This window comes from Neoarius graeffei, chromosome 6 (assembly GCF_027579695.1).
Source record: "Neoarius graeffei isolate fNeoGra1 chromosome 6, fNeoGra1.pri, whole genome shotgun sequence".
NCBI lineage: Eukaryota > Metazoa > Chordata > Actinopteri > Siluriformes > Ariidae > Neoarius > Neoarius graeffei.
In genome coordinates this window covers 77,238,067-77,310,155 of record NC_083574.1, presented here as the reverse complement: position 1 = coordinate 77,310,155, position 72,089 = coordinate 77,238,067, and the positions used below count along the sequence as shown (strand labels likewise).

At 44.2% G+C, this 72,089-nt stretch overlaps 1 protein-coding gene across 1 annotated transcript; it reads left to right on the top strand.

Moving 5' to 3' along the window:
• Positions 1 to 46,046: 46,046 nt before the first annotated feature.
• Positions 46,047 to 47,538, top strand: LOC132888327 (uncharacterized). Its single transcript, XM_060924388.1, has one exon. It carries the CDS (start codon positions 46,047 to 46,049, stop codon positions 47,526 to 47,528), a length of 1,482 nt encoding a protein of 493 aa, XP_060780371.1. The 3' UTR covers positions 47,529 to 47,538.
• Positions 47,539 to 72,089: the final 24,551 nt, after the last annotated feature.

The window sequence follows — 72,089 nt, the reverse complement described above, 5'->3', positions numbered from 1 at the left end:
AAACCTCAACTTTTAGTCGCCCTGGTCAGTTTTTAGTCGCCACTGGTGACCGTGTGACCACCAAGTTTCAACCCTGGAATACTACACAATCATCCTTGAACTCACAGAGATTTTTCCTTTTTTTTTTCTTTTTTGCTTGTGTCATTGGTCTACAGACTATTGAGAAATTGAAAACTCTCACTGAAGAGCATTTAAAGCATATGAAGAACATTTCCCCAGATAAAAACATCACCCCAAAACAGCTTTATTTGATTCATGCTCCATCTCAGGTTAAACTACTGGGACCAACAATTCGTCTGTCACATGTGCATGAGATTTGAATCAAAACATTGTTTTTTCAAACAATGGGCCTCAAAACTAAATTTTAAAAATGTTTGTCAGTCTTTAATAAGGCATAATCAAATGCATGAATGTTGTCAGGATGTAAGTCATTCTAAACACAGCATTAATTATATATATATATATATATATATATATATATATATATATATATATATATATATATATATATATTATGGCATGCCGTTCAGGAAATTAATCTTTGAATATATTGAATGAATCCCCGAATATATTGAATGAAACATTGAATATATTTGGGGATTCATTCCATATATTCAATGTTTCATTGAATATATTCGGGGATTCATTCAATATATTCAGAGATTAATTTCCTGAATGGCATGCCATACCTGAATGGCATGCCATAATATATATAAGAATAAAGTAATCCTTAGACCCAAGAGAGTGCTCAAACTAGGAGCAATAATACAATAAAATAAAGAGAAAATACTTCAATTTGTATGCATAATTTTATTGCTCACCAAGCCTGTTTTGAGAGCGATTTGCTCTCTCATAAGGTGCGGCAAGAATATCGATACACAGCTGCTTTTATACTCAAAAGGTGTTAGCTAAAATAAACCTACTAGCGTGCCGGCATGCGCTGGCTAGTTCATTGCGCTTATTTAGCGTGCCTAGATGTGGTTTGCATACAATATAATATTGTTCTGCGAGGCACAAGTTACAGCGCTTAGTGCTATTATTATATGCCGGGGCACGTAATATAATATCCCAGGTCAGTGTGTAATTTTCTCTGGATTCCTTTAGAATCCATATATGTTTGCTCAGCTCTGTCGCGTGACACTTGCCCACGTGACGGAATGACGCAGTGTGGTTGTTGTAGCGTGACTTGAATGTATCCCCCGTAAGCCCGATATAGGTTTCCTTACCATGCTCGCTCTCAAAGTTGGCTTGGTAAATAACATTCCTTGTAAGGCACGCACCGTTGAGGGGCAGGTCATCTTATTGTGGCACACATCTTGGGCGGCTCCGATGTTTCCATCAGTATTTTCTTGTTGTGTATGCTGATTTTGGTGGCCAGACTTGGCATACAGGAATAACTCAACTTGAGGGTGTTCTTGTTGAAAATACTGGCCAAGGGATGCCCACATCTAAAGCAATCCTTGATTGTTGCGAGGAATTTTCTCCCCACGTTTGTTTTGACCCGTCTGTTGTAAGGGGGGTTAAACCACGTTATCTTCCGGCCACGATTTTGTCTGGCGTGGAGTCTTTGGGTGTTGGCTGCATCAAAACGTAGGTGGTGCCCATAGCCGCTACTATCAAGGGCATGTTGGTATTGTGGCGCCGCTCTGTCGAAGCATTCGGAGGACGAAGATATTTCGTTGAGGCATTTGTTTACTCCTACTGGAATGTTCTTGGTGATGGTAGGGGGGTGGTTGCTTTCCTTGTGTACATACAGTGGGATATTGTTAAGTTTAGCATAGGGCTCATATGATTGCTTATTAAGATCGAAATTAATCACTTTTTTTGTTTGTATCTATTGTTATTTTCAGGCCGTTGTTGGTAAATACTTTGCATATTTCCTTCTTTATTCGCTCGATGCACTGTGGCGTATCATGAAAAGCGCCGAGGCCGTCATCTCTATACAGGCCCACGCGCCCACGGGCGCTGGGGGGAAGTTGATGTAAAAAGAACGTTTCCACGAGCTCACAGGTTTCTGCCCCGTCGTACGACCCCATTGTGATGTCAAAGCAGTCTTGGGAGTCTCTCTTTATCCAAGCATTGTTATCGCTGAACAGCAAAGATTGTTTGGCTTGCAAGATTATTTCTTTGTCTTCGGCGCTTATGTTCGTGTACGCAGCCACAAAGTCAAGTGCCTTAATTAGGAGCTCTCGTGAGATGGATGGATAAAAGTTCACAATATCAAAGGCAATAAAATAACAATTGTTCTTGTTTGGGATGGCATTAAACCACGTGGGCGCATGGGCCTGTATAGAGATGACGGCCTCGGCACTTTTCATGATACGCCACAGTGCATCTAGCGAATAAAGAAGGAAATATGCAAAGTATTTACCAACAATGGCCTGAAAATAACAATAGATGCAAACAAAAAAGTGGCTAATTTTCTGGATGTGACTCTAGATCTTAATAAGCAATCATATGAGCCCTATGCTAAACCTAACGATATCCCACTGTATGTACACAAGGAAAGCAACCACCCCCTACCATCACCAAGAACATTCCAGTAGGGGTAAACAAACACCTCAACGAAATATCTTTGTCCGCCGAATGCTTCGACAGAGCGGCGCCACAATACCAACATGCCCTTGATAGTAGCGGCTATGGGCACCGCCTACGTTTTAATGCAGCCAACGCCCAAAGACTCCACGCCAGACGAAATCGTGGCCGGAAGATAACGTGGTTTAACCCCCCTTACAACAGACAGGTCAAAACAAAAGTGGGGAGAAAATTCCTCGCAGCAATCAAGGATTGCTTTAGACGTGGGCATCCCCTGGCCAGTATTTTCAACAAGAACACCCTCAAGTTGAGTTATTCCTGTATGCCAAGTCTGGCCACCAAAATCAGCATACACAACAAGAAAATACTGACGGAAACATCGGAGCCGCCCAAGATGTGTAACTGCCGCAATAAGACAACCTGCCCCCTCAATGGTGCGTGCCTTACAAGGAATGTTATTTACCAAGCCAACATTGAGAGCAAGCGTGGTAAGGAAACCTATATCGGGCTTATGGGGGATACATTCAAGTCACGCTACAACAACCACACTGCGTCAATCCGTCACATGGGCAAGCGTCACGCGACAGAGCTGAGCAAACATATATGGATTCTAAAGGAATCCGGAGAAAATTACACACTGACATAGGACATTATAGCATGTGCCCCGGCATATAATAATAGCACTAAGTGCTGTAACTTGTGCCTCGCAGAAAAAATATATTATAATTTTAATATTATATTGTATTATATAATATTATATTGTATGCAAACCACATCTAGGCACGCTAAATAAGCGCAATGAACTAGCCAGCACATGCCAGCACGCTAGTAGGTTTATTTTAGCTAACACCTTTTGAGTATAAAAGCAGTTGTGTATCGATATTCTTGCCGCTAAGGTATTAGGCAGAGACCCGTCCACCCGTAAATTTGACGGGCGATTGCCGATTTCAACGGGCAAGTATACACACAGACGGATACTGAAACGGACGATAATGCCGAAAATTTTCGCACATGAATACTCCCACATGTCATCCGATAAATCCAGTTATGTTCCGCCCACCGGGAGTAGCGGGAGTTTTCCCGGTGGGCTGGTGGTTCAGCGTGGGCCGGCGGAGAAAAAAAAAAAAAAAAACAGTTGCGCGCTGGCCTTTAATATGATAAGCAATGTTAACAGTTTCTTTAACAAACTGTTAACATTGCTTATTACAGTTGCGCGCTGGCCTTTAATATGATAAGCAATGTTAACAGTTTGTTAAAGAAACTGTTAACATTGCTTATCATATTAAAGGCCAGCGCGCAACTGTTTTTTTTTTTTTCTCCGCTGGCCCACACTGAACCACCGGCCCACTGGGAAAACTCCCGCTACTCCCGATGGCCAGTCCGTGTGTGGTTCCGCCATCATTTACAAATCGTAAGAAACACAGTTTAATACGAAAAATACTGAAAACTTGAAATGAAAAATCAGAATATTTCATCGTTTCCGCCATTTTGGCCCGCACTGAATCTTGTAACATGCGGACTGAATAAATCGCGAATTCTGATTGGTCGAAAATTGCCAAACACCCTGCGTTGTAGTTTCCTCTTTCTTGGCGGGAGAACCGCATTTTTTTTTGCTGACTCACTCTTCTGGATCAAGATGAATCCCAACAAACGCCCCAAATTGAATGTGACAAAAACTGATTCGTTTTTCCACAAAAAGACAGAAAAGGTATGTGTGATACATTGATTAACAAGGGGGGTTCATTGGGGTAAGGTAAAATAGAATACTGTTGGTTTTTTTTTTTTATTAAATACTGTAACTAGATCAAAAGATTATATACAATTCATTGTTGTTTATTTTCTTTTCACTTTTGTTACCAAATCAAACACCATACATACATCTGATACATTCAGGAGTGAAACTGAAAAAAATACAAAGTAAAAATATGCAATATTTCTGATCAAAAATTACACGCCATTTCACCCTGAAAATGTCCTAGAATGCAGGAAATGAAGTCTAAATTTCAAAAATTTTCTGGGGGGGCATGCCCCCAGACCCCCCTAGAGGGACTTCGCGCCTGCGGCGCTCGTCTTCGCACCTGCGGCGCTTATCAGGATTATATAAAATATTATTTTTGACTGGTAAATTTCTTTTTCTGCCTAATACCCTACTTGCCGCACCTGATGAGAGAGCAAGTTGCTCTCGAAACAGGCTTGGTGAGCAATAAAATTATACATACAAATTGAAGTATTTTCTCTTTATTTTGTTGTGTGTGTATATATATATATATATATATATATATATATGGGCGGCACGGTGGTGTAGTGGTTAGCGCTGTCGCCTCACAGCAAGAAGGTCCTGGGTTCGAGCCCCGGGGCCGGCGAGGGCCTTTCTGTGCGGAGTTTGCATGTTCTCCCCGTGTCCGCGTGGGTTTCCTCCGGGTGCTCCGGTTTCCCCCACAGTCCAAAGACATGCAGGTTAGGTTAACTGGTGACTCTAAATTGACCGTAGGTGTGAATGTGAGTGTGAATGGTTGTCTGTGTCTATGTGTCAGCCCTGTGATGACCTGGCGACTTGTCCAGGGTGTACCCCGCCTTTCGCCCGTAGTCAGCTGGGATGGGCTCCAGCTTGCCTGCGACCCTGTAGAAGGATAAAGCGGCTAGAGATAATGAGATGAGATATATATATATATATATATATTTTTTTTTTTTTTAAATGAGTGTGCATTGGGACCAACATTAGAAATAAGCAACATGTCATACTTAAAAGAAAAAAAAAATGAGGGTTTTCTTTGGAAATCCATCCATCATCTGTAGCTGCTTATCCTGTACAGGGCCGCAGGCAAGCTGGAACCTATCCCAGCTGACTATGGGCAAGAGGCAGGGTACACCCTGGACACGTCACCAGGTCATCACAGGGCTGACATAGAGACAAACAACCATTCACACTCACACCTACAGTCAATTTAGAGCCACCAATTAGCCTAACCTGCATGTCTTTGGGGGAAACCAGAGCACCCAGAGGAAACCCATGCAGACATTGGGAGAACATGCAAACTCCACACAGAAAGGCCCTCATCAGCTGCTGGGCTCAAACCCAGGACCTTCTTGCTGTGAGGCAACAGTGCTAACCACTACACCACCATGCCACCCGTCTTTGGAAACGATGAAATACATAATGCAGTATCTGTTAAATGTATTAATTTAAATGGCAACAAATATATACGGGAGAAGACATTACTTGTGTGTGTGCGCTGTTAATTCTAATAATTTATCTGAATTTGGACTTGTGAGAAGTATCTATGTAATTAATTCATAATTCTATTGTTTTGAATTCCAGCAGCACAATACTATTTGTTATGATAGAGATTACATGGCATATAAAATAGAGATTCCAAACATGCCACAAGCATGATACCTGCTGATAACTTTGTACATTTCACTCCATATTACAATTTTACTCACAAGGATATGACCTATGTCCCTATGAAATATTATCTGGGAGATGTGATTGGACTATACCAAGCCTCATCTGATGAACTGTAAAAGGTGCACTGATTTAAATGGTTCTCTTTGGTGGACAAACTGTGTGACAAACTGTTTGTTAAAGATGTGCATCTTTGACATTTTTGCATTGCAATTTATTGACCCACAAGTCAATACACAAGCTCTACCACTGCTAGCTCATGTATCAAAAAAACCTGAAAAGTAATGCTTAAACATTGAATCAGCAGTCTAATAAACCTCCTTAGAAGACCTGAACTTTTCAGTTCTGAAAGAGAGAGGGATTGAATGTATGAACAACAGAGCTAAACTGACTCACACTTAAATTTGGTGCCACAGTTAGACATAGTTTACCAGACATAATAATAGCCTTTGATATTCCATCCATCCATCATCTGTAGCTGCTTATCCTGTTCTACAGGGTCACAGGCAAGCTGGAGCCTATCCCAGCAGACTATGGGCGAGAGGCGGGGTACATCCTGGACAAGTTGCCAGATTATCGCAGGGCTAACACAGAGACAAACAACCATTCACACCAACGGTCAATTTAGAGCCACCAATTAGCCTAACCTGCATGCCTTTGGATTGTGGGGGAGACGGGAGCACCCAGAGGAAGCTCATGCAGACACGAGGAGAACATGCAAATTCCACACAGAAAGGCCCTCGCCAGCCACTGGGCTCAAACCCAGGACCTTCTTGCTGTGATGCGACAGTGCTAGCCACTACACCACCATGTTGTCAGCCTTTGATATTGTTATGTGATAATGATGATGCTTGCAGGATCCTACTGCATTATCCAGATGCATTGTGACTCTGTTAGAATGGAGTCTGGGTCAAGGTCATTTCAGTTTTTACCTTGCCCAGGACAGAGTCCATCAGGGGGCGAGGTATTGTTTTCAGTGGGGTTTCTTTGTTTTGTTTTTTTTGTGAGCAACATTATGGGAAAATGGCTGGACCAATCTTCATAAAACTTTCAGAATAGATGGGCATTGGTCTCAAATAGAACCTCCAACATTTTGAGGGTCATCCAGTTAAGGTCAAGGTCACCAAAAAGGTCAAAATCATTTTTGGTGCAAATGGTGTCCTAATGTCCCAAATGTGTCCCAAATCACTCCCTACTCACTATATAGTGGACTACTGTACATAGTCAGGTTGGCATTTTGTAGTGCTGTTTGAATGTAGAAAGAAAAAAGGCCACAGCAAAGAAGTTTTATCATTTAATCAATGAACTCAGTATATAGTCCTCGATATAGTAATTCCCTATATAGTGAGTAGGCCATAGTGAACGAATGAGTAATGTAGGACACAGTGTTTGTAACCAATCAGCACTTACCCTGATCAAGTTCAATTACCCATTCTATTTCTTGATAAACTTTGGCACTAATTAGAACTAGAAAAAAAATGAGAGAAACCTCGTTATAACTTCGTAGTATTGGAAAATAATCAACAGATAAAAAGATAAATTAAATTCACCCCATGGTTCACCAAGGCTACTGACTCAATATCAAGTAAGTGGTGTTTATTTTAAGAAAATTTACCTTTTAATTATCACAGCTTTTGTTTGGTCCTCCTGAAAAGTCAAATAAAAAGTTTGGTTTTTTTTAGCATATATTTAGAGTCTTTACACTACACTTATGGAACAAAATGTTCTCATTAGTATTAGTGACCTTGAAAGAACAGAGACCACGCTTGTGAGATTGAATCAGTTGTTATAACACTAAAATAAGTACTACTGGGCAAGGTTTGTTTTGCCTGGCAACACTTGTTGTCATGTGTTTTTGAGCCATGCAGTTTTTGTTCAGCATGATCATTTGTATTGTGTGGGGTGTGTTGTGTTGGCCAGACCGGTGTTACCTTAATATGTGAAATGTGAAGCAGCTGTTCTGACAGTCTGAAAGCATTGGCAATGAATAAAAATAGATTATCAAGTTTAATTGTTGTTGTTTCACAAGATTCTTAAATTAAGAAGTTGTACAAGTGGTCTTACTCTTAATTCAAGAAAAAAATATCTTGTTCTTCTGCTTGAATATTATGTAAAACATTGTTATATAGTTTGTTACTGGTTCAAATTAGCTCAATATTAGCTGGCATATCTTATTAAGACAAAGTAAGATGTATTTTCTTAAAATCAGATTACTTTTCTAATGTAAAACTTGCTTGACAAGTTTTTTTTTCCTTTTTAGGTAAAACATAAGGACTAATTTCCCAGAGACAAGCCTTTTTTACTTTCTTGAAATTCCTTTTTTGCAGTGTGGGCATCTCTGAAATTGCCTTCTCAACTTTTTCCTTGTCGACAAAAAACAACTTGATGGTTGTGTCTGGTTTTTTTTTTTTCAATACAGAAAACAGCTCTGTAGCATCAGGAATGTCTGTCCCTTTGCTGACCAGACTGTTAGCCATCCTCTTCAGGGCCCCTCTCACACCATCTGGGGCACCCTTTCCATGACTCACCTCAAAGATGTTCCACATCCCAGTGGTGAATCCTTGTCTAAAAAGTTCAGTACAAAACATGAAAAAATTCCCTCACTGTTTACATTAAATGCAAGGGCCATTACTGTAAAAATGGATCGTGGAGACCTCTGCATGTGCATTCTGCAGGCAATCAAGTACTGGAGACATGTACTGCCAGGTTGCTGGTGGGTCCTTCTGTCTTGAGGGGGACACTGTGCAAAACAACATTGGGCGGGGAGTTGTATGCACAAAGCACACCAGTGTTCAATGTTGCCTTCTGGTGTGATGCGCTGAAGTGGACAGCCTGTATTTCTGTGCTATACTTGCAGAGATAATTTTCAGAGAAGTCAGCATGAATCAAGCATTCATGTGGTTTCAAATTTTTTCTCAGTGCCCTATAGTGGGTAAACTGATTCTTGATATTGTGCAAATGTGTCTTAAACCTGTGCAGCAGAAGGTTGAGCTTTTCCAGTAGTTCTTTTTGTATGGTCTTAATTTTTTTTTTTAATTGTAATTTTGGATGTTCTGCCATTGGTGTCATTCTTGTACTCCTCATCAACTAATGTCTCTTGAGAGTCACTTGACTCTCTGCACTGTATTGGTTAGAAACTGGGCAAGAGAGCGGCTTCTGACCAAGATGGCAGCGCGTGAACAATGCGAGGCTCAGCGTCTCTCCAGATTTTGCGAATTAGTGGTGTTTTATCTGCTCCTTACTGGACTGTTAATTCAGTATGGCACTGCTTTAACATCTTACAGCAGACAGTAGCTCTTGGACATTGGATCACAAAATTCCAACAGTTTTATCGCCGATCTTCGATTCATCCCGGAGATCTCCAGAACACCGGAGGCTGCTCACCCTTTCCAGCCAGGTGGAAATGCTCACAGATGGTGTCGGGACCATAAACAAAGGCAGGGAAAGTGAGGGGGGCTATGAGCTAAGCTAAGGCCAACACTGCATTGGCTCCCTTACCCAGCATTTTCCTTGCTAATGTCCAGTCTCTGGTGAATAAAATGGATGAACTACGACTCTGCATCACTAACAATAAATGGATTATGGACTCCAACATCATGTCTTTATAGAGACATGGCTAAACAGCAGTTTTCCAGACAGTGCTATTGAGTTAGCAGGACATCACACTCACCATGCAAATAGGACTGTAGATAGCTCCAGCAAAACCAGAGGTGGAGGTTTGTGCATTTATATAAATAGAGCTTGGTGTACAAACTCTGTTATTGCCGAGAGACACTGCTCACCTAAAGTGGAGTTTCTCATGGTTAAATGTAGACCTTTTTATCTCCCAAGAGAACTCGCATCAGTTATAGTTACTGCTGTATATATACCACCAGATGCTAATGCTAAGCTTGCAATGGGAGAATTGCATGCAGCCATTAGCAAACAGCAGGAAATGCACCCAGAGACTGCCTTTATTTTTGCAGGTGACTTTAATCACTCCAACTTGAAGACAGTACTTCCCAGACTGCATCAACATGTTACCTGCCACACAAGAGGAAATAAGACACTGGACCATGTTTACTCCAAGAGTCAAGGTTCAAGATTATTGTCTCACAAACTGAGAAATTTGTTCTGGGCCATTCGCCCATGCTGCAGCCACAACACAGAACATACAACACAATAACAAACATACAATAGATATGCGCATCCATATCATACAAGGTGCCTAAAAGTGCAAGAAACATCTCATCTCATCTCATTATCTCTAGCCGCTTTATCCTTCTACAGGGTCGCAGGCAAGCTGGAGCCTATCCCAGCTGACTACGGGCGAAAGGCGGGGTACACCCTGGACAAGTCACCAGGTCATCACAGGGCTGACACATAGACACAGACAACCATTCACACTCACATTCACACCTACGGTCAATTTAGAGTCACCAGTTAACCTAACCTGCATGTCTTTGGACTGTGGGGGAAACCGGAGCACCCGGAGGAAACCCACGCGGACACGGGGAGAACATGCAAACTCCACACAGAAAGGCCCTCGCCGGCCCCGGGGCTCGAACCCGGACCTTCTTGCTGTGAGGCGACAGCGCTAACCACTACACCACCGTGCCGCCCGCAAGAAACATTGTGAATTAAAAATAAAAAATAAAATAAATAAGAGAATGAATAAATAACACCTAATAGGTGTAATAAAATGCTAAAATTCTAATAAGTAAAAATACTAACCTGTGCAAAACAAGTCATCTGTGTGTGTGTGTGTGTCATCTGACCTTGTTTACCAGCTTAATTGACACAGGAACAAATGAGTTTTTAAATCTGTTCAGTCTGCAGTGAGGAACTCTAAACCTTCTACCAGATGGTAGCAGCTCATACTCGCCATGCATGATGTGTGATGGATCACAGATAATCTTATTTGCTTGTTGCAGAGTGGCCTGTTCATAAATACTCTGAATGGAGAAGTGCTCTTTAACACCAATAATTTTTCCAGCAGCATGAATTAGCCGAAGCAGTTTGTTCTTTAGCTGCACAGAGAGGTTACCAAACCAAGCTGTGATACTATACCTGATCAGACTTTCTAAGACCACCTTATAAAAAATCAACATAAATCTTTGATCAACACCATGAATTCTCAGACGACAAAGAAAATGTAACCGTTGCTGTAGTCTGCAACAGAGGCTGTCAACTTGTGTGCTCCAGGTGTGCTCCAACATAGCTGGAGCTTATAAAGTTACACCCCTCCCCCACATAGGACAGTCAGATCACCTTTCTCTGTTTCTCACCCTTAGGCCAAGTTTACATTAGACCGTATCTGTCTCGTTTTCTTCGCAGATGCACTGTCCGTTCACATTAAAACGCCAGGAAATGCCGGGAAACGGGAATCCGCCAGGGCCCATGTATTCAACCCAGTTCGTATCTGATCTGGTGCTGTGTAAACATTGAGATATGAGGATACGCTGTGCTGAGCTCTAGCTGACGTCGTCATTGGACAACGTCACTGTGACATCCACCTTCCTGATTCGCTGGCGTTGGTCATGTGACGCGACTGCTGAAAAACGGCGCGGACTTCCGCCTTGTATCACCTTTCATTAAAGAGTATAAAAGTATGAAAATACTGCAAATACTGATGCAAATACTGCCCATTGTGTAGTTATGACTGTCTTTAGGCTTGCCATCCTTCCACATGCAAGTGGTAAGTGATATGCGCTGGGATCACACACACAGCGGCTCAGTCCCGAATCACTGCTCGTGCGCTTCACTCACGCGCTCTGTGAGCTGCGCAGGGCCGGGGAGTGCGCACCCTCCAGAGGGCACTCGCTGTTCAGGGCGGAGTGATTTGGAGCGCAGGATGCCTGCGGAGCCGAGCCGCTGAAGAGAAATTTACACATTACATTTCAACTTACGTGCCGTCTAATTAGTCATGTGATTAGCGTATCCGTGTATTGGCGTTGCTGTGTGCACGCGAATCGTGTATTGGTGTTGCTGTGTGCACGCTAATCATTTTTAAAAATGTTAATCTGATGATCCGCTGATACGGTCTAATGTAAACCCCACCTTAAGTATTCACCACTCATCCAACGTGTGAAACCCATCATGAAGACAATAAAAAAAGTGTGTGGCCAGAAGGGACAGACTTTGTGCTGCAGGACCAGTTCAAACACACAGACTGGAATATGTTTGCCATTCAAGCAACCCGTCACTCCTACACGGACATCGAGAGCTATGCTTCCTCTGTACTGGACTACATCTCCACCACCATAGATAGTGTCACCACCCAGAAATTGATCACCCTGTACCCAAATCAGAAACCCTGGATGAACAGAGATGTCGGTCTACTGCTGAAAACCCGCAACACTGCCTTCAGATCAGGAGATGTACAAGCCTACAGTACAGCCAGAGCTGACCTGAAGAGTGGCATCAAGAAGGCCAAGCACTGCTACAAACTGAAGGTTGAGGAGCATTTCTCCAACTCCAACCCCCGACATATGTGGCAAGGCATTCAGGTCATCAGTGACTACAAATCCAACAACCCTTCCCTCCCATCCTCCGATATCTCCTTTCTCAAAGAGCTCAACAATTTCTATGCTTGGTTTGAGAAGGACAACCAGGAGTCTGCATCCAGTGCAAGGCTGACTGTAGACCACCAACCCCTAACACTCTCCCCCACTGATGTCAAAGCAGTGCTGAGCAGGATCAATCCACACAAAGCTGCAGGCCCTGATGGCATCCCTGGACTTGTGCTCAGAGCATGTGCTGGGGAGCTGGCGGGGGTCCTGACTGACTTATTCAACATGTCTTTGGCCCATGCTGTTGTTCTGACCTGCTTCAAGACCACCTCCATCATGCCAGTACCAAAACTCTCCACTCCAGCATGTCTCAACAGCTACCATCCAATAGCACTCACCCCCATCATTACAAAGTGTTTAGAGCAGCTGGTCCTAACACATCTCAAATCCTGTCTTCCCCCCAACCTGGACCCCCATCAATTTGCCTACCACAAGAACAGGAGCACAGGAGATGCAGTCTCCATAGCACTGCCCTCTGTCCTCTTGCACCTGGACAATGGCAACACGTATGCCAGAATGCTGTTCATAGACTTCAGTTCAGCATTTAACACGGTCATCCCCTCTAAGCTCATCACCAAACTCACAGATCTGGGCATCAGTGCTCCCATCTGCAACTGATTGTTGGATTTTCTAACCAACAGGCCCCAACATGTTCATTTAGACCATCACTGCTCCTCCACCCTCATCCTAAAAACCAGTGTACCACAAGGCTGTGTGATGAGCCTGTTCCTCTACTCCCTTTTTACTCATGACTGCAGACCTGTACATTACACTAACACCATCATCAAGTTTGTGGATGATACCACAGTGATGGGCCTCATCAAGGACAATGATGAGTCAGCCTACAGGGAGGAGGTGGACCGCCTGGCTGTGTGGTGCAGCAAGAACAACCTGCTGCTCAACACCAATAAGACCAAGGAGCTCATCATGGACTTCAGGAGGAATGCTGACACACACACACACACACACACACACTAGGGTGACCACCTGTCCCGCATAGCGCGTGCGCGTACAGCATTTGAAGCCGAATTTATGCGTCCCGCAAATTCAGAACGTGCCCTGCATAATCGATGCTTGCTGAGGGGGATGTCGCTCTCCCCGGGCCACCCAGGCAGCCAAACGAATATTACTTGACATTTCAGCACACCGCCTTTGCCACTATAGACTGTAGAACAAAACCACACACACACCCCTCACAACTGACTGGTTGTTGTCAACTTTTTGTTGTTGCCATGACATCGCACTCACGTGCACAGACAGTGGCGAGGGACGCAGGTGCAACGCATGCATTGCTTTCATATTAAAAAATGGAGAAAGGTACCGGGGAGATGGCAGGTGAGGCACCGCCACCTCCAGTTAAAAAGAGAAGGTGTATGTACAGGAAAGAGTGGGAAAATGAATATTTGTGGCTGAAAGGGGTTGAGGGGGATACCGAGAGGGCTTTCTTTGACCTTTGCAAAACATCTTTCTCAATCGGACATGCATGCATGGATCTTAGTTCCATGGCGGGGAATACGATGTGAAACAACACAGGCTCGCGGAGACTCACAAGAAACGTGTGCAACAGAAAGAAACGTCTAAATCTATGGATGCTTTCCTCCGACCTAAAAACGACTCTCTAGCTGACAAAGTGACTGTGGTTGTGAGTTAAGAGACTTTTTCTACTGTTTCTGTGGTGCTGAGCCACTACAATTCCTGTTAATCCACTGAAAACTAAATGGAAACTTGTCTCTATTCCTGCTGTACTGATGCACTGCAAAGCCTCAGACTCAATATTATATTATGATTGATTTAAAGTGAATAAATTGTAATGGAAAATAAATAAAATTGAGTAGCTTCAGTAAATCATAAGTGGAAGTGTGTCTGTCAAGTCATTGAATGGTCAAAATATTATGAATGTTTATAAAAAAAAAACACATTTGGTGGCCTGTTCATGACGATACATCACCAATAACAGCAGAATAGGGTATTATTGATATACCATGTAAGGTAGTATGTGCTAGAAATGGGTAAACCACTATCTGTGAGTCTTCCAGCGGCCGGCGCGGCGCATTGGGGGTGGCGTCCCACATTGTCCCTCAAAAACATACCCCTTGTCCCCCCTTGGGCTCATGAGCAGGTGGTCACCCTAACACACACACATATCCACATCAACGGTGCAGCAGTGGAGCGTTTGACCAGCTTCAAATTCATGGGGATCCACATCTTGCAGGACCTCACCTGGACAACCAACTGCTCCAACCTGGTCAAGAAGGCTCACCAACGTCTCTTTTTCTTGAGGACTCTGAAGAAAAAACACCTCTCTTCAGACATCCTGGTGAACTTCTACCACTGTACCATCGAGAGCATCCTAACCAACTGTATTACAGTCTGGTATGGGAACTGTTCTGTCTTGGACCGGAAGGCACTGCAGAGGGTGGTGAAAATTGCCCAGCATGTCGTGGGAGCCTCACTTCCTGCTATTGAGGACATCTACAGGAAGCGATGTCTCAGGAGAGCCATAAACATCAACAAAGACTCCTGCCACCCAGCACACAAACTGTTCACTCTTCTGCCCTCTGGAAGGTGCTACAGGAGCCTTTGGACCAAAACCACCAGGTTTAGTAACAGTTTTTTTCCTTCAGCTGTCTCATTGCTGAACTCTCCCTCCCACACACACACACTCACCAACCCCCCTGGAACAAACTGAATTGACTTCACTGCACTATCACCATTTGCACTACTGTTTATTCATACCGTGTTTTATATATACTGCAAATATCTATATCATATCATACCATTGCACTATAGTACATTCATATTGCACATTTGTACATACTGTAAATATATATCATATCATTATAACATTCCATACACTGTAATTTCTGTACATTTATATTTGTATATTACACTTATGTTATTTACTGCTATGCACTTCTGGTTAGATGCAATCTGCATTTTGTTGCCTTGTACCTGTGACATGTGCAATGACAAAGTTGAATCTAATCTAATCTAATCTAATCTAATCTAATCTAATCTAATCTAATCTAATCTAATCTAATCTAATCTAATCTAATCTAAGAGAGGTCCTCGCACACAGAACATTCTCCATAAATGCACATAATACTCTCTGTGTCACACATCATGGCTTTCACAAGGTCTTCTAGATTGACAGTACTGATCACTTATAAGTGGTGAAGCTTCTGCAAGATAGAGCTGAAATTCTCATGTGTCTTACACATGCATGTGTCCCGATTGCTCAGAGTTGGATGAACAACTCAAAAAGGATGGAGAGCTGCATTCCTGTTTGAGCCTATGATAAGTCTCCCTCCACTTTCTGCAATGTCTGCACTTCTCTCTCTCACTGAGGTCATTGATAGTTTTCTTCCTGCCTAATTATATGCCCTTCCTGTATTTCTCTTGTTCCTCCTCTAAATATTTTGCTTTCTTCTCTGCATCAGCATCATGTCGAGCGCAATAGCACCACTACTTTTCTGCAGCACTTAGTGGTGGATTGGCTCCCTGCAAGTATGGTGTTCACATTGAAAAACTGATCTTAAATGTCAACAACGTCAATAATTTCAATTGTAAAACTTCAAAATCAGCTAAATAGTATTATGCTGGGGTGGCATGGTGGTGTAATGGTTAGCACTGTTGCCTCATAGCAAGAAGGTTCTGAGTTCAAGCCCAGTGACTGACAGGGGCTTTTCTGTGTGAAGTTTGCATGTTTTCCCCATGTCTGTGGGTTTACTCTGGTTTCCCCTACTGTCCAAAGACATGCAGATTAGGCTAACTGGTGGCTCTAAATTGACTGTAAGTGTGAATGGTTGTGTGTCTCTATTGGCCCTTTTTCAGCTCACTTCAGCCCGACACGGCTCGCGTTTCGACTACCTCAGAGCAGCACGACTCAGCTCGCTTCAGCCCTGCTTAGCACCCAAAACTCGCACGGTTTTGGAGTAGGGCTGAAGCGAGCCAAACCGAGCCAAGTGGGGCTAGGGGCGTGAGGAGACACTCCCCTGTGCACTGATTGGTGAGGAGGCGTGTCCTCACATGCCCACACACGCCCCGTGAGCACGCTGGGATCTGTAAACACCGTAAACCCGGAAGAAGAATAATTATGAATTACGAGAATTATGAAGCCTTATGCGCCTCGCCTCATCTATAGACCCCTTTCACATGACGTCACCGCGCCGCAAGATTTTGTTAGGCGCTATATTGGAAGACCAAGTACATGCACTCACAATATAAAACAAAGTACGAGCGAGAGTAAAGTGACACGATGGCTGATAATTCTGGTTATGTGAGTACCAGTTGCAGAAAGGGCACGGTATGTGGAGAAACTGGCTGTGATTGATGGGTTTGACCCATATGATAAGACTCGGGGCAAGGGAGAATGGAAACATAAGGAGGACCTGACACCAATTCTGCCATCTGTTTGCTACCCAGACATTGTAAACTATTTGTTGTTTACACCCAGTGCCTACACTCAGTGTTCAAACTATGCTGATATTTTCGGGGGGTCCCTTTTTTTCCCTTGGGGGTGTGTGTGCTTGCGCTTGTCTCAGAGTGCGGATCTCCAAACATATGAGAAGCCTATCTTACGCACATATCACACGGACTCCACACCTCCACACATGCATTGCGTCTGAAGTCATAACTCATCAGGGGAAATTGTGTCCGCATTGGCATGTTCAAAAAATAACCTCGCATCAACAACGATACCACACGCAAGAAAAAAAAAAACAGTCAGGCTACTCAACAACCAACCTGGCAGCAGTGAGCAAGCCCCAAACCATCCTAAATTATTATTATTATTAAATTGTAGAAGTCTGGGAGGCTTGCTCCTCATACAGTTATCAACTTGGGGCCAATTTAGCATGTTTTAAATCTGAATTTCTTGCGTTTGCTTACCTCAAAGTGTCCGCAGATCATGCACAGACTTATCCATTATATCCACAGTTTTTTGCCAAGTCTCACACAGGTTTCTTTCAAGTCTACTGTTGGGCCAATAAATCATAAATAAAACAGCTCAGATTTGTTTGTTTAAGTCGTTTGCCACTCCACTTTATTCTCGTGGGTTCACATACCGCTGCCGTTAATTCCCCCTAATCACGAGTTTGTTGGTCTTCCAAAATGGCGCAGGGTCTGTTTACTTCCGGTTTCGGGTGACGTCAGTGAAAGGGGTCTATACGCTCTTGCCAGTATCTGTTGGTGTTGTTGGTGACAACAAGCCACAGCACCAAGACCAGCAACACTAACGACTCCATGTTTATTGTTTCCCTTAGCAAAAAGTAGTATACTTAAAGTTCATTTTATTAAGTATGCTTCAGTATGAGTATAAGTATAGCAAGTATACTACAGACCATGTACTTTTAGTGTACTAGAAAGTATACAAATTTAATACTTTTTCGGACTAAATTGGAACATTTCAAGTTTATAAAAGTATACTTTAAAGTTCATTTTAAGTTTGCAAAAGTACACTTTAAAGTATACAACAAGTACACTCATCTATATACTTGGTATATCCCTCTTGCATGCTTAAAGTATACCACAAGTACACTTATTGATATACTTCTTTTTTGGGGCTTTTTTCACCTTTAATGGATAGGACAGTGTAGAGACAGGAAATGAGCAGGAGAGAGATCAGGAAATTACCTTGGGTTGGAATCGAACCCAGGTCCCCAGATTTATGGTATGGCACTTTAGTTGACTGAGCCACAACACCCCTTAGTTACATACTTCAAGTCCCTATTTTTTAGTTTATTATTGTATACTTTAAGTATACTGTTATAAACGTTGGTTATTTCACTAGTTTACTTGTTATGCTTTAAGTTTGCTTGGCATATTACTTGTAGCTTACTATTTATATACTGGAAATATACTCCTTAATGTATTCTTAAAGTTTACTCATACTGTATGTACACAAGAGTGTGATGCATTTACAAAATCACAAGACAGAATGTTGAAAACAAGTTTGATATATTTTCAAACATTTCAAAAACAAAGATGTATGAAATCAAGTCCTTCCTTACTGGAGAAATTGATCAATAAAGTCAAGTCAAAAGTTTTTCTGTTTTTGTGTATGATTTTAAGGTACATAAAGATAATGCAATTGAGCACACATACTATATACTGTAAAGTTTTAAACTCCAGCATTATATTATATTAATATATAAATTAAATGTTAAGCATGAGTCAATGACTTGACCTTATTATGCACTTGGAGCAAGATATACTAAGTATTAGTACTTTGTGGCAGAAAAACGTGAAAAGTATACTAAAGTATATGTTTTAGTATTAAAGTATAAGTCTAAGTATTAATGTACTTAGTCTGAGACTTTTATTTATACTTTTCAGTATAAGCCAAGTATACTTCACTATACTATTCTTAAGTATATAAAATATAGTTTATAAAAAGTCAACATCAAGTATACTTCTGCAGTTTTAGTAAAAAATAAGTATACTCATAGTACACTTGAATAAACTTCTTTTTGCTAAGGGTTACTATCCGGGTCGTGAGACTACCGTTTGAAAGATCACTGATGTCACTGTTTGCGCCACCTAACGACATCACGTGACCTCCACCCACTTTCGCTAACTCCACCCAATGTGTCCACCCACTTCCAGCCAGCACGGTTCAGCGCGGTTGTAGTTGAAATGCAACTCCAACAGCCCCACTCAGCTCGACTCAGCCCAACTCAGCACCGCACGGCTCAGCCCAACTCAGCCGCGTTGGTAGTGGAAAAGCGGCATAAGTGTCAGCCCTGCAATGATCTGATGACTTGTCCAGGGTGTACCCTGCCTCTTGCCCATAGTCAGCTGGGATAGGCTCCAGCTTGCCTGTGACCCTGCACAGAATAAGCAGTTACAGATAATGGATGGATGAACTGCAAGTAACAGGACTGAGTTTTTAGCATAGAATTAGCAAAAAACATGAAATATAGCCACATGGCATCCATGCTAATAGCATAAGGACACTTTGCACATTCTAGTGATTTACCAAAATTAACTTTTAAAAATAAACCAGCAATATCCAAGACATAATTTAGGTTACATTACAGGCATTTAGCAGAGGCTCTTACCCAGAGCAACATGCCCAGATTAGCCTAAGGAGCAGTTGGGGTTAAGTGCTTTGCTCAAGGGTACTTTAGTCATGCTTGCTGGCCCAGGGAATCAAACCAGTGATCTTTCGGTCCTAAACTTGCTTCTCTAACCATTAGGCTATGGTTGGTTGGGACTGACTATCCCGGTTATAGTTAAAATATTGTCAACTATATCAAAAAATAAATCAGAGTATTTTGGTCTTCCTATGAGTTTCAGATGACCCAAATGATATAACTTCCTGTTGGACATGTGACTTGTGGAAATTTTTCAAAGGGAAGAATGTGTTATGGTAATAGGACTGAAGGAAAACTTTGGGACACAACTAAAATGTGTATTTTAACAACAATATTGTGCATCTTTTATTTTAAAAATATCTTTAAATAATAGGGGGTATTTGGAGTTACACAAATATGCAAAACAATAACATTTCTGAAGGATTTTATTCATTGTATTTAATGGTAAAGTGAAGTGTTTAAAAGTAGGAAGAGGTAACAAATGCATTTTTTTCAGTGTTCTGGGTAGCTTTCATCAATGTTTTAAATTACTTTTCATAATTTTTCAATTAGATCAATATGTAGAACGTTAGTTAATAATGAAATATATATATCCTTCTCGCCCCCGGCGGGGGGGGGGGGGGGGGTATCCATGTCATCCTCAAGCTCGGGTCCTCTACCAGAGGCCTGGGAGTTTGAGGGTTCTGCACAGTATCTTCGATGTTCCTAGGACTGCGCTCTTCTGGACTGAGGCTTCAGATGTTGTTCCTGGGATTTGCTGGAGCCACTCTCCCAGTTTGGGGGTTACTGCCCCAAGTGCCCCCACTACCACAGGGACCACGCAACCCTTGACCCTCCACATCCGTTCCAGCTGCTCTTTCAACCCTTGATACTTCTCAAGTTTCTCATGTTCCTTCTTCCTGATGTTGGCGTCAGCTGGGATCGCCACATCTATCACCACCACCCTCTTCTGCTCTTTGTCCACCACCACTATGTCCGGTTGGTTAGCCAGGATCTGTTTGTCAGTCTGGAAGCTGAAGTCCCACAGAACCTTGGCCCTGTTGTTCTCAGCCACCTTCTGTGGTATGGCCCATTGGGACATGGGTACTTCTATTCCATACTGGTTGCAGATGTTCCTGTATACTATCCCAGCCACTTGGTTGTGCCTCTCCATGTACGCTGATCCAGCTAGCATCTTACACCCTGCTACTATGTGCTGGACTGTTTCAGGGGCTTCTTTGCACAGTCTGCATCTTGGGTCTGATCTACTCTGGTAGATCCTGGCCTCTATGGCTCTTGTGCTTATGGCCTGTTCTTGTGCTGCCATGATTAGTGCCTCTGTGCTGTCTGTCAGTCCTGCATTATCCAGCCACTGGTAGGATTTCTTGATATCAGCCACTTCCTCTATCTGACGGTGGTACATGCCATGTAGGGGTTTGTCCCTCCAGGTTGTCTGTTCCTCCTCCTCCTCTGCACTCTCATCAGGGTTCTGCTGCCTGAGACATTCACTTAGCAGTTCATCCTTTGGGGCCATCTTTCTGATGTATTCTCGGATTTTCGATGTTTCATCCTGGACCGTGGTCTTGATGCTCACTAGCCCTCGGCCTCCCTCTTTCCGCTTAGTGTATAGTCTCAGGGTGCTGGACTTGGGGTGGAACCCTCCATGCATGGTGAGGAGCTTTCTAGTCTTGATAGTATCTGTGGCTTCTATCTCCTCCTTTGGCCAGTTTATGATACCACCGGGGTATCTGATGACTGGTAGTGCGTACATGTTGATGGCTCGGACCTTGTTCTTACCATTCAGCTGACTTTTCAGGACCTGCCTTACTCTCTGGAGGTATTTGGCTGTGGTTGACTTCCTTGTGGCCTGTTCATGGTTTCCATTAGCCTGTGGGATGCCAAGGTACTTGTAGCTGTCTTGGATATCACCTATGTTGCCCTCTGGTAGGTCAATCCCCTCAGTCTGGATCATCTTGCCTCTCTTTGAGACCATCCGGCCACACTTGTCCAATCCGAATGACATCCCTATGTCATTGCTGTAGATCCGGGTGGTGTGGATCAGCGAGTCTATTTCTCGCTCGTTCCTGGCATACAGATTGATGTCATCCATGTAGAGCAGGTGGCTGATTGTTGCCCCACTACGGAATCGGTACCCGTAGCTGCTCTTCGTGATGATCCGACTGAGGGGGTTCAGGCCTATGCAGAACAGCAGTGGTGATAGCGCATCTCCTTGGTATATGCCGCACTTGATGTTGGCTTGGGCAATGGGTTTTGAGTTGGCCTCTAGGGTTGTCTTCCACATTTCCATTGAGTTCTGGATGAAGGTCCTTAGGTTCCTGTTGATCTTATACAGTTCCAGACATTCCAGTATCCATGTGTGTGGCATTGAGTCGTAGGCTTTCTTGTAGTCAATCCAGGCAGTGCACAGGTTGGTCTGTCTCTTCTTACAGTCTCGGGCGACTGTTCTATCAACCAGTAACTGGTGCTTGGCTCCTCTGGTGTTACTGCCAATTCCTTTCTGTGCCTTGCTCATGTATTGAGCCACATGCTTACTCATTTTTGCCACAATGATGCCTGACAGGGCCTTCCATGTTGTGCAAAGACAGGTAACTAGCCGGGAGTTGGATGGGATGGGTCCTTCATGATTAGGACTGTCCTGCCTTGGGTTAGCCATTCTGGGTGGGTCCCATCCCTCAGCAGCTGGTTCATCTGTGCTGCTAGGCATTCATGGAGTGCAGTTAGCTTCTTCAGCCAGTACGTATGGATCATATCGGGGCCTGGTGCTGTCCAGCTCTTCATCTTTGACACTCTTTCTTGGACATCTGCCATTGAGATGGTTACTGGTTCTTGTTCTGGGAGGTTGCTGTGGTCAGCTCTTAAGTCCACTAACCATTGGGCATTGTGTGATGCCTTTCTTTCCCATATGTCTTTCCAGTATTTTTCCACCTCAGCTCTTGGTGGGTCTGACCAGTTGTTGTTTCCCTGCCACTGACAGTACACCTTGGCTGGTTCAGTGGAGAACAGCTTGTTTATTCTCCTGGCCTCTCCCTCCTTGGTGTATCTCTTCAGTCTCAGTGATGGTTCTTGTGGAGATTGTCTTCAGAGCAGTATTCACATCTACTAGTAGATCTTCTGAAGGTACTTGGCAACTCAGCTTTTGTATTCAGCGGGGGCTCCAGGTTGGGTTACAATCTTCCTTCTCAGGTCAGCAGCTCTTCTGTTGGGGCTTGGTACCCAATCTCTGGTTGTTGGGGATGATGATGACATCTCCCCACTGACCTGTCTAGTTGTGATAGTAGATTTTGATTATGTTGGAACACTGGGCTAATTAGCCTTGATTGTGGGTTTCTCTGGGATTGCTTGTATAGTAGCATTCCAGCAATTCCGTATTTTCTGTCCTCAGACATCCATGTCTTGTTCCAGTAGCCCATTTCTCATCAGTTTGCCCTGGTTCCCTAGCAACTGACACAGACCTTGTTGACCCAGGCGACATCTGAGCCGGTATGACTCTATCAGTTATGTCTTCATATTTAGTAGTTTTGAGGTAGGCTGATATATCACAAGGGGTCTTGCCTAAGGACCCTTACTGGATGATGTTTTGCCCCGACCGGGATTCGAATCCCGATCTCCTGCGTCATAGTCAGTGAGCATTACCACTGTACTATCCAGCTCTCACATATATATATATATATATCCAGGGGATTGAAATGGCACCTATTTGGTAGAATGGCTCTTATATAATGTGTTTGTATTATGAGGAACAGGTGTGCATAATTAGTACTCAGGAGACTGAGGCCCACTTTACACGGGGACGGTCTGAAACAAAAATGCAAAAGTCCATTTTCGTTCTCACTTTTTTCCATGTCTACACGACTGTTTTCAAGGAGGAAATCTGCGTCTATACAGTGATGCATAAATGTGTGGAATTCAATTGGATGTGCATGCCAGGCGGCTTAGTGGTGCTGTGAAAGACCTCTGCTATGTCTGCACACATGCGCAACGTCTTCCGTCTTGTCTGATCTGCACATCTGTGCCGCGAAAACTTTGACTACTCTGCCTATGGCTACCTGTGAGGTTGCCAGAGCAGCTTGAAGGTCCGTTGGATCGATGTAATCAGACATGCTGGAGCCGTTCTATATGAGTGGGTGGAGCACAGAGGATGGCAGGACAGAGATCAGGTTTACAAATAGGCTTTATTGCCACACTTTTCAGTCTAACAATATTTTTAAACCAACAGACACACATGCAACCGGCGTCTAGCTTGGGGATGAGCTTCTCTGCTCTCCCTCTTTAAATAGGGCACGGTCACTGGGAAGACACACAAACACAGGTTAATTGACATCAGGTGTAGTGATTCTGCCACTTACCTTCCCTGACTCCACCCTCCTGTCACAGACCGGCGCTTGACCACGCCCCCCACTGCCACACACACTCTTACTATGACTTAAACCCGTACCCGACGTGAGCAGATCCGAGCAGAGTTTCGCGTATTAGGTAGTTTAGACGGATATGCAACGGGGGCTGTTTTTAACTTATCCACTCTGGAAGGCGTTTTCAATTTTTTCTGTTTTTCAGCCTCGAAAATGCCGTCCCCATGTAGACAAAAGGCACTTCCGATAAAATATTTAGTCGTTTTTACCCGACAGTGTCCTCGTGTAAACGGGCCCTGAGAACACTGAGGTGCAGGATGATCGTTGTCGTCTGTGGGGGCCATATTTGAAGGTCCCTACAAATTCTGGGCAATGGAGTCTTGAGTGCGAGCAGGTGTAGATGTGACAACAGGATGCTTCACTTCAGATATTTTAATTGCCAAGTACTTTGTGACAAATAAATAATCCACTTGCACATCAATCCACTTTCAGTCAATTGACTAGCAGCTAGCTGTGTACACTGTGTATAACTATACAACTTATAGTTATCCATGCCTTACTAGTTAATCCAGGTTTGTCTAGTTCTTAGGTTCATTTTCTACAAATACATTTCTAAATTTACCTTGTGTTGTGTCAATTAGATATTCCAACCTACAGTGGTGCTTGAAAGTTTGTGAACCCTTTAGAATTTTCTATATTTCTGCATAAATATGACCTAAAACATCATCAGATTTTCACACAAGTCCTAAAAGTAGATCAAGAGAACCCAGTTAAACAAATGAGACAAAAATATTATACTTGGTAATTTATTTATTGAGGAAAATGATCCAATATTACATATCTGTGAGTGGAAAAAGTATGTGAGCCTCTAGGATTAGCAGTTAATTTGAAGGTGAAATTAGAGTCAGGTGTTTTCAAATCAATGGGATGACAATCAGGTGTGAGTGGGCACCCTGTTTGATTGAAAGAACAGGGATTTATCAAAGTCTGATCTTCACAACACGTTTGTGGAAGTGTATCATGGAACGAACAAAGGAGATTTCTGAGGACCTCAGAAAAAGTGTTGTTGATGCTCATCAGGCTGGAAAAGGTTACAAAACCATCTCTTAAGAGTTTGGACTCCACCAATCCACAGTCAGACAGATTGTGTACAAATGGAAGAAATTCAAGACCATTGTTACCCTCCCCAGGAGTGGTCAACCAATAAAGATCACTCCAAGAGCAAGGCGTGTAATAGTCGGCGAGGTCACAAAGGACCCCAGGGTAACTTCTAAGCAACTGAAGGCCTCTCTCATATTGGCTAATGTTAATGTTCATGAGTCCACCATCAGGAGAACACTGAACAACAATGGTGTGCATGGTAGGGTTGCAAGGAGAAAGCCATTGCTCTCCAAAAAGAACACTGCTGCTCATCTGCAGTTTACTAAAGATCATGTGGACAAGCCAGAAGGCTATTGGAAAAATGTCTTGTGGACGGATGAGACCAAAATAGAACTTTTTGGTTTAAATGAGAAGCGTTATGTTTGGAGAAAGGAAAACACTGCATTCCAGCATAAGAACCTTATCCCATCTGTGAAACATGGTGGTGGTAGTATCATGGTTTGGGCCTGTTTTGCTGCATCTGGGCCAGGACGGCTTGCCATCATTGATGGAACAATGAATTCTGAATAATACCAGTGAATTCTAAAGGAAAATGTCAGGACATCTGTCCATGAACTGAATCTCAAGAGAAGGTGGGTCATGCAGCAAGACAACGACCCTAAGCACACAAGTCGTTCTACCAAAGAATGGTTAAAGAAGAATAAAGTGAATGTTTTGGAATGGCCAAGTCAAAGTCCTGACCTTAATCCAATCAAAATGTTGTGGAAGGACCTGAAGCGAGCAGTTCATGTGAGGAAACCCACCAGCATCCCAGAGTTGAAGCTGTTCTGTACGGAGGAATGGGCTAAAATTCCTCCAAGCCGGTGTGCAGGGCTGATCAACAGTTACTGGAAACATTTAGTTGCAGTTATTGCTGCACAAGGGGGTCACACCAGATACTGAATGCAAAGGTTCACATACTTTTGCCATTCACAGATATGTAATATTGGATCATTTTCCTCAATAAATAAATGGCCAAGTATAATATTTTTGTCTCATTTGTTTAACTGGGTTCTCTTGATCTACTTTTAGGACTTGTGTGAAAATCTGAGGTTGTTTTAGGTCATATTTATGCAGAAATATAGAAAATTCTAAAGGGTTCACAAACTTTCAAGCACGACTGTATGTGTCACTGTATGCTTTAACAACAATTAAAAAAGGAATCCCCTTCATAGGAATGCTGAAGGCTCAGAATCTATACCTGTAGTCATTCCTATATGTCAGGTAGATATATTCTATGATACTCACTGGTCTTCTTTTCACTGATCACCACTCCATCAACAGCACTGATTAGAGCAAGAGAGAGGGATTTACTTGTCTATTTCCCACCATCTCGTTTGGTCTAAATTCTGGTGCTCAGGGATTGATGTGTCATGTCCATTTCTCCAATCAGAGAAATCCTTCTTCTTTCCCTGTGCTGCTCATCCATTAGTTCACCTCTGCTGTTAATTAATCACTCACAGGTGACAAGATGCAATGAACCTAGTTCTGGAGGTCATGACTGGAAAAGCATAGGTGTGTGGGTGTGTGATTTGATGCATGTGGTGGAAACTAAACAGAAATGCAAATAATAACCATGGATTGTGGCAGCAGGGGTGTGGTCAAGCGCCAGTTTGTGAATGGAGAGCAAGGCCAGAGAAGGTGCATGGCAAAATGATCACACCTGTGTTTAATTAATGCTGTGTATGTGTGTGTGCATGCGACATACATAATAGTCATGGCTAAAAAGCTGTCAGAAATAAAAGTGAGATTTACTATCACTACCTGCCTGCCTGTGCTTCAATGTTCTACCCACACTCAGAGATGTTGACACTGGTGCTGAAACCCGGGACACTGAAGGGTAGTGTTGTAGTACTCGAGATCGGTTTTGGTCTCATGACTGGTCTCGAGACCACTTTTTGAAGGTCTCGGTCTCATCTCGGAATCGACTGCATTTTTACTTGGTCTTGTCTCGGTCTCGGACAAAGCAGACTCGGGATTTTATTTCAAGACCAGTCAAGACCACAACTGTGGGGATATCAATAAATTGCCTGTGCGTTTTTGGATTTACTTGTTAATATCATTGCTGTGATTTTGCATAAATCGTATTGCTTTGAGTACAACCAATAACTTCACTCATCTATCATTTGAAATTGTTGTCACCATTAACAGCTGTCACCCCTCCCGCCCCCTTTCACACATCCCCCACAAACGTGCATGTGAGTGACAGGAGAAGAGGCCATGTGAAGATGTCAGCCAACTCGTCAGTAATAAAATTTGGTTACCTGAACCACAATGAGTTTTTGTGCACAACTATAACCAAAAGAAAACACAGCACAACATGTAAATTTTGTAAAGCAACGCTAACGGAGATGGCTGGGACCATGTCCAACTTTTACTGGCACTTGGAGAGGAAGCATAAAGAAAGCTAAGCTAAGTGTAAATGAGATTTAGTGAATACTAGCTAAACATGTTTGCTAACCATGTGTATACAGTATATTTCAGGACACTGGTTTCATTGGCTTGCTGGTTATTTACCCCCTAGCTAGGCGCGCAAGCATATTAGCACATTACCTCACTGCATCAGATAACTTAAATGTTACAATGGATGTAACATTAAGTTAGCTAGTGTAGTGTTAACTTTGTGTAAGAGTGAGGGGTCAGGACATGTCTTATTCCTACGTTATGTTTTTTCATGTGATAAAAATGATGAGACAGGTGACGTAAAGCTATGTAGCTAATGTGTACATAGTTATGTTACATCAACGTCAACTCTGACGTAAACGATACATGCCGCGCTCCCTCTCTTGGGTGAGCGAGCTAGAGTCAGCAGTCTCCAGAGTTGAGAGTAACATTAATGCTCCACTTCTATGAAGTTACACATTAAATATGCTTTGCCTGGCTATAAGCATACATCACATACTTAAAGAGTGCTAATTTGGGGGTGAAATACACAAACAAATATATAACTTTATGTAGTCAAACACTAGAGCTTGTGTGTGTAAGTGAGTAAGTCTGGCTCGCTCAATCACTCAGATTTTCTCACACTGTGTGTTAGATGGGTGTTTAGAAAAATACACATCTGTCCCTTTTATCCCTTTTCCATGGAAGTTTATTCACATTAAAAGTGATTGTTATTTCAGTGTTATGGTAAGAAAATTGACTGGTTTGGCCATATTTTACCATGTCAATCATATCATTGTGTAACTATTTGAAAGCTTTGAAAGCTAACTATTTGATCAGATGAACCTTTTAACCACAATGTGTACTTCTTGGCTACCATTCTGGATCCACAGTTTGGCCTAAGCTGGGTGGATCTGGACGTCACAAATGGAGGAAATGCAACATCAGTGAAGAAGATCAGAGATGGGCTGAAAGACACTGACAGGTTAGTATTATCCAGGGAAATAAATTGTAAAAAAAAAAAGTCCTTACATAGTCAAAGTTGAATTATGGTTTTAATCCTGTCATTGTGTATTTGTTTGTGTTTTTCAGACACTTTGTTGTCAGAGGTGGAGAACATGATCGACAGTGAAGGAGATGCAACTGACTCTGGGGCCATGAATGTGGATTCATCCAGTGATTTGCCACCAGTCAAATGCCCACGCCTTCTGGCCCACTACAAGGCTCACAAGAAGCGCAACTCAGCCCAGGATTCAACTGTTATAACACAGATAAGCAAATAGTTCGATGCCATCAATGACTCTGACACTGACAATGCTCTCATCTTCTGGCCAAAAACCATGACCAATTCCCACAACTCCACAAGTTGGCACTGAAGGTGTCAGTCCCTGCCTCCTCAGCACCAGTGGAGAGGGGTTTTAGTAGAGGGAGCATCATAATGAGACCCCATCGTGCACGTTTAGGTCACAGAATGTTGTAGTCTCTGATATTTCTAAAATGCAACCAAACTCTACTTTAAAGTCCACATTTTTGTGGTCTTTCACAATGTCCATGTCATGTGTTTATCGTTCATGGTGCGCATGGACTTAAATGTTTCAGCATTGCAGTTTTTTCTGGTTTGGCATATGATGTCATCATTTTTGAAACTGCTTGCACAAAAAATTGTACTGTATTAGATGGATGGTAAATCATTCAGTACAGTGTTAAATAAAGATGGTTAAGTTGATTTCAGCTCCTTATTGTTTGTATTTGTTTGCTTATAGAAAACAAAGGAAAATTCCCACACATTAAATTCATCTCTGCAGTGCCTTTTGATTATTTTATCAAGACATTTCATTATACAGACATATAATATAGGTCAACAAAAGAGGTGAATGAACAGGAATCTTCATTTGTTTTCTGTGGGTGTTTTTATGGGAATGTGGATTACTTACAGGTCTATTTGAGGGGTGCCTATGGTTTGCATGTTCCACATTTTATCATAAGTGTGTCATGCAGTGTGGGACACTGGTCTGGTCTTGGTCTTGACTCAGTCTTGCCTTGCCTTGGTCTTGGTCTTGTCTCAGTCTCGACCCCTCAAAGTCTTGGTCTTGTCTTGGTCTTGGTTTAGGTGGTCTTGACTACAACAATGCTGAAGGGAACTGCATGCATGGAGTCCTCACCTTTTAAAGGGCTCATCCATAGCCTCACCACTGCCTTGCAAAATTAGCAGCAAGTGCTGCTTGCCCTGCACAAGGAGCAGGAGCAGCATGTTGGACCCTTGCTGCAGGCCCAGCAGGAAGACTGATAGGCATTCCGGAACCTGCTCACATCAGTGGGGCCTTCAGCCACCATGTCTGCGGGCTTCCCCCACATCACCCTAACAATGATGGGGCCTCATAATGACCTGGAGGCCTTCCTGGCCCGATCTGAGTAAACCGCAGAGGTGTGGGGGTGGTCAGTGCCAGTCGAGCAGTGAACAGCTTGCCTACTGCCACTCTTGACCAGAGAGGCACAGCTCACCACCCAACAACTCCCTGCTGACAACCAGCTGGACTATGTCAACCTAAGGTGAACCATCCTGCAATGATTCATCCAAATCCCAAAACAACATTGTCAGTGCTTCCACATGCTGAATCTGGAGGAGGTTGGCCAGCTGTTTGGATTTGGCCAACAGCTCTGGGACTCCTGCTGGTGGTGGGTGAGAGCAGAAGATCGCAATGCTGAGGGGATCATCAGTGCAGTGGCACTGGAAGAGTTCATCTCTCAGCTGCCAGGAGGGACAGCAGAGTGGGTCCAGTGCCAGTACTCAGCATCTCTGGACCGAGCAATTGTGTTGGCGGAAGATGACCTGGTGGCAGTTACAGCGGAAGGCAGACATCCTGCCTCTTTTCTCATTCTCTCTCTCTCCCCCCTCGCTCACTGACTCCTCTTCCCATCACCTCCCTGTCCTTGCACCACAGAAGTGGGGACCAACCCCTCTAGAGCCTGCTCACTGAGCTCACAGTGTCTCCCCTCCCTCCCTCCCCTTATGTTTCTGTCTCTTCTTCCCCTCAGATAAGTGATCCCCAAGCCACTGGTGCAGAGGGAAAGCCTGGGCCAGTATGCTAGCACTGCAGGGAGCCTGGACACTCCAGGACCACTGCTACACAATGGAGGTGGGGGCCATGGTCTGGATCCCCGATGCACTAGATTCCTTGGCTACCCTTGGTTAAGCTGGAATGTATCACGTACCAGTGAGTATTCAAGGGGATACCTATCATGTGTTGATGTATTCAGGCTATAATCAGACCTCCATCCACCAAAGCCTGATTCAAGATGAGGCATTGGGGACAGCATGATTAGTAAAGGTATTGTATGCACAGGGATGTTCACAAATATCCGCTGGTGTCTGTTCGCATCCAATTTTGGGGAACAAAGCATAGTGTAGAAGTTGTGGTTAGCCCACACCTCACCAACCCACTGATTCTGGGGACAGATTAGCTGGGGTTTAAGTGTCTAATGGTGTGTGTAATAGTGGGCAGGTCATGCAGTAGTGCATCATGGGGAATCCCAGTGTAGCAATGTCTGGGGAAGCCATTTCAGAGCCGTCCACATCAGACAGCATCAAAGTACTGCTCTCCTCCTCTCTCTTTTGGGAATTCCCTTGAGGATTTCCCTTTGGAGCAAGCGTGAGACAAGACTCTGTGGCATGCTTTTGACCAAGTAAGAGTAGTTGATGGTCAAACTATCCAGCCATATGCAACACTCTCCTGCCAGTATTTTGTGGTAATCAAAGCTAGATTATACTGAGTGATGCAGGACACTGAAACCCATGAAAAAAATGACCCAGTTGTTAGTCCAAAAGAGCTGTAGGGAACTCGTATTCCATGCAGCTCATCTTAACCCTATGGCTGGACACCTAGGACAGGATAAGACACTAACCCATGTCATGGCCCATTTCTCTTGGCCAGGGATTTGCAGGGGTGTCTGTAGGTGGTGTCTGGCATGCTGCAAGTGCCAGCTGGTGAATCTGGCAGCCATGCCAAAGTTGCCATTGTGTCCTCTCACCCTGATTGAGACCCCTTCAAAAGAATTGGAATAGATCTTGTTGGGCCATTAGACTGGTCTGTATGAGGGCATTGCTTAATTTTAGCCCTGGTGGACTATGCAACACAATACCCAGAAGCAGTACCACTGCACGACATTTCAGCACACAATGTCTCAGAGGCACTGTTTAAAATTATCTCCTGAGTCAGGATTCCCAAAGAAATCTTGACTGATCAGAGTACTACATTTATGTCATGCACGAGAGGTCCTGCAAGCCTCCACAGGGTTTTCCCCATTTGAATTATTATATCCTTGTAAGCTTCATGGCATCCTCAACATGCTGTGGGAAAATTAGGAGGAAGGACTGTCTAACAGTAAAAACAAAATTCAATATCTTCTTGACCTGCGCACAAAACTCCACACACTCAGTCACCTAACCCAGGAGAATTTGTGACAGGCACAAGAATGTCAGTACCAGCTGTACAACAGGGTGCGCACCTCTGACAGTTCACTCCAGGAGATAAAGTGCTCATATTATTACCCACATCAAGCTTAACATTACTCACTAAGTGGCAAAGGCCATTTGAGGTCACATGATGAATCGGGGACAGCAACTATTAGGTGAACCAAATAAATAGTGGCAGGGCACTACACATTTACCACCTCAATCTGCTTAAATATTGGAATGAGGGGATCCCCATGGCATTGGCATTGGTAGTTCCAGAGAGGGTGGAGCTGGGGCCAGAGGTAAAAACAAAAGTAACTGCTCAACAAAACCCTGGTTCCCTGTGCCCTTAGCAAAAAGTAGTATACTTAAAGTTCATTTTATTAAGTATGCTTCAGTATGAGTATAAGTATAGCAAGTATACTACAGACCATGTACTTTTAGTGTACTAGAAAGTATACAAATTTAATACTTTTTCGGACTAAATTGGAACATTTCAAGTTTATAAAAGTATACTTTAAAGTTCATTTTAAGTTTGCAAAAGTACACTTTAAAGTATACTCATCTATATACTATCAATGTACTTGGTATATCCCTCTTGCATGCTTAAAGTATACCACAAGTACACTTATCGATATACTTCTTTTTTGGGGCTTTTTTCACCTTTAATGGATAGGACAGTGTAGAGACAGGAAATGAGCAGGAGAGAGATCAGGAAATTACTTTGGGTTGGAATCGAACCCAGGTCCCCAGATTTATGGTATGGCGCTTTAGTTGACTGAGCCACAACACCCCTTAGTTACATACTTCAAGTCCCTATTTTTAGTTTATTATTGTATACTTTAAGTATACTGTTATAAACGTTGGTTATTTCACTAGTTTACTTGTTATGCTTTAAGTTTGCTTGGCATATTACTTGTAGCTTACTATTTATATACTGGAAATATACTCCTTAATGTATTCTTAAAGTTTACTCATACTGTATGTACACAAGAGTGTGATGCATTTACAAAATCACAAGACAGAATGTTGAAAACAAGTTTGATATATTTTCAAACATTTCAAAAATAAAGACCTATGAAATCAAGTCCTTCCTTACTGGAGAAATTGATCAATAAAGTCAAGTCAAAAGTTTTTCTGTTTTTGTGTATGATTTTAAGGTACATAAAGATAATGCAATTGAGCACACATACTATATACTGTAAAGTTTTAAACTCCAGCATTATATTATATTAATATATAAATTAAATGTTAAGCATGAGTCAATGACTTGACCTTATTATGCACTTGGAGCAAGATATACTAAGTATTAGTACTTTGTGGCAGAAAAACGTGAAAAGTATACTAAAGTATACGTTTTAGTATTAAAGTATAAGTCTTAGTATTAATGTACTTAGTCTTAGACTTTTATTTATACTTTTCAGTATAAGCCAAGTATACTTCACTATACTATTCTTAAGTATATAAAATATAGTTTATAAAAAGTCAACTTCAAGTATACTTCTGCAGTTTTAGTAAAAAATAAGTATACTCATAGTACACTTGAATAAACTTCTTTTTGCTAAGGGTGGCCCAACTATGGAGGTTGACAAGTTGCAAGCAGAGTTTTCCAACATGTTCTCATCCCTTCCTGGCCATACTCACCTCATAGAACATGACATTGAGACACCCAGAGGGGTGGTGGTGCAGAGCTGCCCTTACCGCTTACCTGAACACAAGAAAACTATGGTTCAGAATGAACTCAAGGCCATGCTCAAGATGCAAATAATTGAAGAGTCGCACAGAGACTGGAGCAGCCCAATGGTCTTGGTCCCCAAGACCAATGGGTCAGTCCAGTTCTGTGTGGACTACAGAAAGGTCAATGTGGTGTCTAAATTCCACACATATTCAATGCCTCGCATTGAGGAGTTGCTACATTGGTCAGGTACCACTTGTTTTTACTCAGCACTGGATCCAACCAAGGGATATTGGCAGATCCATTTGACTCCTTTATCTTGAGAGAAAACAACCTTTTCCACCCCATTCAGCTTATACCAATTCATCACCCTTCTGTTCGGGTTATTCAGAGCCCCAGCAACCAGCAGCTCATGGACAAAATCCTCTGCCCGAATGCCACGTATGCCATGGCATACCTCGATGAGATTATTATATATAGCAATGATTGGCCATGGCACAAAAAAAAACCCACCTCAGGGCAGTCGTAGAGTCATTGAGATGTGTGGGGTTCATGGCTAACCCAAAAAAGTGTGTGATCAGGCAGGTAAAGTATGGTGTCTGAGCTTCCAATTGGGTCATGGACAGATGCATCCCCAAATTAACAAGACCACAGCCATTGCAATCTGCCTGAGGCCCAATACCAAAAAGGGGGTGAGACAGTTCCTGGGGATTACAGATCTACTATTGTAGATTAAAATTTCTACTATTGTAGATTTGTGCCTAACCATTCTTATGTCACCAGCCCAGTGACTGATCTCACTAAAGAGGGGGCGCCAGATCTGGTCCAGTGGATGGAGCAGTGCCAACAGGCTTTCACCAAGGTAAAGGCTGCACTGTGTGGAGGCCACTGTTACACTCCCCTGATTTCTCTTTCCCCTTTACTTTACAGACAAATATGTCAGACCAAAGGCTGAGGGCCATTCTGTCCCAGATGTTGGAGGGGGAGGAGCGCACAGTGATGTACATAAGCCGCAATCTCTCCATGTGAGAAACAAAGTACAGCACCATTGAAAAGGAGTGTTTGGCCATCAAATGGGTGGTCATCACCCTCTGTTACTACCTGCTGGGGCACCCTTTCACCCTCTGCTTGGATCATACCCCACTCCAGTGGCTCCACCACATGAAAGATGTCAGTGCGTGGATCACCTGTTGGTATCTAGCCATCCAGGCTTTCCAATTCAAGGTAATCCACAGGGTGGGGATGCAGATGGTGGTGGAGGACTATCTTTCCCATGGGGGGGAGTTGGCTGCAGGCCGGACAGCTCCCCAGTCTGAGTCTGGCAGTGGAGGTATGTGGCAGCCATGGTGTGGTGAAGCGCCAGTTTGTGAATGGAGAGCGAGGCCAGGGAAGGTGAGTGGCAAAATGATCATGCATGTGTTTAATTGATGCTGTTTGTGAGAGTGTGTGTGTGTGTGTGTGTGAAAGAGAGAGAGAGAGAGAGACACACACACAGAGTAGTCATGGCTGGAATTCTGTTAGAAATAAAAGTGAGATTTACCATCACGACCCACCTGCCTGTGCTTCAGTGTTCCATCCACTCTCAGGTATGTTGACAAGGATGTAATAGAGGAAAAAAAGAGGACACCATGCATTCATAAGACTATAGCAAAATATCAAAAGTTTGAACACACCAACTCATTCATAGGTTTTTATGTATTTTAACTATTTTCAACAACAACAACGACTACTACTCATTATCCATCCATTGTCTGTAACCACTTATCCTGTGCAGGGTCGCAAGCAAGCTGGAGCCTATCCTAGCTGACTATGGGTGAGAGGTGGGGTACACCCTGGACAAGCCGCCAGATCATCGCAGGGCTGACACATAGAGACAAACAACCATTCACACCTACGGTCAATTTAGAGCCACAAATTAGCCTAACCTGAATGTCTTTGGACTGTAGGGGAAACTGGAGGAAACCCACGCAGACACAGGGAGAATATGCAAACTGCACACAGAAAGGCCCCCATTGGCCATTGGGCTTGAACCCAGAAACTTCTTGCTGTGAGACGACAGTGCGAACAACTACACCACTGTGCCACCCCCTTACTTATTATTATTATTATTATTATTATTATTATTATTGTGGACACCTTTCTGTTTTAGCCAGTATTATCTTTTTCAGCAAATTGTGCTACAGTAGCTCTTCTGTGGGATTGGACTATGTAGGCCAGCCTTCGTGCCCCATGTGAATCAATAAGCCTTTGACACCCATGACCCTGTTGCCAGTTCACCGGTTGTCCTTCCTTGGATGACTTTTGGTAGATACTAACCACTGCATACTGGGAACATCCCACAAGATGTTCCATTTTGCAGATGCTCAGACCCAGTCATCTAGCCATCACAATTTGGCCCTTGTCAAAGTTGCGAAGATCCTTATACTTGCCCATTTTTCCTGCTTCCAACACATTCAAGAAATAACTGTTCTCTTGCTGCCTAATATATCCCACCCTTTGACAGGTGCCATTGAAATGAGATAATCAGTGTTATTCACTTCACCTGTCAGTGGTTTTATTGTTATGGCTGATGAGTGATAATTCTTTGAGAGTGGTGGTGGTGCATTTGGGGGGATGGAGAAGGAGAGACTGTACATTTCTTTGTTTCTTGCTATAAGTGTAGCCTCCATCGACTTTCTGCTGTTATACTGCCCACTATTTTTTTTTTTTGAGTATTAAGTAAGAATTTGTCACATGGCCAATTTTTACTCAATGCACCTTTATGCCTATAGATGAAAGTCTCATAAAGTGCCAATAAACACAAAGTGCAATTACAAAATAATCATAATATTATACCTAATTTAACTGATAATGATCTAGGCCTTCCAATTTGACCTGGACTCTTTACAAAGGAAGAGAACAGATTGAGTGAAATTTTACTTCTGCCATTTGATTTCTGTTGTCATGGATTGGAGTCAGAGGTGGATGCAAGTAAAGATATGGTTTAAGTGGTGCAATTAAAACCTACCTACACTCCATGAAAAAGAACAACAACAACTAGGTAAATGCTGAAACATAAGAACATGAACTGAGCTAAACAATTGCAAGACAAAGTGCAACCAGAGAGATAAAACTTAAATTCCCATGATATATGTGTGTGTGTGTATACAGTGGTGCTTAAAAGTTTGTGAACCCTTAAGAATTTTCTATATTGTTGCATAAATATGACCTAAAACATCATCAGATTTTCACACAAGTCCTAAAAGTAGATAAAGAGAACCTAGTTAAACAAATGAGACAAAATTATTTTACTTGGTCATTTATTTATTGAGGAAAATGATCCAATATTGCGGGTGGCACGGTGGTGTAGTGTAGTGGTTAGCGCTGTTGCCTCACAGCAAGAAGGTCCTGGGTTCGAGCCCTGGGGCCGGCGAGGGCCTTTCTGTGTGGAGTTTGCATGTTCTCCACGTGGGTTTCCTCCGGGTGCTCCGGTTTCCCCCACAGTCCAAAGACATGCAGGTTAGGTTAACTGGTGGCTCTAAATTGACCGTAGGTGTGAATGGTTGTCTGTGTCTATGTGTCAGCCCTGTGATGACCTGGCGACTTGTCCAGGGTGTACTCCGCCTTTCGCCCATAGTCAGCTGGGATAGACTCCAGCTTGCCTGCGACCCTGTAGAAGGATAAAGCGGCTAGAGATGATGAGATGAGATGAGATTGCATATCTGTGAGTGGCAAAAGTATGTGAACCTCTAGGATTAGCAGTTAATTTGAAAGTGAAATTAGAGTCAGTTGTTTTCAATCAATATGATGACAATCAGGTGTGAGTGGGCACCCTGTTTTATTTAAAGAGCAGGGCTCTATCAAAGTCTGATCTTCACAACACGTTTGTGGAAGTGTATCATGGCATGAACAAAGGAGATTTCTGAGGACCTTCAGAAAAGCGTCATTGTTGATCATCAGGATAGAAAAGGTTCCAAAACCATGTCTAAAGAATTTGGACTCCACCAATCCACAGTCAGGCAGATTGTGTACAAATGGAGGAAATTCAAGACCATTGATAGGTGTGTAATAGTCTGCGAGGTCACAAAGGACCCCAGGGTAACGTCTAGGCAACTGGAAGCCTCTCTCACATTGGCTAATGTTAATGTTCATGAGTCCACCATCAGGAGAGCACTGAACAACAATGGTGTGCATGGCAGGGTTGCAAGGAGAAAGCCACTGCTCTCCAAAAAGAACATTGCTGCTCATCTGTAGTTTGCTAAAGATCACGTGGACAAGCCAGAAGGCTATTGGAAAAGTGTTTTGTGGATGGATGAGACCAGCATAGAACTTTTTGGTTCAAATGAGAAGCATTACGTTTGGAGAAAGGAAAACACTGCATTCCAGCATAACAACCTTATCCCATCTGTGAAACATGGTGGTGGTAGTATCATGGTTTAGGCCTGTTTTGCTGCATCTGGGCCAGGATGGCTTGCCATCATTGACTGGAACAATGAATTCTGAATTATACCAGTGAATTTGAAAAGAAAATGTCAGGACATCTGTCCATGAACTGAATCTCAAGAAAAGGTGGGTCATACAGCAAGACAACAACCCTAAGCACACAAGTCATTCTACCAAAGAATGGTTAAAGAAGAATAACATTAATGTTTTGGAATGGCCAAGTCAAAGTCTGTGAGGGAAATTTAATGGACGACCATTATTATTCTCTGTGTTTCTGTATGTTGAGCTCAAGTGACTTAGGCCCTGTCCACACGGCAACGGATTCAGGTGAATCCGATAAAATTTTTTATCGTTTTGGCCTGGCGTCCACACAGCACCAGTATTTTGGGTGCCCCAAAATGATATTTTTTGAGAACGGTTTCCAGAGTGGAAAAATCTGGCAACGGCGCCGTTGCGAAGTCGTCTGGATGAGTAGAACAGATTTGCTTACGATGACGTCACAACCACATGACTAGAACAAGTCATCACTCCGGGTAGAAGAAAGGGTTTATGCTCATGCGTCCTACTTCTTCTATTGTTCTGGTGCAGGGGTGCCCAAATTGATCCATAAAGGGCCATGTGGCTGCAGGTTTTCATTCCAGCCATGCAGCAGCACACCTGATTTGGCTCATTCAATCAACTGAACTGTCTTCACACAGTCAAATACTTGCAGCCACACCCACCCTTGATTAAAGGGTGGGTGTGTCAGTTGATTGAATAAGCCAAATCAGGGTGCTGCTGCATGGCTGGAATGAAAACCTGCAGCCACATGGCCCTTTATGGATCAATTTGGGCACCCCTGTTCTGGTGTCTCCGATGGGACCGTCTTACAGCACACGTAGAGGTGTGGCATGTGTATTGCATCATTTTCAGCAAGCATTGTGTTGCCATATGTACCTGATATTTTACTGATCCATTGATCCATTGCCCATGTGGGCGCGATTTTTTTTTACCCGCTAAAAAAAAATCTCGTTGCTTTTGTCATGTGGATGTAGCCTTAGTGTACTGAGAAGAGATGTTTTCTACATGCTGTAATCGCCTTTCTGTGGCCTTGGTGGTAATGAGCAGGGTGCTTGAGTTCTCCCTAACTATGCATCTTCTCATGATGTAAACACCTTTCCTGACCTTGGTGATGATAAGCAGAGGGAGCTTGAGTTCTCCCTTCTTCCATCTGCCTTCATGTACCAAAGCATGCCAAGTGCACTCATTAGCAAAGCTTCATAGAAAATCTTGAGCCAATCACGTGAAGACACGGGCAGTAAAGCAAATGCCTTTAGAGTATATAGATAACAGCCACTAAAACACAACTCAGAGCATGCGCATACTCTCACATCACTAGAGGTGTTGTTCTGTTTTAATTTTCTCCCTTTCCTATATTATATTTCTTTTATACAACCCCGATTCCAAAAAAGTTGGGACAAAGTACAAATTGTAAATAAAAACGGAATGCAATAATTTACAAATCTCAAAAACTGATATTGTATTCACAATAGAACATAGACAACATATCAAATGTCGAAAGTGAGACATTTTGAAATTTCATGCCAAATATTGGCTCATTTGAAATTTCATGACAGCAACACATCTCAAAAAAGTTGGGACAGGGGCAATAAGAGGCTGGAAAAGTTAAAGGTACAAAAAAGGAACAGCTGGAGGACCAAATTGCAACTCATTAGGTCAATTGGCAATAGGTCATTAACATGACTGGGTATAAAAAGACCATCTTGGAGTGGCAGCGGCTCTCAGAAGTAAAGATGGGAAGAGGATCACCAATCCCCCTAATTCTGTGCCGACAAATAGTGGAGTAATATCAGAAAGGAGTTCGACAGTGTAAAATTGCAAAGAGTTTGAACATATCATCATCTACAGTGCATAATATCATCAAAAGATTCAGAGAATCTGGAAGAATCTCTGTGCGTAAGGGTCAAGGCCGGAAAACCATACTGGGTGCCCGTGATCTTCGGGCCCTTAGACGGCACTGCATCACATACAGGCATGCTTCTGTATTGGAAATCACAAAAGGGGCTCAAGAATATTTCCAGAGAACATTATCTGTGAACACAATTCACCGTGCCATCCGCTGTTGCCAACTGAAACTCTATAGTTCAAAGAAGAAGCTGTATCTAAACATGATCCAGAAGCGCAGACGTCTTCTCTGGGCCAAAGCTCATTTAAAATGGACTGTGGCAAAGTGGAAAACTGTTCTGTGGTCAGACGAATCAAAATTTGAAGTTCTTTATGGAAATCAGGGACGCCGTGTCATTCGGACTAAAGAGGAGAAGGACGACCCAAGTTGTTCTCAGCGCTCAGTTCAGAAGCCTGCATCTCTGATGGTATGGGGTTGCATTAGTGTGTGTGGCATGGGCAGCTTACACATCTGGAAAGACACCATCAATGCTGAAAGGTATATCCAGGTTCTAGAGCAACATATGCTCCTATCCATACGACGTCTCTTTCAGGGAAGACGTTGCATTTTCCAACATGACAATGCCAAACCACATACTGCATCAATTACAGCATCATGGCTGCGTAGAAGAAGGGTCCAGGTACTGAACTGGCCGGCCTGCAGTCCAGATCTTTCACCCATAGAAAACATTTGGCGCATCATAAAACGGAAGATACGACAAAAAAGACCTAAGACAGTTGAGCAACTAGAATCCTACATTAGACAAGAATAGATTAACATTCCTATCCCTAAACTTGAGCAACTTGTCTCCTCAGTCCCCAGACGTTTACAGACTGTTGTAAAGAGAAAAGGGGATGTCTCACAGTGGTAAACATGGCCTTGTCCCAACTTTTTTGAGATGTGTTGTTGTCATGAAATTTAAAATCCCCTAATTTTTCTCTTTAAATGATACATTTTCTCAGTTTAAACATTTGATATGTCATCTATGTTCTATTCTGAATAAAATATGGAATTTTGAAACTTCCACATCATTGCATTCCGTTTTTATTTACAATTTGTACTTTGTCCCAACTTTTTTGGAATCGGGGTTGTATGATTTACCATAATAAATAACTGAAAAAAGACAACTGCTAAGCATTCTGAAGTGTTTATTAGAAATTTCCATTACAATTTGGCATCCCTGGGTGTGCCCTATGCATTTGATCCTCGGATGACGGAACACTCCCAAGGCTACGGTGCGGAGCTGAGAACTCGGACGAGAGACCAGGCCATCAGGGCTCACCAAACCAGTAAGTGACAACTTTGCATTCTTGTGTAAAGAAATTAGTGGAAACAGTATTTAAAAAATGATACAAGAAATGGGCAGAGATTTGTCCTAGTTTTTAAAGAATGATATAAGAGATGGACAGAGATGTGTCCTAATCAATGAAGACTGATATAAGAGATGGACAGAGATTGTCCCAGTCAAGGAAGACTGATATAAGAAATGGACAGAAGTTTGTCCGAGCCCAGGAGGACTGATAAGCTGTGGTACCATCAATATGTTTGCCGAAATGGATAAAACACAATTTTGATACAATAAACCGCAAGTAGTTTATTGGGTTGTGTAAGAGAAAAACCCGCCCAAGTAACGACTGGGTAATGGCTAACCTACTTGAGCAAGGGAAGTACGGATGCGTGTCTCGACAGACTCACGTTCAGCGATTCGTAACTTGGAGAGAATTGAGTTTTGCTCCCTTTGTTCTGTGTGAACAACTGGCTCGTCGGAGGAACGGGATAGAGAGGTTCGATTATGAAGTCGCAAAGACACACCTGTGTGCACGCAAAATATTGATGAATTAACAGAGTACTGTCCTCCTCCAAATTCTGAAACAGAGAAACAGATTTTGTACACATGTGCGAGTTGTCTTTGAGGTTGTTATGCTAAATGATACCTACTTTAGTTTAAGGCAAATATCAGATAAATTGTTTACTAATAATAACACACCTAAAGGATTGTGTCACATTTTTGGACATAGTCCAACCTGTTCTTCTTGTGATCCTGATAAAGAAACTCAGCCGCTGTTGTCACAGCCTATTAATATAACAGTGTACAATGGGGAACAGAAGCAGCAAGTTAGGGAAAGGAAAGGAAGAAGCAAGTAAGCCTGAGGCTACATGTGCTATAATAAGAAGTGGGTGTTCCTATGATAACCCAAACATCCAGTTTATGAAAACCTCGTATGGTGAGGATTGTTTGGCACAGTTTGACATATGGGTAAAGGACTTAGGATTCCCTGAAAAGGGAAGTTTTACTCCCAGGCAGATAGGACAGTTAGAAGAAAAGTTGAAACAAAAGGAAAAAGAAGAGTCTGCAGATAATGTTAAGTTCTTAGGGGACTGGAGGGCATTTTCTGCATGGAAAGAAGAAACACTTAAGAGAGAGTACAAAAGAGAGAAACAACAGGCAGGGCTCTCACCCTCTTCTCAGTGTTTGAAATTTCAGATGGACCCTGACCTGGAGTCTGCCCTACCACCCCGACACACACTGCCTCCTCAGCAAGGCGGAGCATCACTCCCACAAGTGCTTCACCCACAGAAAGGGGGAGAAGTTGAGACAAAGCAAAAAAAAAAAAAAAAGAGCCTCTGGAATCTCTCCCAGCCTACCAGCCACCTCCAGCATCAGCGCTTCCCCTCGCTTCTCCATCACACATGAGATCTGGTCTTGCATATGGCGACGGAAGAGACACCCTCCTGGACCTGACCATGTGCTCACCAGTTGGTCCACAAGACCGTAACCTAAAGTCTGAAGTCCTTCATCTTCCAGTGGTGGAAGTGGCTGGAGCTGACAGCATACTTTTAGTCCACAGACCCTGAATGACAGCTGACATGAAGGAAAGCATGGCTTCTCTTCCCAATGTGAGAGAGGTAGGAGGAAAGAGATTTGGTAATGAGCTGTTGATATTTTGCAGAGAATTCCGACCAACCACCCATGAACTTCACCGCCTATTCATGATCAAGATGGGTATAGATTGAAACAAAGTTTCCAAAGAGTGGCTGGAAGCTGACCAGCGAGCGACTACACCAGACTGGAGCACGGCTGGCAATGGTGAGTATAGAGATACCTGTTGTAAATTATTGAGGCTAATATTAGACAAGCAGTCATTATATTTTGTTGTAGAAATTATGTAAATGAATGTTAGTTAAATTTTGATTGATTTGTTTTACTTACGTGAACAGGAAGTGCTTTTATTTTGAAGCCCGATTTAAGGAAATGCTTGTGTGCATTGACGTTTTTTTTTTTTAGGAAATGAATCTCCGAAGTAAAAGATGCCGATGTGGGTTGTTTGTATTGCCCAATTATATTTTTCCTCTTTGTAATGCTGCAGCATTGTGTTCAGTAAAAGTTCACAAAGACAATTACGTCGTGTTCATTAATTGAAGCTTCCGTGACACTACATTTTGGTGCCGAAACCCGGGAATATTTTTTTTTTTTCCTCACTTTGAGCTTTACTGAAGTGGGAAGCTAATGCTAGCTGGATGCAGAAATGACGGAGCACATGGAAAGGATGAAGAAGAAGCGGGGGACAATCCGCGCCTCAACAACAAAGCTGTTGACTCGCATTGAGGAGGAGGTGAGCAAGGATGTACCCGACTGTGATAAACTCCGTGAAATGCTGTCAGTACTGTCAACAAAGGAGGAAAGTTTAATAGACTTGGACAAAGGCATTGAGGACGAAACGGCCACTGACGAACTGGAGACGGAAGTTGCAAACACTCAGGAGTACCAGGACCGCATTCTCACGTGGAAGGCTTGCGCCACCAGACTGATTCAGAAGGCACGTGACCCAGTGAGTGTGCAGGTGAGCGATGCAAGTATCAACTCAGTCAAATCGCCAGGTACACAGACTGTTAAACTGCCCAAGCTAATCATAGAGAAATACAGTGGAGAAATAAGCCAGTGGCAAGAATTCTGGTCTCAATATGAAACAGCAATTCATAACAATGATGCCCTGTCTAAGAGAGAAAAGTTCATTTACCTGAAGTCCTACTTGACTGGAGCAGCAGCAAGAGCTGTAGCAGGACTTACTATGACTGATGGAAATTATGATGCAGCAGTGGAATTGCTTGAGAGCCGTTTTGGAAGAAAGGATATTGTAATCAGTGCACACATGTCAAAACTGTTGAACCTGGCTCCAGTGAAGAGATCAGCAGATGTAGTAGCTCTCAGACACCTCTATGATGAATGTGAAATACAAATTCGCAGTCTAGAATCATTAGGAGTTCATAGTGACACATATGGCTGTTTGTTATGCCCAGTGCTATTACAACTTATACCTGAAGACATCGCATTGGCTTACACCCGCCAGACAGACTCCAGTGGTGAATGGAAGGTGTTTGAACTCATCCGTTTCCTGCAAAATGAAGTCCAAAGCAGAGAGAGAGCACTACAGCTTACAAGACCAGGTATCACACAAAGGGACATTCAGACCAATAACAGATCGCTTGGCAAAGCAGCTCCTTTCTGTGAGAACAAACCAAAGAAGTGGAGTGTACCTTCAGCAACGGCACTGCACACAGCTAGTAATGCCCCTCAGACCTGTGTGTATTGTGACAGTGAGAACCACAAACCAGAACATTGTCCAGATAAGTCTGTGTCTGCTCGCAAGGAGAAACTGAGGAAGATGGGAAGATGTTATGTTTGCCTTGGCCCAAAACACATAGCCAAATTTTGCAGAGCTAAAGGTGTTATATGTGCTCTGTGTGGTCGCAGACATCATCAGTCAGTTTGTGAGCTAAATGAAGCTAAGACAGACACTAGCAATAACAATACAGAGACTGTTGTATCATCGGTGTCCAGTACAGTAAAACTGAAAGCTGACATCCGGAACACAGTGTTGCTCCAAACTGTGAAGGCATGGGCAGGTGGTCCAGCAGGGAAAAAGATCGTGCGCTGCCTGTTAGACGGAGGGAGTCAGAGAAGCTTCATTCGTGAGGATGTGGCAAAGGCACTAAGATTACCAGTGGTAAGACAGGAGACACTAAATCTACATACCTTTGGATCCACCACACCTGCAACAGTACAGCGCAACGTCGTGAAGGTGTGGATGGAAAATGTGTGGGATTCACAGCAAAGAATCGAGATTGAAGCTGTGGAAACCCCCCAAGTGTGCAGTGCTGTGATAAAGGTCCCTGGCAAACCCTTACAAGAAGAGATGGAGAGAAAGGGTCTACAACTAGCTGATTTCTCACTAGATGGCTGTGATGATCCAGAACTCTCAGTGTTAATAGGCGGAGACTTCTACTGGAAGGTTGTGTCAGGCAAGGTCCAGAGATTGACTAATTCATTAGTGGCCATAGAGAGCAGCTTTGGGTGGGCTTTGCAAGGACCAGTATCAACATCCAGTGTAACTGATGCGACCTGTATGCACATCAGTCTAGAAGAGGACACTCAGATTGTGAAACAGTTGCATGCCTTTTGGGAGGTGGAGTCTCTGGGCATTGTCCACGAGAAAGCTAGGAGCCCAGAAGAAGCAGAGGCACTCCAGAACTTTGAACAGACAGTAACACATAACAATGGCCGCTACCAAGTGGAGTTACCATGGCGACCTGATAAACCAGATCTCCCAGACAACTTCAGGGTCGCAAAGGGAAGGTTTGAAGGCCTCAAGAGGAGACTAAAGACGGACACGACCCTGTACACAAGGTACAGCGACGTCATTAAAGATTACCTGCAACAAGGCATCTGTGAGGATGTACCAGCTAACACTTTAAAACAAGAAAATCCAGAGTCTGTAAAATATTACATGCCACATCATGCTGTTCTTCGAGAAGATAAGATAACTACTAAACTGAGGGTGGTTTTTGATGCATCATCACATGAAGATGGTAGCCCCTCACTCAATGACTGTTTACTGACTGGGCCAAATCTCAACCCTAATTTACTAGATGTGCTGATCAAGTTCAGACTTCACCAGATAGCCTTTACTGCTGATATTACCAAAGCCTTCTTGCAGATAGCTTTAGCAGAGAAAGATAAAGATGCTGTGAGGTTCCTGTGGCTGCAGGGGCCCCAACCAAAGACAGTGAAAATGATCTGCGCATCTTGAGAATGAGCAGAGTAGTATTTGGAGTGTCACCCAGCCCTTTCTTGTTAGCTGCAACAATCAGAAAACATATCAAGCAGTATGAAACAGAGCAGCCCAAGACAGTGGAGGCGCTGAGGGAGTGTCTTTATGTAGATGATTTCATTGCCAGCGCAAGTAATGTGGATGAAGCACTTTCAGTCACTACAAAGGCAAAAGAGATTCTGTCCCATGCTGGCATGAACCTATGCAAATGGATAACTAATTCACCAGAACTGAGAGCTAAGTGGACAGAAGGTGGAATGGAGCACACAACAGAAACAGCCACTTGTGGAAATGTACTGAAGGTGTTGGGACTAGTATGGAGATCAGAGAAGGATGACTTTGTGTTTGACCTAAAGGGACTGCTAGACATTATGAAAGGCAAGGAAAACACAAAGAGAAATGTACTACAGACATCAGCTCGTGTCTTTGACCCAATCGGGTTTCTCACCCCCTTCACCATCAGAGCCAAGTGCCTGTTCCAGGAACTGTGGGAGAGGGGAGTTGGTTGGGATGATCAGCTGCCTTCAGACCTGGCTGAAAAATGGGACCGGTGGTGTGCAGAGTTGCCGCAGCTCCACCAGCTGGACATACCAAGATGGTACCAAATAGACATTAACCCAGACTCACAGACTGTCAAGCTACACGTTTTCTGTGATGCCAGCGAAAGGGCGTACAGTGCTGTTGCCTATTTGCAAGGAGAGAACAAAGAAAAGGAGATTGTGACAAGTTTTGTGGCATCCAAGTCAAAGGTAGCCCCCTTAAAGAAAATGACATTACCACGCTTGGAACTTATGGGAGCACTGATTGGAGCAAGGCTAGGTAATAATCTTCTCAAGCCACTCAACATGAAAATAAATCAGTTAAACATGTGGACAGACTCAATGATTGTTCTTCACTGGATACGCAGCACAGCACAAAGGTGGAAGCCGTTTGTGGCCAACAGAGTGGCTGAGATACAAGGTCTCACAAATCCTGAACTGTGGTCTCACTGCAATGGCAAAAACAATCCTGCTGACTTGCCCACCAGAGGGCAGAGTGTAGAGAACCTCCTGCAAAGCCAGTTATGGTGGAGTGGACCCATCTCACTGTCATCTGCAGAAGAAGTAGAAAGCATTGATGAGGACTGCATTGCAGATGAGGTAAGCAGGGAGCTTAGGTCTAAGTTTCAGACAGTAGTACAGCTTAGCACCGTTGAGCAGGCTGAGCCATTGTTAGACCTAGGAAAATACAGCAGGTTGAAAACAGTACTGAGAATAACTGCATGGGTGCGAAGGTTCATAACTAATGCCCGCTCCTCTCCAAGAACTCAAGGAGAGTTAACTACTGAGGAGCTCACTGCAGCAGAAGTGTACTGGGTAAAAGTGACACAAAACCAGAGTTTCAGTCAAGAAATCTGTCAGCTGAAGTCTGGAAGAGATATCAAGAAAGACTCAAAAATCAGAGACTTGAAGCCGTTTTTTTGATGAAAATGGCCTTGTTAGTGTGGGAGGCAGGCTACAGCACACTGATTTCAGCTTCAGGGAGCAGCACCCATGGGTGCTGCCTGCAAATCACAAATTCTCTGAGTTGCTAGCTCAGGACTGTCATGAGAGAGTGATGCACTCTGGGATTAGAGACACTCTGGTGCAAATGAGGGAAAGATACTGGGTTTTGAGGGGGAGACAGCTGGTCAAGCAAGTGGTAGCACATTGTCACATCTGCAGGAGACTTAAGCTTAAGCCAGTGCAGCAAGTTACAGCTCCATTACCAAGAGACAGAGTCACAGAGTCCCCACCCTTTGAAGTAACTGGGGTAGATTTTGCAGGGCCGCTCTATGTTAAATGTAGTGGTCAGCCTAAGAAGGCATACATTGCACTATTTACTTGTGCTGTTACCAGAGCAGTGCATTTAGAGCTAGTTTCAGATCAGACTACTGAAAACTTTCTGTTAGCCTTAAGAAGATTTATTGCAAGGCGAGGGCTGTGTAAAGTTATTTACTCAGACAATGCTAAAACGTTCAAAAGAGCAGACCAAGACCTGAAGGAGCTGTGGAGGTCATTCAGAAAATCAGAGCTCACTGACTTTTTCACGGACAAGGGGATCACCTGGAAGTTTATTGTGGAGAGAGCTGCTTGGTGGGGCGGCTTCTGGGAAAGACTTGTGAGATCTGTAAAAACATGTTTGAAGAGGGTCCTAGGGAAAGCTTCACTCACCTTTGAGGAGCTGACAACCATGCTTGCAGAGGTAGAGGCTGTGCTGAATTCCCGGCCTCTCTCCTATGTCCATAATGACGCATCAGAGCCCCAGCCGCTTTCACCCTCACATTTCCTGGTTGGGAAAAGACTCACCTCTCTGCCACCACAGACTATGATATCTTCATCTAAGGCAACTAATGTAAGCAGAGAGGACATGGGCAAGAGATGGAGGTACCGGCAGAGGCTGTTAACCAGCCTTTGGAACAGCTGGCGGAAGGACTACTTGATGGACTTAAAATCAGCTCACCAGTGTGACACACCCATACCCACCACGCTGAAGGTGGGAGATGTCATACTGATTGGAGAGGACAATATGCCCAGGCAAACCTGGAAAATGGGCAGGATTGTTGAGTTGTTTTCAGGCAGAGATGGACTTGTTCGTTCCTGCACTGTTCGTACATCTACAGGCAGTCTGTTGCGGAGACCTATTCAGTTGATATATCCATTAGAGATAAGTTAAGTAATAAGTGAATCGATATGAACACCTGTTCATCGGGCGGGAGGATGTTGTAAATTATTGAGGCTAATATTAGACAAGCAGTCATTATATTTTGTTGTAGAAATTATGTAACTGAATGTTAGTTAAATTTTGATTGATTTGTTTTATTTACGTGAACAGGAAGTGCTTTTATTTTGAAGCCCGATTTAAGGAAATGCTTGTGTGCATTGACGTTTTTTTTTTTTAGGAAATGAATCTCCGAAGTAAAAGATGCCGATGTGGGTTGTTTGTATTGCCCAATTATATTTTTCCTCTTTGTAATGCTGCAGCATTGTGTTCAGTAAAAGTTCACAAAGACAATTACGTCGTGTTCATTAATTGAAGCTTCCGTGACACTACAATACCATCACTGCTCTCTGTGCTCGTCTGGACAGTGCTTTTCCCTTGAACATAGACATGACTAAGATCAGTATGTGTGTAATGGAAATTTCTAATAAACACTTCAGAATGCTTAACAGTTGTCTTTTCAGTCATTTATTATAGTAGATCATATAAAATATATATAAAATAGGAAAGGAAAGAGAAGAATAGAAGAAGACATCACTTCTGATGATGCCGAGAGTACGCGCACTCTGAGTTGTGTTTTAGGAATGTTATCTATTATACTCTGAAAGCATTCGCTCACTGCTTGTGTCTTCACATGATTGGCTCAAGATTTTCTATGAAGCTTTGTTAAAGCATGCACCTGGCGTGCTCTGGTATGTGCAGGCGGATGCGAGTTAGGGAGAGCTCAAGCTCCCTGCTTATCACCACTGAGGTCAGGAAAGGTGGTTACATCATGAGAAGATGCGTAGTTAGGACGAACTCAAACACCCTGCTCATTACCGCCAAGGCCACAGAAAAGCAATTACAGCATGTGGAAAACATCTCTTCTCAGTAACTCAGCCACTTTAGTTCAACATACAGAAACACAGAGAATAATAATGTCCGTCCATTAAATTTCCCTCACATTCTCCCCCCTTTTTATCCTATAGGATAATAATTGCTAAAAGGAAAGAAAAGAACTGTACACAGTTTCAGTGATAAGTCGAATCTCTCTGAGAACTCTTAACATGTCATTGAGTGTACAGGGATAAATGCTAAGGCTGTTTTTTTATAAGACATAGACGTCTTAAGTTAACGCTAGCAAGCTATATACATAGATCAGGAATAATAGAACAGGAAACAACCATAAATTAAAGTGTTTTAAGTTAGGACTAATTCATGTCAACTGTGCTGATGTCATCGAACGGTGGGTTATAGTCTTCATGTGAGTTTGGAGGCCAGTCAGGCAAGTCATCGGAGTCTATTTTCACCATCTGGTAACCAATATTTGTCAGCTGCCTCTGAAACACAGACATACAACATTGACAGAAAACAGGGAGCAAACATAGCATCACAATCACTAAGCCCAGGACCGGTATGGTGGATAGAATCAGAGTCTTCCATCCACTAAACCAACGCCACCAGCTGTCTTCGACTCCATGTTCATCTGCTCATAATTGTTCAGCAACCTTGCACATCTTGTTCAGTGCCTCAGTGATGTTACTGAGTTAACCCTTGCTCTTCTTGATGTGTATTGGTGCTCAGAGGGCGGGCACACCCTATCAGCCCTCGTCCCACCTCACTGGGACTTGGAGGAAACGCGAAACCCTAAGACTTGTCTATTGGCTAGACACTGAAATACTCTTCCCTACTGAGGGTGCTTGCATGATTGATGTGATACTCGCACTGTTCCATGTAGTGATGCCTTTCTTCCTCACGAGCTTTAGTCAGCATCTGGGTCACTTCGGCTTTCCTCTTCCTCCTGCTCAGCCGGTTCAGGAACCTTCCTGCAGTGGCTAGCGTGGATCCACATCACTCTGCCTGTGACCTTCACTGCCGTTGGGGTTGTGAGCAGGACCTGGAATGGGCCATTCCACCGTGGCTTGTTCCACTTGGTTTGTTGGAAGCCCTTCACCACGATCCAATCCCCTGGTTGTAGATCCCTCAGCAGGTTTGGGAAGTGCTTCTTTTACCTGTTTCTGGATAGATTTCAAAGCAGAGGACAACGATGCACAGTAATTCAACATTGCATCATCACACAGTGTGGTGTCTGGCAGTGTTCCTTGAGCTGGCCCTATCCCTGTGTTGGGTCCTCATCCAAACAGAATTTCGAATGGGCTTAACCCATGTTTAGGCCTAGTTTGCATCCTCATTTGTGTGAGTACTACAGAGAGGACCTTTGTCCATCCTAGCCCTGTTTCTGCACAAGGTTTGCTTAGTTTATTTTTAAGCGACCCATTTTCCCTCTCTAAGTGTCAGTTCAGTGAAGTCCATTTGGAGGTGATCAAATGATTTGTCTGGTATTGGGTGTGCTGCTTGAGTTAGTCTGATACCTTGACCTGCATTATGTTGTGCACATATCAAGCATTCTTGCAAAATTTTGCAGCATAATTTGAAAACCCCTTTGTGAACCATCTCTTTGTTACTTCTGCTACCATCCCCCCTTTTGACACATGGGTGAGCCCATGTGCCAATTTTGCATAGAAAGGGAACATGTATTTTGGTAGACAGGGATGGCCCGAGGGACACACCCAGACCAAGTTTGCACGGATACAGCCTGCCTGTTTCCAGACTCGTCTCTCATCCTGAGTGGCAGTGCTCTGAAGGTCTGCTAGCTGTAAACAAGGGGTAGAAACCTGAGGAAAAGCAAGGTTAGAGGGTGAACTGGAAGCTGAGGCTGCACACTTAGCTGCCGCGTCCGCCCTGGCATTCTCTTGAGACACATGATCAGTATTGTTAGTATGGGCAGCACACTTGCACACAGCAATGGCTCTAGGGAGTAGAATAGCATCCAACAACTCAGAGACCAGTTTATGATGTGCAATGGGAGATCCTGTGCTAGTGAGAAAATTTCTGTGTTTCCAAATGGTGCCAAAATTGTGCACAACGCCAAATGCATACCTACTGTCCATAAAAATATGACAGATTGCCCTGCCGCCAATTTGCATACCTCAATGAGGGCACAGAGCTCTGCGGCCTGTGCCGACAGGTTCGAGGACAGACACAAAGCCTTGAGGACCTCGTGATCTGAGACTACGGCGAAACCTACTTTCTTCTTTCCTGTCTCTGGGTCTCTGGTGGCTGAACCATCCACATGGAGGACCATGTCTGGATTTTCCAAAGGGTTACTCTTTAAGTCTGCCCTGGGGGAACAAAACTCATTAGTGAGAGCAACACAGTCATGTGGCTCTCCATCTTCCTCTGTAGGGAGAAGAGAGGCAGAATTCAGAACAGAACAACGTTTCACAATGATGTTAGGCATATCAAGTATGACAGTGTTATACTTCAATCATCTCTGTGCTGACAAATGTGACATCTTTTTCTCCCACAGAAGCAAGGAGACAGCATGTGGGACCAAAAGGATGAGGTTAGAATACCCCACAATATTTCTGGAGGCAGTTACCGCCTTTTCAGCTGCAGCAACTGCATGCAGGCAAACAGGAAGTCCAGCTGCCATTGGATCCAGCCTGCTGGAGAAGTAGACTACAGGTCTCAATCTATCCCCGTGTTTCTGCAAAAGAACAGAGGTCATAAAACCCTTCTTTTCATCAACAGTTTGAACAAATGGTTTATTGGGGTCAGGCAGTCCCAACGTGGGTGTGGTCTGCAGGGCGCCTTTTAGGGACATCCAGGTGTGCGCAGGACAGCCACAGCACTGACTGCTTGCAGATCTTGGACAAACCTCCACTCACTGGGCTGGGACAGTTTTCTTGCCATCTTCTCCTCATCTCATTATCTCTAGCCGCTTTATCCTTCTACAGGGTCGCAGGCAAGCTGGAGCCTATCCCAGCTGACTACGGGCGAAAGGCGGGGTACACCCTGGACAAGTCGCCAGGTCATCACAGGGCTGACACATAGACACAGATAACCATTCACACTCTCATTCACACCTACGGTCAATTTAGAGTCACCAGTTAACCTAACCTGAATGTCTTTGGACTGTGGGGGAAACCGGAGCACCTGGAGGAAACCCACGTGGACACGGGGAGAAAATGCAAACTCCACACAGAAAGGCCCTCGCCGGCCACGGGGCTCGAACCCGGACCTTCTTGCTGTGAGGCGACAGCGCTAACCACTACATCACCGTGCCACCCAGTTTTCTTGCCTTCTTAACTGGAAAAATAGGAGGGCACACTGGAAAGTCCTGGCAAGGGACAATTACATCTGCCTTCAGCAACGAATCAAAGACCGGTCTTATACCTACGATTGCTTCTGGTTTGAGTGGGTACTGGGTCTGTCTAGGCCTGAAATCTGATTTGGGGGTGATCACCACTGGTTCAGCATTCTTATTAGGCCCACATCATGTTTACCCTTCATCCAAACGGAATTTGGAACTCCCGCCAATTTGGGGTGCACCTCTGCTGGAGTTATGCCTGTGGAAACAGAGACAAACAGGCCACTATGGCCGGGGTCCCCAGGACCCTGATCATCAGTGGCTAATATTACGCTGCACTTAACATGCACAGACATAGCCTGACTTTGCTTGTAGACCCCAAGCCTTTGACAAAACAACACACTAGGGTCCTCTGTTCAGGACCATTCTTTGTCATTGGCTTCACACTTCTTGACCCACTTCCCCACATCCTTCCAATGGGCGGCTCGCGGTTTTGCTAATGAGACATGGGGTATAGAATTAATGATGTCAAAGAAATCATGTTGGCAGCAGCTGACCTCAGAGTCCTCTGACACGAGGCCACGTATAACATGTTTGAGAACACTGCGATGAACACTGATGCAGTTGTTCGGACAACGAGTAAAATGGACCTGCACAGTGCAATAATGTTTAGACCAATATGTAGTTTTGAGGGTCAATCTTTCATGTGCGTGGGGATCTGCAAACCAAGTCTTTTCAAACTCTACATCTTGCCCTTGGTGAACATGTGCTGTGCAATGCAAATCTTCCTCTTTCATATAATCTGTATCAACTGATGAGGTGTTCAAGTGTGCGAGCTGTACAAGGTTTTTGGGAGTTTGTGTGAGTTGATCTGAGCAGAGCCACCAGACATACACCTACAGAGGGCTTCCAAACCCATACTGCACACCACACATTTCACTTACTTCAATAGTTAGTCCATCTGGAGTGGACGTGAGATTTACTCCTAATTTGCACATTAAATCACGTGCTAACAAATTTACTGGACATGTATGTGAGATGAGGAATGAGTGGGATGTAACTATTCCTCCCTTGCTTTCACACGGGAGGTTGACTGAGAAAGTTTCGGTTACAGGTCGTCCTGAGATGCCCACTGTCTGAATAGAATTTGAGCTGAGCGGTGGGTCTACTGGAAGTACCCCATGTTGTATCACTGAGTGTCCTTCTCCAGAATCTACTAAAAAGGTTAACACATGCCCACATACAGTGAGGGGCATACCGTACAAGGGAGTTTAGAGAAAGGAGTAGTTGTGTATTTTAACAAACTTAATGCAACTTCAGGTGTATCGGTTTGGACTGGTGTATCGGGCGTTTCTGTGTAGTCTTGCTGTTGCATGCAGGTGCTGCTACTAATGTGTTTAATGTTATGTGAATGCTCCTGTCTGTGTATGTGTATCATCAGGTGTGTGTGTGTGTGTGTGTTACCTCCCCTGTTCTCTTTGTGGGGCCTGTTCCCGGAGTCCGCCCATCAGTCTGCTTTTCTGTACCCCTCACAGGGCTTCTGGCTGCTACTATGGAGACAGACAATCTCGAGCAATGTGTCCCTTCTGATTGCAGTTGTAGCAGGTTGCACCTTTTAACCAGGACGAGTCACTCCAGGTCGTCCTGTCGTGGCCCCTACTTCGACCTCTTCTTCTTCCTCTTTCTCCAGGCTGAACAGTCATTGCCAGCCACTCTCCAGTCTGGTGTAGTCATTCGCTGGTCAGCTTCCGGCCACTCTTTGGAAACTTTGTTCCAATCTATACCCATCTTGATCATGAGTAGGCGGCGAAGTTCATGGGTGGTTGGTCAGAATTCTCTGCAAAATATCAACAGTTCATAACCAAATCACTTTCCTCCTACCTCTCTCACATTGGGAAGAGAAGCCATGCTTTCCTTGATATCAGCTGTCATCCAGGGTCTGTGGACTAAAAGCACGCCGTCAGCTCCAGCCACTTCCACAATTGGAAGATGAAGAACTTCAGACTTTAGGTTACAGCCTTGTGGACCCACTGGTGAGCATGTGGTCAGGTCCAGGAGGGTGTCTTTGCCATCGCCATATGCAAGACCGGATCTCGTGTGTGATGGAGAAGCACTGAGAGGCGCTGATGCTGGAGGCGGCTGGTAGGCTGGGAGAGATTCCAGAGGCTCAGTTTTTTTTTTGTCTCGACTTCTCCCCCTTCTCTGTGGGTGAAGCGCTTGTGGGAATGATGTTCCGCCTTGCTGAGGAGGCAGTGTGTGTCGGGGTGGTAGGGCAGACTCCAGGTCAGGGTCCATCTGAAATTTCAAACACTGAGAAGAGGGTGAGAGCCCTGCCTGTAGATTCTCTCTTTTGTACTCTCTCTTATGTGTTTCTTCTTTCCATGCAGAAAACGCCCTCCAGTCCCCTAAGAACTTAACATTATCTGCAGACTCTTCTTTTTCCTTCTGTTTCAACTTTTCTTCTAACTGTCCTATGTGCCTGAGACTAAAACTGCCCTTTTCAGGGAATCCTAAGTCCTTTACCCATATGTCAAACTGTGCCAAACAATCCTCGCCATATGAGGTTTTCATAAACTGGATGTTTGGGCTGTCATAGAAACATCCAATTCTTATTAAAGCACATGTAGCCTCACACTTACTTGCTTTTTCTTTTCTTTCCCTAACTTACTGCTTCTGTTCCTCATTGTACACTGTTACATCAATAGGTTATGACAACAATGGCTGAGTTTTTTTTTCAGGACCACAAGAAGAGCAAGTTGGACTATGTCCAAAAATGCGACACAATAATCCTTTAGGTGTGTTCTTATTAGTAAACAATTTATCTGACATTTGCCTTAAACCAAAGTAGGTATCATTTAGCACAACAACCTCAAAGACAACTCACGCATGTGTACAAAAGCTGTTTCTCTGTTTCAGAATTTGGAGAAGGACAGTACTCTGTTAATTCATCAATATTTTGCGTGCACACTGGTGTGTCTTTGCTTTTTCACGATCGAACCTCTCTATCCCGTTCCCCAGATGGGCCAGTTGTTCACACAGAACAAAAGGAGCAAGATTCAATTCCCACGAATCGCTGAACGTGAATCCGTCGAAACACGCACCCGTACTTCCCCTCCTCAAGTAGGTGAGCCATTACCCAGTCGTCACTTGGGCGGATTTTTCTCTTACACAACCCAATAAACTACTCGTGGTTTATTGTCTCAAAATTGTGTTTATCCGTTTCGGCAAACATATTGATGGTACCACAGCTTAGCAGTCCTCCTGGGCTCGGACAAACTTTTGTCCATCTCTTATATCAGTCTTCCTTGACTGGGACAATCTCTGTCCATCTCTTATATCATTCTTCACTGACTAGGACAAATCTCTGTCCGTCTCTTATATCATTTTTTAAATATTAGGACAAATCTCTGTCCATTTCTTGTACCATTCTTTAAATACTGTTTCCACTAATTTCTTTACACAAGAATGCAAAGTTGTCACTTACTGGTTCGGTGAGCCCTGATGGCCTGGTCTCTTGTCCGAGTTCTCAGCTCCACACCGTAGCCTTGGGAGTGTTCCGTCGTCCGAAGATCAGATGCATAGGGCCCACCCAGGGGACGCCAAATTGTAATGGAAATTTCTAATAAACACTTTAGAATGCTTAACAGTTGTCTTTTCAGTCATTTATTATAGTAGATCATATAAAAGATATATAAAATAGGAAAGGAAAGAGAAGAATAGAAGAAGACATCACTTCTGATGATGCCGAGAGTACGCACACTCTGAGTTGTGTTTTAGGAATGTTATCTATTATACTCTGAAAGCATTCGCTCACTGCTTGTGTCTTCACGTGATTGGCTCAAGATTTTCTATGAAGCTTTGTTAAAGCGTGCACCTCGCGTGCTCTGGTATGTGCAGGCGGATGCGAGTTAGGGAGAGCTCAAGCTCCCTGCTTATCACCACTGAGGTCAGGAAAGGTGGTTACATCATGAGAAGATGTGTAGTTAGGACGAACTCAAGCACCCTGCTCATTACCCCCAAGGCCAGAGAAAAGCGATTACAGCATGTGGAAAACATCTCAGTAACTTAGCCACTTTAGTTCAACATACAGAAACACAGAGAATAATAATGTTCGTCCATTAAATTTCCCTCACATGTGTAAGCAAGAAGATGGAGAAGGTGTGTCAGCATTTCTTGCCCGTCTCACCGCCATGCATGAGAAACACAGTGGCCTGACCAGACCCGTGATCCTGGCTGGAGTGGAAGACACTCCTGAGGTCTGGGAAGCGCACCTGCGGAACAGTTTCATGAACGGTATGAAACCAGCAGCGGCCGAGTCAGTCAAGCAGCTCTGTCTCCTGTGGGAAACCGCCAGCCTCACCAAGATCGAGCAGTATGCGGTGCATGCAGAAAGGCTGTTGAAAGAGAAGGAGAAGACAAAGTCGGCACAAAGAGACCAAGACCTACATGCCGCCACTCTCACTCTTTTCCAGACTGTTCAGCCTGGACAAAGAGGAAGAAGAAGAGGAACAGGTTGAGGTAGGGGCCACGACAGGATGACCTGGAGTGACTCATCCTGGATAAAAGGTGTGTGAGGGCCACCTGGCTCAAGGTAGCCACCACATATAAGGAGACATACGCTGTTAGTGGTATATATACACATGCGCATTTATTTTACAACATTTACAAGCAATAATGAACCAAGCCAGCAAAGACACAACAAGCAGGCCGCCAGCCACACCCACTGGAAGAGCAAGCTACCAGCCTCTCGCCGTCAGGCCAGGGCTGAAATGAGAGCGCTACCAGCCTCTCGCCGTCAGGCCAGGGCTGGAAATGAGAGAGCCCCCTCCCAGGTGACAGAAAACCAGCTAAATACCCTGGACTCCGCCTCCTGGTTATGCCCAGACTGCAGGCTCCAACTCCACCTGCAGGCTATGCAAAGAACACAGCAAAATCAAAACACAGCCTGCAGTTAGTATTACTGTGGGAGCATAGAGTGTGGATGGCAGTGGCGTAAATCCGGACAGCACGGTTGAGTCAGGGCGTCACATCACTCCCCCCCCAAAAGACAGGAACCCATAACATGGGTTACTGTGTAAGAACATCACAAATCCTACACAGCAATACACAGCAAAAATACAAAATACACCCAAAAATACCAAACACATGCACACACTCATAGGCCTAAGTGAACACCCATACAGGCTACACAACCACACCAAACCAAAATTGAATCCGTCCACATAGTCTCACTCATGCCGTTAAACCATCCCACCATTCCATGTTTCCGGACACACGGGAACACTGAAACGGAGCAAGACATGAGAGAGACAAACAGACAGACAAACAGAACAGACAAACAGTCACTCATCCTTCTGGGGCACGAGAAAGGGCATCAGCCAGGACATTTTCATGGCCACGGATGTGTCGAATGAAGAGTCTGTTCGGCTGCAAAAAACACGCCCAGCGCATCAAGCGCGGATTAGAGTTCTGGAGTGAATGAATGAATGTGAGGGGGTTATGGTCTGTAAACACTTCCACAGGATGTACCCCTCCCCCCACATAAACATCAAAATGTTGGAGAGACCATATTAAAGCTAAAGCCTCCTTCTCTATTGTAGAATAGTTCAATTGATGTTTATTGAACTTCTCATCTCGTCTCGTCTTCTTCCGCTTATCCGGGACCGGGTCGCGGAGGCAGCAGTCTAAGCATGGAAGCCCAAACTTCCCTTTCCCCAGACACCTCGGCCAGCTCCTCGGGAAGAACAACGAGGTGTTCCCAGGCCAGCCGAGAGACATAGTCCCTCCAGCGTGTCCTGGGTCTTCCCCGGGGCCTCCTCCCGGGGGGACATGCCTGGAACACCTCCCCAGGGAGGCGTCCAGGAGGCATCCGAGAAAGATGCCCAAGCCACCTCAGCTGGTTCCTCTCGATGTGGAGGAGCAGCGGCTCTACTCCGAGCTCCTCCTGAGTGACTGTGCTTCTCACCCTCTCTCTAAGGGAGTGCCCAGCCACCCTGCGAAGAAAACTCATTTCAGCCGCTTGTATCCGCGATCTTGTTCTTTCTGTCATTACCCAAAGCTCATGACCATAGGTGAGAGTCGGAACGTAGATCGACCGGTAAATTGAGAGCTTCGCCTTTTGGCTCAGCTCCTTCTTCACCATGACGAACCGGTAAAGCGACCGCATCACTGCGGAGGCTGCACCGATCCGCCTGTCGATCTCACGCTCCATCCTTCCCTCACTCGTGAACAAGATCCCGAGATACTTAAACTCCTCCACTTGAGGCAGGACTTCTCCACCAACCTGGAGAGGGCAAGCCACCCTTTTCCGGTCGAGAACCATGGCCTCGGACTTGGAGGCGCTGATTCTCATCCCAGCCGCTTCACACTCAACTGCAAACCACCCCAGTGCATGCTGAAGGTCCTGGTTTATTGAACTTCCTAGAGAAAAAACAAACTGGGCGGTCAACACCTTTGTCTTCCTTCTGCAGTAGCACCGCACCTGCACCAACATGGCTGGCATCAACCTCCAACAAAAACGGTTGTTCCAGTCTAGGCGCAGCCAAAACAGGAGCAGAGGTCAACAACAATTTCACATTGTTAAATGCTTCCTGACAGTCAGACGACCACACGTACTTTACTGAACTCCTCAGCAAATTGGTCAGAGGGGCAACAACAGTTGAAAAATTGGAACAAAAGTTCCTGTAATAACCCGCCATACCAAGGAATCACATGAGTTTCTTCTTTGTAGTGGGGGGAGGATACGCGTCAATAACCAGCACCTTAGCCCTCACAGGCCGCACCACCCCCTGTCCTACAATCTTACCTAAATACACTACAGTGGCTTGTGCAAATCTGCACTTTGCCAAATTTACAGTCAGATTTGCCGCCAACAATCGTTCAAACAAAGCATGGATGTGTTCCAGATGTGTAGACCAGGTATCAGAGTAACACACGGCATCATCTAAATAAACCGCACACCCCTCCAACCCCCCAACCACCCTATTCATAAGGCGTTGAAAAGTCGAAGGGGCATTACGTAGTCCGAAACTCATCCTCGTATACGAGTAAAGCCCAGATGATGTAACAAAAGATGAAATTTCTTGAGCTCTCGGACTTAATGGCACCTGGTAGTACCCATTTAGTAAGTCAAACTTACTGACAAAACGAGCACTACCCACCTGATCCACACAATCTTCGATTCGAGGTAGAGGAAAAGAGTCTACCTTTGTCACAGCATTAACCTTCCTATAGTCTGTGCAAAACCTGAAAGAAGAATCAGATTTCCTAACCAACAGACAAGGAGAAGCCCAGCTGGAATAAGATGGTATGGCTTAGCCATTGTCAAGGAGATACTGTACACATGAATCCAAACTTTTCCTTTTATCAGGTGGTACACGATAAAACCTCTGTCGAATTGGTTTTGCATCCCCCACATCTATATCATGCTCAATTAAGTTGGTACACGTTGGTGTATCTGAAAACAATGAAAAAAACTCAACAATCAAACTTTTTAGTTGTTCCCGCTGTTCACCATTTAAATGACCAAGAATGGAATCCAAATTAGCCAACATCTCACTGTTACTTAGGCGAGCCTGCAACACTGCATCATCCGGACCACACACACCATCCTCAGCCCCCTCCTGAGGAACATGTGTGTCCGGCCCCACAGCAAGTGCAACCGGTCTCACCTTTTCCTCCTCACTCTGCACCTGTGAAGATGAAGGGAAATAAGGCCGGAGCAGGTTAACATGACACAACTGTGTTTTACGCCTCCTTTCTGGAGTTGACACCACAAAGTTAACATCAGATACCTGACGCAAAACTGTATATGGCCCCAAATACTTGGCAGCAAATGGAGAACCTGGGTTGGGGAGTAATGCAAGGACCTGATCACCTGGGTGAAAAACCCTGACTACTGCATTGCAATCATAATGATCCTTCATTTTCTTTTGAACACTACTCAAATTTTCACTCGCCCTCTTTCCTGCCAGGAACAACTTACGGTGGAAACCCTGAACATACTGGGCCACACTCTCCGGTGGGTCAGAACCTGCACAATCCAACTCACCACCTAAAACAGAGAGAGGAGTATGCACCTTATGGCCAAAGACAAGCTCATTAGGACTAAACCCTAAACTTTCTTGTACCACCGCATGTGCTGCCAGCAGTAACCATGGCAAACCCTCTACCCAGTCCCTCTTCAACTCTATACAATACACACGCAGCAAGGACTTCAAGGTAGAATGGAACCGCTCTAAGGCCCCCTGACTCTGCGCGTGATATGCAAAGCTGAGATTGTGCTTAATGCCGAGCTGTTTCAAAACCAAAGCAAAAGATTTTGATGTGAAGTTGGACCCACGATCGCTTTGAACCACTTTAGGTATGCCAAATGTAGACATAAAATCTGACAAAGACTTCACTAGTGTCTTGGTAGTAATCAACCTCACTGCATATGCTGCAGGATAGCGAGTAGCCTGGCACATTATTGTCACCATATACTCCATACCAGACTTTGACTTTGGCAGGGGTCCCAAACAATCAATAATCAAATGCTCCAAAGGTGTACTGACAGAGGGTATCGGCTGCAAAGGAGCAGGTTTTATACTTACGTTGGGTTTCCCAGCAACTTGACATACATGACATGACTTGACAAATTTTGCAACATCACGCTTAATACACGGCCAGTGAAAATGCTGCAACACATGACCATAAGTCTTTTTAACGCCAAAATGACTAGATGTTTCCCCATGAGACGTTTTCAACACCAATTTATGATACTTCTCTGGTACCACCACCTGCACTACCTGGTCTGCCACATCAGCCAGTGCAGGAGGTGACCACCGATGAAGTAACAGCCCCTTCTGGACAAAATAACCATGACCACCAGCTTGATCATCAGCAGCCATTGCAAAATACTTCACCAGAGTGGGATCAGTTCTCTGTGCATCAACAACATCAACAGTAGATAATGGAGCAGGTAAATCGGGAACAAAGAATTTGAACATTGACACAGATTGTTCTGCTGGTTTCTCAACCTGCACACGGGCCATGGCCCGAGTTACTGCGCAGGCAGTGAACACCTCAGGAAACTCCTCAAGACATTTATCAGACTCCGGTGGTTGTAACTGACCTGTATTAACCACTGGCGATGGAGAAGGCAGACAAGAAAATACACAATCATGTCCTAGATTATTTCCTAAAATCAAGTCAATGCCATCCACAGGCAGCGATGGACAAACAGCAATATTAACCACACCATTCACAAAGCCAGACTCTAATTCAATTCTATGCAGTGGTACAGAAAACGAATGCAAGCCAATTCCACGAATCAAGACCACTCTATCAGTGTCTGAGGCTGATGAAAAGGGGAGAACAGATTGAGAAATAAAACTCTCTGAAGCCCCAGTGTCGCGCAATATCTTAACTGGCACCCTATGAGAGTCACCCACTAAAGACACATAGCCTTCACTGATAAACAGAGTGTAATCATTGTCAGAGGTAGATGTAGGCACATCTGGCACATTTTTGTTTTCACCACACATAGAACTTTTAGACAAGGCAACGGTAGAATTAACACACGGCGCATTCCGCGCACGGAATGAATGAACAGAAGACGCGCAACCCACATTTTTTACATTACCCACGTCTTCATTCTTATTCCCATCCCACAAGGGACATTGACGTCTGTAATGACCAGGCTTATGGAACTTATGGCAAACATTGCCCACAGTATCATCATTACCCTTACCTTCAGACACAGTGTTAGCTTTTACAGGAGAGCTATTGTGATCAAAGCGCTGAACTCGCCGATAGTAGTCTCTACGCGGAGTGAAGTCCTGAACATGACTCTTGTGTGTTAGAAAATAACCATCCGCAAGAGAACTAGTCTCAGAGACAGATTTCACCTTATGTTCATTTACATAAGTAGCCACCCTTTCTGGCAAGATGTTTTTAAATTGCTCTATTATTATTAAATTACACAAAGATTCAAAATCCTTAACTGACTCGGCAGCAAGCCAACGATGGAAAAAATTGGACAATTCCCTGCCAACCTCAGCATATGTCTGCTTTCCAGATCTTCGATGGTTATGAAATCTTTGTCGATACGCCTCCGGTACAAGCTCTCAACACTGCATCTTTAACAAGTTTGTAATCTCTCTGCTCAGTAGCCGAGAGAGCTACAAAAGTGTCCTGGGCATGTCCCTGCAAAGCAGTTTGAAGTAAAAAAACTTTATCCTCACCTGTCCATTTTAGGTCAGTAGCCATACTTTCAAACAGAGAGAAGAAAACGTCTGGGTCGCATTCGTTAAATTTGGGGAGAAACTTCACTATATTGGCCAAACTAGGTGACAGAGTATTACCGTATTTCCCCTCAACCATCAAATCTAAATGAACACGCTCCATACGCAATTTCTCCATCTCCAATTCTCGTTCTTTCTCCCTTTCAGCAGCCTCTAACCGTCTCTGATCAATTTACATTTGCAAAATGACTTTTTGCTGCTCGAAAGTTAAATTACCTACTGCTGACGCCGCAGTACCAAGGGCATCACATTCACCAGGCTGTTCCATAGTTTTAACTAATGGCAACACCTTTATTGCTTTCAACCTCTCACCGAGAAACACAAGCAACTGCTCCTTTTTAACAGACTTAGGCAATGTGATCTCGATAGAGTAAATGTCTGCTACTTGGAATAACTCCTTAACAGTCAAGGTAAACAACAGGCTCTCAGATGGAGCAGCCAAAAACTTTTCTACCGCACTCATTACCAGCACAACAACACTTACCTACAATGCCCAACAAGCATAAAATAAATCACAGGCCTATGAAATAACCAAAATGCTTTCTCTACCAACCCGACCTCAAAAATCCAAGCAATAACCAAACATTTAGTGAGGTGAAAACACAGCTAACACCGCAGGGCCAGCTAACCACAGAGCATTCCCCCTAAACATTTACCCCCCGACTAGACTACCCTATCTTCCGATGGAACCCAAGAGCCGGGGATCAGTGCGCAAAAAGAACACTCACCAATACCATCAGATGCCAGCCGTCCCGACAAAGCCGATGCAGCCTTGCTCCGCGGCGGTGCCCTCCGGCCCAGACTCCCGTCACTAGAACCTACAGCCCAGCGCGGAGCACTCTAAATGGGGAGAGATTTAGCTCAAGTGACTAGCCACCCCACAGTGAAGCCCGACTACATCCCAAAGATATTAAACATTAGGAAATTGAAAAGAGAGCAAGAGTTTAAACAGCTCGTCTTACTTTATCTTACCAACAGCATATATTCCCCAAACAAACAGCGTACATCTCCATCAACCAGGCGAGTAACCAGCAGGGCCAAACCACGCCCCCTACTACAAACTTTTCATTCACAAAAAAACCCTCGCCTGTCACCACTAGTGTACACACCTGACCTTACGTCAGAGCCTAGTGAAACCAAAATGCCCATAGCAATTACCGAATTACCGAATCCGTAAAACTCGGACAAGAGCCCCCAATATGTGAGGGCCACCTGGCTCAAGGTAGCCACCACATATAAGGAGACATACACTGTTAGTGGTATATATACATATGTGCGCATTTATTTTACAACATTTACAAACAATAATGAACCAAGCCAGCAAAGACACAACAAGCAGGCCGCCAGCCACACCCACTGGAAGAGCAAGCTACCAGTCTCTCGCCGTCAAGCCAGGGCTGAAATGAGAGAGCTACCAGCCTCTCGCCGTCAGGCCAGGGCTGGAAATGAGAGAACCCCCTCCCAGGTGACAGAAAACCAGCTAAATACCCTGGACTCCACCTCCTGGTTATGCCCAGACTGCAGGGTCCAACTCCACCTGCAGGCTATGCAAAGAACACAGCAAAATCAAAACATAGCCTGCAGTTAGTATTACTGTGGGAGCATAGAGTGTGGGAGGCAGTGGCGTAATGCCGGACGGCACGGTTGAGCCAGGGCGTCACAGGTGCAACCTGCTTCAACTGCATTCAGAAAGGACACATTGCTCGAAATTGTCTCCACAGTAGCAGCCAGAGGCCCTGTGAGGAGTACAGCAAAGCAGACTGATGGACGGACTCCGGGAACGGGCCCCACACAGAAAACAGGGGCGGTAACACACACACCTGATGACACACATACACATAGACAGGAGCATTCACATAATGTTAAACGCATTTGTAGCAGCACCTGCATGCAACAGCAAGACTACACAGAAACGCCCGATACACCAGTCCAGGTAGATACACCTGAAGTTGCATTACGTTTGTTAAAATACACAACTACTCCCTTCTCTAAACTACCTTGTATGCCCCTCACTGTATGTGGGCATGTGTTAATCTTTTTAGTAGATTCTGGAGCAGGACACTCAGTGATACAACATGGGGTACTTCTAGTAGACCCACCGCTTAGCTCAAATTCTATTCAGACAATGGGCATCTCAGGACAACCTGTAACTGAAACTTTCTCAGTCAACCTCCCGTGTAAAAGCGAGGGAGGAATAGTTATGTCCCACTCATTCCTCATCTCACATACATGTCCAATAAATTTGTTAGCACGCAATTTAATGTGCAAATTAGGAGTAAATCTCGCGTCCACTCCAGATGGACTAACTATTGAAGTAAGTGAAATGTGTGGTGTGCAGTATGGGTTTGGAAGACCCCTGTATGGGTATGTCTGGCGGCTCTGCTCAGATCAACTCGCACAAACTCCCAAACACCTTGCACAGCTCTCACACTTGAACACCTCATCAGTTGACACAGACTATATGAAAGAGAAAGATTCGCATTGTACAGCACATGTTCACCAAGGGCAAGATGTAGAGTTTGAAAAGACTTGGTTTGCAGACCCCCATGTACGTGAAATATTGACCCTCAAAACTACATATTGGTCTAAACATTATTGTGCTGTGCAGCTCCATTTTACTCGTTGTCCGAACAACTGCATCAATGTTCATCACAGTTTTCTCGAACATGTGATATGCGGCCTCATGTCAGGGGACTCTGAGGTCGACTGCTGCCAACATGATTTCTTTGACATTATTAATTCTATACCCCATGTCTCATTAGCAAAGCCATGAGCCGCTCATTGGAAAGACGTGGGGAAATGGGTCAAGAAGTACGCAGTCAATGGCAATGAATGGTCCCAAACAGAGGACCCTAGTGTGTTGTTTTGCCAGAAGCTTGGGGTCTGCAAACAAAGTCATGCCATGTGTGTGCATGTTAAGCGCAGCGTAATATTAGCCACTGATGACCGGGATCCTGGGGACCCCAGCCATAGTGGCCTGTTTGTCTCTGTTTCCACAGGCATAACTCCAGCAGAGGTGCACCCCAAATTGGCGGAAGTTCCAGGTTCCGTTTGGGCGAAGGGTAAACATGATGTGGGCCTAATAAGAATGCTGAACCAGTGGTGAGCACCCCCAAATCAGATTTCAGGCCTAGACAGACCCAGTACCCACTCAAAGCAGAAGCAATCGCAGGTATAAAACCAGTCTTTGATTCATTGCTGAAGGCAGGTGTAATTGTCCATTGCCCGGACTCTCCAGTGCACACTCCTATTTTTCCAGTTAAGAAGGCAAGAAAACCGTCCCAGCCCGATGAGTGGAGGTTTGTCCAAGATCTGCAAGCAGTCAATGCTGCGTTTGTTCCGTGCGCACCTGACGTCCCTAACCCATACACCATTTTGGGTCAGGTGCCCGCTGACAGTAAGTGGTTTTCAGTGGTGGACCTCACAAATGCATTCTTTTCTATTCCTCTCCATAAAGACAGCCAGTATTGGTTTGCCTTTATGTATGACGGTCGTCCATACACTTTCACTCATTTGTGCCAGGGTTACTGTGAGTCCCCAACCATATACAACCAGTGGCTCAGAGACAGCCTCGCTTCGTTAACTTTGTCACCAAGATCAGCTTTGCTGCAGTATGTTGATGATTTAATGATTTGTGCCCCAACTAAAGCTCAATGTGAAGATGACACCATAACGCTACTGTGACACCTCGCTAAGGAAGGTCATAAGGCTAGCCTCACAAAATTACAGTTTGCAAAACAGAAGGTGCATTTCTTGGGGCATGATATCACAGGGGAGGGAAGAACACTGTCTGCGGACAGAGTCTCAGCTATTCAGAAAATTCCCAAGCCAATCACTGTGAAACAAGTTTTGTCATTTTGGGTATGTGTTCCTATTGCAGAGCATTCATTCCGAATTATTCCATTCTGAAAAGTCCAGTGAGAGAGCTCATGCATGGTTTGTCCCTCACCGCTTCATCACCTGTCATATGGACACCAGACGCTGAAGAAGCATTCCTGGCCCTAAAAGGCACCCTGCAGACCACACCCATGCTGGGACTGCCTGACTCCAATAAACTATTTGTTCAAAGTGTAGATGAAAAGAAGGGTTTTTATGACCTCTGTTCTTTTGCAGAAACACGGGGATAGATTGAGACCTGTAGCCTACTTCTCCAGCAGGCTGAATCCAGTGGCGGCTGGACTTCCTGTTTGCCTGCATGCAGTTGCTGCAGCTGAAAAGGCAGTAACTGCTTCCAGAAATATTGTGGGGTACTCTAACCTCACCCCTTTTGGTCCTACATGCTGTCTCCTTGCTTCTGTTGGAGAAAAAGGCGTCACATTTGTCAGCACAGAGATGGTTAAAGTACAACACTGTCATACTTGATATGCCTAACATCATTGTGAAACGTTGTTCTGTTCTGAATTCTGCCTCTCTTCTCCCTACAGAGGACAATGGAGAGCCACATGACTGTGTTGCTCTCACTAACGATTTTTGTTCCCCCAGAGCAGACTTAAAGAGTGACCCTTTGGAAAATCCAGACATGGTCCTCTATGTGGATGGTTCAGCCTCCAGAGACCCAGAGACAGGAAAGAACAAAGTAGGTTTTGCCATAGTCTCATATCACGAGGTCCTCAAGGCGTCGTGTCTGCCCTCACACCTGTCGGCGCAGGCCGCAGAGATCTGTGCCCTCATTGAGGTATGCAAATTGGTGGTAGGGCAATCTGTCAATATTTTTACAGACATTAGGTATGCATTTGGCGTTGTGCACGATTTTGGCACCATTTGGAAACACAGAAATGTTCTCACTAGCACAGGATCTCCCACTGCACATCATAAACTGGTCTCTGAGTTGTTGGATGCTATTCTACTCCCTAGAGCCATTGCTGTGTGCAAGTGTGCTGCCCATACTAACAATACTGATCTTGTGTCTCAAGGAAATGCCAGGGCGGACGCGGCAGCTAAGTGTGCAGCCTCAGCTTCCAGTTCACCCCCTCACCTTGCTTTTCCTCAGGTTTCTACCTCCTGTTTACAGCGAGCAGACCTTCAGAGCACTGCCACTCAGGGTGAGAGACAAGTCTGGAAACGGGCCGGCTGTATCTTTGCAAACTTGGTCTAGGTTTGTCCCTCGGGCCGTCCCTGTCTACCAAAACACATGTTCCCTTTCTATGCAAAATTGGCCCATGGGCTCACCCATGTGTCAAAAAAGGGGGATGGTAGCAGAAGTAACAAAGAGATGGTTCACAAAGGGGTTTTCAAATTATGCTGCGAAATTTTGCAAGCAATGCTTGATATGCGCACAACATAATGCAGGTCAAGGTATCAAACTAACTCAAGCAGCACACCCAATACCAGACAAACCATTTGATCATCTTCAAATGGACTTAATTGAACTGACACCTAATGAAGGGAAAAGGTATTGGCCGGTAATAGTTGACATGTTTTCAAAATGGGTTGAAGTATTCCCCACAGCTAAACAAGACTCAGATGCGGTAGTCAAAGCACTCCTGAGAGATACAATTCCTAGGTGGGGTATACCTAGCAAAATCTCAAGTGACAATGGAACACCCTTTGTTAATGCAGACCTAAAGAAAATAGGAGCATTCCTAGGCATAGACCTGAAACAACATTGTGCCTATCATCCTGCCAGTGAGGGAGCAGTAGAGAGGGGAAATGGGTCCCTTAAAAATAAACTAAGCAAAGCTTGTGCAGAAATAGGACTAGGATGGACAAAGGTCCTCCCTGTAGTACTCACATAAATGAGGATGCAAACTAGGCCTAAACATGGGTTAAGTCCATTTGAAATTCTGTTTGGACGAGTACCCAACACAGGGATAGGGCCAGCTCAAGGAACACTGCCGGACACCACACTGTGTGATGATGCAATGTTGAATTACTGTGCATCGTTGTCCTCTGCTTTGAAATCTATCCACAAACAGGTAAAAGAAGCACTTCCCAAACCCACTGAGGGACCTCTGCATGATCTACAACCAGGGGATTGGATAGTGGTGAAGGACTTCCGATGAACCAAGTGGAACAAGCCATGGTGGAATGGCCCATTCCAGGTCCTGCTCACAACCCCAATGGCAGTGAAGGTCACAGGCAGATTGACATGGATCCACGCTAGCCACTGCAGAAGGGTTCCTGAACTGGCTGAGCAGGAGGGAAAAGAAGGCCTAAGTGACCCAGATGCTGACTAAAGCTTTTGAGGGAGAAAGGCATCACTACATGGAACAGTGTGAGTATCACATCAATCACGCACGCACCCAAAAATTAGTGGACAGTGGAAGGTGTAACCCATTAGGAGATGGGCTGTGGCTCCTTATCACGGACGAAGAGGTCAGGGTGACAGCTCTGGGAGGACAATCCCAGCAGATGAATCAGAATGACACCAAGAAGGAGAAAGAAGTGTTAATTGAGTACAACTTAGCACAGAACCCCAACCATAAGGTGAGACAAGTGGTAACCTGAGACTCAGGAGGAGAGGTAAGCGATTATCATTTAGAAGGTGCCCCACATGTCTGCTTTCCCACCTTGATCCAAACCACGTGGCGAGCAAGTTCCGTGGAACTGAGCACAGCAGCACAGTTATGCTGTTGCACCCTCAATAGAGAAGAGTGTTTCAGTATCTAGTCAGTAAACTGGTTTCAGAAGTTTCAAGTTTCCTCCAAGTCCCAGTGAGGTGGGATGAGGGCTGATAGGGTGTGCCCGCCCTCTGAGCACCAACAAACGTCAAGAAGGACAAGGGTTAACTCGGTAACATCACTGAGGCACTGAACAAGATGCGCAAGGTTGCTGAACAATTACAAGCAGATGAACATGGAGGAGTCAAAGACAGCTGGTGGCATTGGTTTAGTGGATGGAAGAGTCTGATTCCATTCACCATACCGGTCCTGGGCTTAGTGATTGTGATGCTATGTTGCTCCCTGTTTTCTGTCAATGTTTATGTCTGTGTTTCAGAGGCAGCTGACAAAAATTGGTCACCAGATGGTGAAAATAGACCCAGACGACTTGCCTGACTGGCCTCCAAACCCACGCGAAGACTATAACCCACTGTTCGATGACATCAGCACAATTGACATGAAATTAGCCCTAACTTAAAACATTTTCATTTGTGGTTGTTTCCTGTTCTATTGTTTCCTGATCGATGTATATAGCTCGCTTGCATTAACTTAAGATGTCTATATCTTATAAAAACAGCCTTAGCATTATCCCTGTACACTCAATGACGTGTTAAGTTGAATCTCTCTGGGAACTCTTATCACTGAAATTGTGTACATTTCTTTTCTTTTAGCAATTATTATCCTGTAGGATAAAAAGGGGGGGAATGTGAGGGAAATTTAATGGATGAACATTATTATTCTCTGTGTTTCTGTATGTTGAGCTCAACTGACTTAGTGTACTGAGAAGAGATGTTTTCCACATGCTGTAATCGCCTTTCTGTGGCCTTGGTGGTAATGAGCAGGGTGCTTGAGTTCTCCCTAACTACACATCTTCTCATGATGTAACCACCTTTCCTGACCTTGGTGGTGATAAGCAGGGAGCTTGAGTTCTCCCTGCTTGCATCTGCCTGCACGTACCAAAGCATGCCAGGTGCACTCATTAGCAAAGCTTCATAGAAAATCTTGAGCCAATCACGTGAAGACACGGGCAGTAAAGCAAATGCATTTAGAGTATACAGATAACAGCCACTAAAACACAACTCAGAGCACGCACGTACTCTCACATCACTAGAGGTGATGTTCTGTTTTAATTTTCTTCCCTTCCTATCTTATATTTAATTTATATGATTTACCATAATAAATAACTGAAAAGACAACTGCTAAGCATTCTGAAGTGTTTATTAGAAATTTCCATTACAAAGTCCTGACCTTAATCCAATTGAAATGTTATGGAAGGACCTGAAGCGAGCAGTTCATGTGAGGGAAACCCACCAACATCCCAGAGTTGAAGCTGTTCTGTATGGAGGAATGGGCTAAAATTCCTTCAAGCCTGTGTGCAGGACTGATCAACAGTTACCGGAAATATTTAGTTGCAGTTATTGCTGCATGAGGGGGTCACACCAGATACTGAAAGCAAAGGTTCACATACTTTTGCCACTCACAGATATGTAATATTAGATAATGTTCCTCAATAAATAAATGACCAAGTATAATATTTTTGTCTCATTTGTTTAACTGGGTTCTCTTTGGCTACGTTCACACTGCAGGCTGAAGTGACTCAAATCCGATCTTTTCGCCCATATGTGACCTGTATCCGATCTTTTATTGACAATATGAACGACACAGATCCGATTTTTTCAAATCCGACCCAGGCCGTTTGGATATGTGGTGCTAATTCCGATTCCTATCCGCTCTTTTCATATGCGACTTCAGTCTGAACCGCCAGGTCGCATTCATCCGTCTTGCACGTCATCAACAAGCCACAAACGTCACTATTCTGTGCTGAAGTAGGCGGCGGGTCTCTCAAAAAAGTTACAACAACATGGCGCATAATCACGGGCGCAGATAGAGGGTGGGACGAGTCATATTTAAATTCACCTCGTTCGGTCCCCCCTACTTATAGGGAGGAAAAAACGTCTATGCTGTCTTTCTTTGCATAAGGCAAACCTCACGGAAAAATCAAAAGACTAATTACCATTCGGTTTATTGAGGTGCACAGCAGTGTATACATATAGTTGCAAGAACTCACATAAAACAAAACAAAGACTGATATTCGGTTGGTTGAGCTGCGCAGACTGCACAGGTTGCGAGCTCGAGCTTGGTTGCTATGGTTACTAACAACAAGTTTGACAGGCATATCGGGGTTGGGGTTGGTTTGCTGGCAACTTTGTCCCCCCCCCCCCCCCCAGTTTTTTGTCCCTCCCAGTTCAAAAAACGTATCTGCGCCCCTGC

Bases quoted from the DNA above. Each gene is read 5' to 3' on its own strand.
- LOC132888327 (XM_060924388.1), top strand. From the start codon at position 46,047: ATGAGCAGAGTAGTATTTGGAGTGTCACCCAGCCCTTTCTTGTTAGCT.